Source organism: Spinacia oleracea, chromosome 6 (genome assembly GCF_020520425.1).
Source record: "Spinacia oleracea cultivar Varoflay chromosome 6, BTI_SOV_V1, whole genome shotgun sequence".
NCBI classification, from domain to species: Eukaryota; Viridiplantae; Streptophyta; class Magnoliopsida; order Caryophyllales; family Amaranthaceae; genus Spinacia; species Spinacia oleracea.
The window spans coordinates 91,359,105-91,431,193 of record NC_079492.1 but is presented as its reverse complement, the minus strand read 5'-3'; the positions used below and the strand labels follow the sequence as shown (position 1 = coordinate 91,431,193).

Sequence of the window (72,089 nt, the reverse complement as noted above, 5' to 3'; positions counted from 1 at the left end):
GCAACGAAGGACGAGGCCACAATCCCCTTTATGATTCCGAGTACGCACTCTTTAAGTGCTTCGGACAGCAGAGTACAACCTCAATTATTCAAGATTCCAAAGCCGCAAACCGCGCAATTTCAAGCAGTCTGAGTCAGCACCTCGGGCCGATTTTGGGTCAATCTGTTCAAAATTCAAGCATTCTAGTGTTAGATCGGCGTCCTAAGTCGAGTCTGCATATGCATTAGCAAAATTTGAATATACTTTGACTTGCGCTTTTCCTAACCAAAAAACCTCAGTGAAAGTGGGGGCTTATAGTGGGTATGTACACCAGAAAAAAATGGGCAAATTTTTTCAATTTTGCATGCATACATATAGCTACAAATTTCAAAAAACACACACAACACATACAAAATTCAATTTTCAACCATACAAAAACCAATATTCAGCCATACAAGTTCCAAAAATTCCAAACCTTGCAAAATTCAAAGCAATACAAATTTCAAATTTCAAATCCATACAAATACAATCTATACAAAAATCCAACCAAGGCAAGCTGGAACTTGCTACCATGCAGGGTCAGTGCGAGCCATCACCAGCCGTAATGTCGACCACAGGAACCATGCCCCCCTCCGGCACGTTTATCGCGGCTGCTTCATCATCCGAAGCATCCTCCTCAGCAGCTCGAACCACCGAACGCTCGACAAGCTTTCTCCGAGTGTGACGTGGCATACTAAATCATGCAAAATACGAAATATCAAGATTCTAAACTAGGGGCTATCCTATACTAGCCTGTACAAAAGTCAAAATTCAAAAAATCCACAGTGGCAGTACAGACTCGGCCAGGGACCTTTACACTAACGCCTAGGCTATCCATGCCAAAGCAGGAATACAAGTTCTACACCAACGCCTAGGCTATCCATGCCGAAGCAGGAATACGAGTTCTACACCAACGCCTAGGTTATCTATGCCGAAGTAGGTATACCAGATCAAGAAAATTTCAAAGTTCAAAAATTCAAATCTACAAGTTCCAACAGTTCAAGTTCAAGTGGCTATCAAGCAATTTTCTACAAGATTCAAGAAGTCTAGTATCCTACAAATATCATTCCAAGTACAAGAAAAATCAAAGCTACATGCAATCCTAGATATTATTTCATAAGAAAAACATGAAATACTTACATGGACAAGGCAAGAACAAGACCAAGGGGAAAGATTATTCGACCTTTGAGAGAGAATGAAGCAAGAGAATGCAGGAGAGTGTTCTTCAAATGGCACGGCTAGGGGGCCTTTTGTAGCACAACCCCACGCCGAACGCGGAGCTTAGCGCCCAGCGCTGCCTGCTGCATGCGCAGGAATCTTCAGCGCGCGGTCTCCCGTGCTGATTTCACGTCCTTTGTTGCTACAATTTTCTGCACCAGGCATCAAACGTCAAATCATGCTATCCTCCAAAAATACGGGTATATACCCGTATCTCCAAGCACAAACAGATGAGCATTTCAAGAATACAAAGTCCAAAAAATACAACAACTCAGGCGTTCGACTCCCAACGGACCTAAGCTCCAGGAAATTCAGCCGAAATTTCAAAATCTTAAGAGCCAATAAAAAGCTCTTATCCCCAGTGAAGCACATCCCCAACGGATCAATTCTAGGTATTCAAAATTCAAAATTCAAGATTCAAAAAATTCGAGATTCAAAATTTTCGATGCCAAGCTCCGTCCTAGACCAAAGACGGAAGTGCAGTACAAGTACAAGTACAAGTCAGAGTCGTCATAACCGAACGGAGGTAGACTCTATCTTTTTTCTAACACATGTTTTGTGCAGGTACCGGCTTACAAAGAATGGTCTTGATTGCAGAACATCTTGATCATTCTCCGTCCCTTTCGAAGTACTTTGACTTGCGCTTTCCTAACCGAACGCTCAGTCAAAGTGGGGGCTTCTGTAGAGACCTAATTTGTGTCTCCCCTTTGGGATGATGACGATACCATTCTCCTTATTAGGCGGTTGGAGAAACTCCGTGCGAAAATCCCAAATTCTAAGAACATGTCCAAAGTCCAAGAGCCAAAATCCAATCCCCGAGGTCGTTCCCATTTCGGAACTCGGTACAAAATACAATTTCCAAAAATCAATTTCAAAATCCAAGTACAATCTCACCCAATGGACTATCCCATTGGTTTTACAAGGCCTTTTCCAGTCAAAATGACATTAAGCAATCCAAATTCGGGCGCCGACCCACAAAACCGAGCATGCCAGGCCTCGTCCCGTAAAACCGAAATTCAAAAACCCGAAACGGCTTGTTTTTAGACGCCAACCAAGCCTTAATCCCCAAGAAATCACTACGTGCCAACTTCGTACAAATAGTACAAAGGTACACCAATACAAGACAAAGCAAGGACAGAGCCCGCGTCCTTGTTTTGGCGGCTTCTGCGCCACGTCACCAGCGCTGGGCGCTGCCAGCTGCGTGCTGCGCTGCGTTGGCTGGCGTTTAGCAGCAAATCCTCATATAAAAACCCCTAAATCTGAGCATTATGGGGAGGCAAAATCGAAACACAACGTCGTAATACAAAAATTGCCACTCAAATCAAAATCCAAAAAACCTTCAAAATCTCATACAATATTTCAAGTTCTAAGCAATTGGGAGCTCTAAAAGGAATTTTTGCCTAAACCTAAATAGGTAATTCTGAATCCCACCATAATCAATTATGTTTCTTTGATTTTTTCTCTTTCAAAAATGATTAGTAGGTTGGCATTTTTAATCTTAAAAATGTCACTTACAACAATCATACATTTCTTTCAAAATCCAAACTTATTGTGACACAAAATGCAAACTTTCAAGATTCAATGATGTTCATGATTGTTTGTAATCACCTCCTTGAACTAGAATCATCTTCAAAATATGGAATAATCAAAGATGATACCTTTCTAATGTTTAAAGGTTTAGTCTTTGAGATTCAAGACTCCACTTTTCAAATTTCAAGTTCAAATTTCAAGATCCAATAATGTTTAGGGTTGTTCATAATCATTTCCCTAAACTAGTATTATTTCAAAGTAAGAGCACATCAAAGATTAAGCCTTTTCAACATTAAAAGGTCCGATCTTTGAGATTCAAGACTCTTAAGTTCAAAGTTTCAAGTTCAAGTTCAATATTTCAAGTTCAAGTTCAATATTTCAAGTTCAAGTTCAAGTTCAATATTTCAAAGTTCAACATTTCAAGTTCAATATTTGAAGTTTCAAACCCTTCAAGTTCAAGTTCTATGTGCAAAATCTAGGATACTTTGGGTGAACAATTCATCCTAAAGTTGAGATTTTTTTTAGCTTTGAATCCGTGTCGGACGCACTTATTTTTAAGTAGCCGTTTGGCGTGCGGATCTCATGTGCTTAAGTTCAATTTCAATATTGCAATTTCAATTCCGCAATTTCAATTATGCACCTTTCAATTCCACACCTTTCAATTCCGCACCTTTCAATTACGCAATTTCAATTCCGCATTTCAATTCTGCACTTTCAATTATGCAACTTTACTTGCCTAGTCCTTCTAGGCATTGTGGTTCTACTTCCTAGTCCATTTCTAGGGGGTCTTGTATTTACTAATTCCGCACTTATTTTCAAATGTGATGTTGCTTTACTTTCTTATCGCTTTCATCACCTCACATGCTAAATTCAACAAAATGCAAGGTTACACCACGCTTAACAAAGATAATTTCTTGGACAAACCGATCTTAGGTTCCCTTAAATTAACTTTAAAGCAAAGTGGCCACAATACAAAGTAGAAATTCTATTTGTCCTAAATTCAAACCCACATAGTCTAAACTAGGGTATTTTCGAAAATGTTGTGTCACGCACTTGAATTATTTCTAAGGCTCGCGGAATAAGTATCTCATTCCCTTGCCCAGATCTCACTCATCCGTTTCGAAGATTCAAAGCCTTATCCTAATAGAGTCATCTTTTTGGTCTTTCCAAATGAGACCCTAAACAATGTTTGGTGGCGACTCCTTCAAAGTACAAAAATACAAAGGTTCTAAAACCGCCCCCGTAGGAAGGGAAAGCAACGTACGAAAAATACCCGCCTACAGGTATGGAGTGAAAAAGAGATAAGTTTATCTCACTTAAAGGTATTCGGTTGTGTAGCATATATGCATATTAGTGATCAAGGAAGGAACAAGCTTGATCCTAAATCTAAGAAATGTACTTTCATTGTCTATGGTGGGGATAAGTTTAGATACCGCATATGCGATGATGAAAACAAAAAGGTGATCCGTACCAGAGATGTGATTTTTAATAAAAGAGTTCTGTACAAGGATAGACATGAAACTGACGCCAGCGACTCAGTATAAAGTGAGCCGATATTTGTTGATGAAGTTTATGTCCTATGTAGTATAATTACATAGTCAATTGTAAGGGAACCTCAACAACATGAATCCATTGGACAAATCACTATTCCATAGTCCAAAATGCCACAACCTTCTACTCCAGCACCAATATTGAGGAGGACTACTCATCCACATGTGCCTAACAGAAAATATATGAATTATCTATTATTGACTGATGAGGGAGACCCTGAATGCTATAATGAAGCATGTCAGACCATTGATACTAGAAAGTGGGTGCTTGTAATGAAAGATGAGATGCAATCTTTAATCTCAAACCAGACATGAAAACTAGTTGAGTTACCCATAGGTAAGGAAGCCCTTCACAATAAATGGGTACATCGAGTGAAAAAGGAGCATGATGGTTCTAAGAGATACAAAGCTCGATTAGTAGTCAATGGATTCTAACAATAAGAAGGAATTGACTACAATGACATTTTTGCATCTGTTGTGAAACTCAATACCATCATAACAGTATTGAGTATTGTTGCCATTGAAGATCTTCAGCTTGAGCAATTAGATGGAAGACTGCATTTCTTCATGGGGATCTAGATGAAGAGATATATATGCATCAACCAGAAGGTTTCTTAGAAAGTAAGAAAGAAAATATGTGTGCTAACTTAAGAAAAGTTTGTATGGCCTAAAACAAGCCCCGAGACAGTGGTATAAAAATTTTGATATCTTCATGCACAAGGCAGATTTTCAGAAGTGCAACGCTGCCCACTGTTGCTACATTAAAACATATCAGTCCAGTTTTATCATCTTACTACTTTAAGTCGATGATACGTTAGTAGCACCCCAAATATGGATGATATTAAAAGGTTGAAGCAGCAATTGTCAAATGAGTTTGACATGAATGACTTAGGTCCAGCAAAGAAGATTCTTGGAATGCAAATTAAGAGATAAACATAAAGGTATTTTTCAGTTATCTCAATCAGAGGACATCAAACGTGTTTTACAGTGATTCAATATGAGTGACTCCAAGCCAGTTAGTACACCCTTGGCAAGTCACTTTCGATTATCCAAGGACCAGTCTCCTCGGACGTAGGAAGATAAATATTTTATGGCAAAGGTTCATTATGCCTCAGCCATTGGGAGTTTGATGTACGCAATGGTTTGTACAAAACCAAATATTTTACATGTGGTGGGAGTTGTTAGCAGGTTTATGTCTAATCCAAGAAAAGTTCATTGGGAAGCAGTGAAATGGATTTTAAGGTATCTACGAGGTACCACAAAGAAGTGTTTGTACTTTGGAAAAGGTGAATTAAAAGTACAAGGTTATGTCGATGCAGACTTTGGAGGTGAAGTCGACCACAAAAAGAGCACCACTAGCTATATATTCACAGTTGGAAATACAACGGTTAGTTGGATGTCGCAGTTACAGAAGATTATTGCTTTATCCACTATAGAGGTTAAATATGTAGCAGTAACTGAAGCCAGTAAAGAGATGATATGGCTTCAACCTTTGTTAACTGAGTTGGGATTCAAGAAGGAGAATAATGTTTTATATAGTGATAGTTAGAGTGAGATACACTTGGCAAAGGATTTTAGCATTCTATTCTCGAATAAATCATATTGGGCTTCAATATCATTTATCCAATCTTTACTAGAGGATGAAGTGTTAAAATTGGAAAAAGTTTAAGGAATTAAGAATCCGGAAGATATGTTAACAAAGGTGGTGACTATTGACAAACTAAAGTTGTGTTCCACTTTAGTTGGCATGCATGAGTAACATACGAGAAACTTTTACTCCATGGAGTAAAGTGTTAAGATAGATTAAAATTAGTCTTCAAGTGGGAGATTGTTGGATAATTAACAACCACCTTTGTAATTTCGGAAAAAAAACATGTTAGAGAGAGAGAGAGAGAGAGAGAGAGAGAGAGAGCGAGAGACAGGGAGAGCCCCCACCACAACCACCGGATCCCACCAAGGAAACGCAGGTTCAGCTAGCACGCTCTTCAACCACCACCGTCCACCACCCATCCCCTGACCAAACCCAAACCCAAACCCAAACCCACAAACCAACCTATGCAGAAACCTTACAAAATCAGCACCACCACTCCACCCAACCGAAATTCAATCCCGCCCAGTTAATGAACATTGTCTCCACTACCCCTCCATCCAACTATGACGCTGATATAGAAGCATTCATCAGCCTAAACCAGGAAGATGCGTCAAAAATCTCTGAAAAAATGGGTAAGGTCCCTCATTGTAAAGGCGATAGGGAAGTCCTTCTCAATTGAGTATTTGAAGTCATCACTTCAGAGAATTTGGAAAATCACTCCACCACTGCAATCCATAGCATTAGGGAAAGGTTTTTACAATGTCACGATACCCTCGGAGGAGGCAAGAGAAGGTATCCTCTCGAAGGGACCGTGGTTTGTTGCAGGCCACATGCTCTTTGTCCAACCTTGGACACCAGGTTTCAAACCATCGCAAGCGGTCATCTCAAAAGCACCAGTGTGGGTTTCACTGCCGGAGTTACCAATAGAATTCCACACCAAACCAATTCTGCATAGAATTGCAAATGAAATAGGGGCTTTTATCAGAACAGATATGAACACAATTGAGCAAAACAGAGTAAGATTTGCCAGAATTCAGATTTTGCTAGATTTGGCAAAACAGAGGAAGGAAGCTGTATGGTTAGGAGCCTTCAAACAACCCATACACTATGAAGACACACCACAATTCTGTCACCAATGCAGCACCATTGGCCATGGAGATGAAAGATGCCCCCAGAAAAAAAAGAACAGAGAGATAAGCAAGAACGGAGGGAGTACAGGGGATGCTGATGGTGATCAAAATTTAGGGCAAGACGTGTCACAAGCAAAAAGGGTTGATAGAGAGGAAGAAGGGGAAGGCCCTTGGATTCATGTTTCAAAAAAGGCGACAGCGGGAAGTAAGAAAGGTGAAAGGAAAAAGGCTCCAAGAAACAAGAAAGCTGATTCGAAGTTTGCTGCAGAAGGTAATGTTGGAGAGAAAGGGGAGAAAAGACAAAATCACAACGGACAAAAGAAGAAACCAAATGGTCCAACGGGAAGGTATACGATTTTGGTCCAAAATGTTACTACCAAACTATCAGCCCAGCTGAGGAAAAAGGATCTCAACAAAGCCCAAAACAAGAAGCCCATCAGTGAAGTGGATCCAACCCTCAAAGCTATACGGGAAGTCCCAACGGCTAGCATTGATGCCTCAACTCCAAAATTAAATCACCTCCATCTAAGCCAACCAAAAGCTGCCCTTCAAATCCAATCCAAGCCGTCCATTTATCACCACCCCCCCCTCCCAACAAATCACAGTCGTATGATCCCAACCTTTCACCTTCTCCTCAACAGTAAAACCTAATGAGGTAAATGCTCAAAAACCCACTATCCCCACTATCTCCCCTACCAAAAACACAACTTCTCCCGCTGAAACACAAAACCACCCAGAAAAACCTCAAACCAGGAAGAATGTCGAGCGAAGTGGATACGGAAATTTTCGATCTTGGAAGCGAGTCGGAGGAGGAAACAGACTTCACTAAACCACCACCATACATACACAGTTACTTCAATCGCCGAAACACACCAAACCCCAAATTCCTTCTTCCCTTCCAGCCTCTCCCACTGGATTACCCCTTTCCAATCATCGAACCCACTATAGATCTTTCTCTAACCCACTATGTCTGCAAGGAACCACCGATCCCGACTTTCCCGGAATTTCATATCAACAACATGAGGTTCACCCTCAGACTCTCGTCGCAATGGATAGACGTCAACCCATCGGCGATAAGTCAATTCATGCTGGAACCACACTGGCTAGATTTCCCATACCAGGATACGGAAATGTCGCCAAAAAAAGGAGGTATGATGATACCTGTCCATCTGCCGGATCTCAAAACGATCAAAGCTCTTTCCCCTATTCTGGAGAAATTCTTGCGCTGGTGGATGCTAAGCAAGGAGGCACAGAAGGGGCAGTTCATAGTACCACCAGAATTGGAGTTTCTATGCGACCCAATCCCAGTGCTACCTCAAGTCAGGAGGACTTGGCCATTGTCAGCAAGGAATCCGATCAAGGGAACCTTTGGGGAGGCAACAAATGCACTGATGGTACTTGCGACAACGGAAAAGTTCAACCAAGTGGAAATCAAAGTGATAGTAGTAAAGGAGGTGGAAGAAGGGGACTGCGAGATGGAACTGGAATTAATGGCAAGGAAGGAGATCCTATGGAGCAGGAGGAACAACGAGTTCATACACAAGATAGACCCTCTGACCAACAGGAAGATCAAGGAGTTCTCCAGAACTCGAAAAACACCTGATCCCATGATAATAGTTGCTTGGAATTGCAGAGGAATTGCCCGCTGGGGATTCCAATCAAATATCCTCCACCTCTTCAAGGAACACCTCCCCCAAATCCTAATATTAACTGAAACCAAAACCAGCCCCAAAAACACTAAAAGAATCATGAAGAAAACCCCCTTCGAGAAGTATGTGCTAGCTGAACCTTATGGCCTCTCTGGTGGGATCATAGTTATGTGGAACCCTGACTTCATCAATTTTCAGATGATTGGAAGGGATCTACACACTATTCATGGTATTGTGGAGGTAAACACTTCCCCCCCTTTTAAATTTTGCTTGTCTGCTGTGTATGCTAGTACTAAGTATAAAAGTAGATTAAAAACTTGGCATGACCTAATAGATATGTCTAAACAGATTACAATTCCCTGGGTAGTAATGGGGGATTTTAATGAAGTTACTTGTCAATCAGAGAAATTGGGTGGAAATTTGATCAAACAACATAGGGCAGATAGATTTTCTGATGCCATGAATGAATGTGGGTTAGTTGATGTTGGCTGTGTGGGTAGCAGGTTTACCTGGTTTAATAAACAGAAAGATAAACCCATTTACCAAAGACTTGATAGGGCTTGGATAAATATGCACTGGCTTAATCTGTTTCCTAACTCTACTGTAACTACTTTGCCTAGAGAAGCTTCTGACCATAATCCAATCAAACTGGTAACAGAAAAAATTGGTTTGCAAAATCATTTTCATCAAAATGTTTTCAAAATGGAACCATTATGGTACTCTGAACCATGTTTCTCAACCATGGTGGATGTTAATCTAAATGCTGATAACTCTGACTTGGTCAATAAACTCAATAATATCTCCAAAACCATGTCTTCTTGGGTTAAGGACAATATAAGAAACATTTTCAAAAAAAGGAAAGTCTTATGTGCTAGAATCATGGGTATCCAAAGAGCTCTAGAACACAGGCCAACCAATAAGCACCTCTTGGACCTAAATGAGGATCTCTCTAATGAGCTAGGCCTCATTTATGAGCAAGAAGAAGCCTTCTGGATGGCTAGAGCTAGAACTAGTTGGATTGAGAGTGGGGACAAAAACACTAGCTTTTTCCATAAGTTTGTCATTATAAGAAGAAGAAGGAATAAAATCTCTAGCCTTAGATCAGAAGTGGGCCTGGAAATCCAAGGAGAAGATTTAGTGCCTCACATTGTTAATTACTTTACTACACTCTTCACCTCTAAACAGACCATTTCCCCCTATGAAAGCCACCACTACTCTAATGAGATCAGTATTGACCATGCCACTAATATTGAAAAAATTGGGAGAGCTGTGTTTGAGTTAGGACCCCTTAAGGGTCCAGGTATAGATGGGCTTCATGCTCACTTCTACCAACAACACTGGGGTGCATTGTGGAAAGACCTGTATAACTATGTGGATAAAGTGTTTCAGACAAAGTCTTTCCCTCAGTCCATTAATGATACCACTATCTGCATTATACCTAAGACTGCCCTCCCAAAAACCATCAAACAATTTAGACCCATAAGCCTGTGTAATGCCAGCTATAAAATAGTGTCTAAAATCTTAGTCAACAGGATCAGACCCCATTTGAAAGACCTTATCTCTCCAAATCAGAACATTTTCCTCCCTGGAAGGGGCTGTGAAGTTAACTACATTGCAGCTTCTGAAATCTTACACTCCATGAAAACCAAAAAAGGGAAATTTGGGTGGTTTGCTCTTAAGATAGATCTTGAAAAGGCCTATGATAGACTGGAGTGGAACTTCATTAGGTTTTGCTTAGCAAGGAAAGGTTTTGATAGAAATTCCACAGACCTTATTCTCAACTGTATTGCCTCTCCTGCCACCTCTATCATTGTGAATGGAAAGCCCTCCCCCTCCTTTAAAACCTCTAGAGGAATCAGACAAGGAGACCCAATATCCCCATATGTTTTCATTATCTGTATGGAGTACTTAATTAGCTGATATGATTAGTGAGGCTGCCTCTAAGGACAATTGGAAACCCTTCTATTTGAAGAGAAATGGCATCCCCATCATCCATTTGATGTTTGCAGATGATCTGCTATTGTTTGGAGATACCTCTGCCAAAAGTCTCAATGGTATGAAGGATGTTCTTAGGAACTTCTGGGACTGCTCTGGCCAAAAGATGAATAATTCCAAGAGCAAGATCTACTTTTCTAAACACACTCCCCAAAATCAGAAAGACCTTTTCTGTAATACACTAGAGGTCCAACCAAGCCCTGACTTAGGAACATATCTAGGGTTTCCCTTGACAGACAAAAGGCCAACCAAGAATCAAACTCTAGACATTTGCAGAAAAATCAAAAACAAATTGGCTTCCTGGAAGGCTAAATGTCTTAGCAAAGCTGGTAGGTTAGTCCTTATAAAGTCCACCTTGACTACCATAGCTAATTACTCTATGCAAGTTCTGTACTTACCAAAGAAAACCCTCCAGAACATTGACCAAACTTGTGCAAACTTACTATGGGATTCAGAACCTCAGAAGAAGAAAACCCACCTTGTAGCTTGGCTCAAAGCCCGTGGACCTTTAGAAGCAGGAGGTCTTAGTGTTAGATCAGCTGTGATGATGAATAAAATGTTAATGACTAAACTATGCTAGAAATTCAACACAGGAAAAAACTTAGCCAGTAGCATAGTTAAGGAAAAGTATGTTGACAATAGACCTTATCCTGCCCCCTTCTCAAAAGGGTCCCATATTTGGCAAAATGTTGGAAAGGGGTGGGACATGTACAAGAACCTTACTGCTTGGTGTATAGGGGATGGAACCCAGATAAAACTTTGGTTAGACAACTGGACAGGAAAAGGTCCCCTTAGATCTATAATACAAGGACCTCCAACCAGAGAAGAACTTGCCTATATTGTTAGTGACATTAGGAGGGATGGTCACTGGAACTTCAGCTGTATTTCCTTCACCCTCCCTACTGACCTAATCCAATGGATTCAAGCTATTCCCATCCCTCAATTTGGTAAGGATGCCCCCTTCTGCTCCCTTTCAAAAGGACTCCACTTTGACTCAAAAACAGCATACAACACCATTTGGAACACTCAATTCCCTGACACACACTCAAATGAAAAGTGGAGCTGCATTTGGAAAGCCAGATGCCCCCCTAAACTGAAAGTTTTTCTTTGGCTTATTCTTTGGGGAAGACTCCCAACTGCATCCCATTTATTCAGTAGACAGATTATCCCTAATGGAAATTGCCAGTTTTGTCCTAATACCCAAGAAGATATGGCACATGTGTTCTTGCACTGCCCTAGAGCTACTGAATTTTGGAGTAATATTGAGTTTCAACCCAAGTTTAGTCATCTTCACTCTGATTTTGAAAAATGGTTCTTAGATAATCTGAATGATAATGATTTATCCCTGATTTTGAACACCACATGCCAAACAATTTTCATCTTTTGCCTTTGGAGAATATGGAACAGAAGAAACTTATGGATTTTTCAAAAAGAAAACAAGAGTATTGAACCTTGGTGCCATCAAACAATATGGTTAGCTAAAGAGCATGGAAATATAGAGAGTAAAGGAACACAACAGATTAAACCAGTGCATTTGGACTCCCCTAGTCCTTCAAATTACTTTGTTAAATGTGATGCATCTTTCTGTTCCTCCACTCTCCTTGCCTCCTATGCAGTAATTTGCAGGAATGAAGACCACACATTCATGGCTGGAATAGCTGGCACCTTTACCACTACATCAGCTGCTACTGCAGAAACTCAATCTATCCTTATAGCTAGCTCCTGGGTCATCAACAAGACATGGCAGAATGTTACTATATTCACAGATTGCAAATCAGCAGTAGAACACTTAAACAATGACAACCCTCCAATTTCTTGGCTTTCTAACCTATATGCTAAATGTAGGGAGTTGCAAAGAATCCACGAGAGCCTCTGGGTGAAATTCAGAAGAAGGGAGCACATCATGGAAGCGGATTACGTGGCAAGGAAGGCCAAGGACCGGCTGAGTCTGTTGGATCAAGGCAGTGAATTAGAACCCCCCTGTTTAGCTACTGATATCTCAACAAACAATGATACTAATTTTTTGGGAGCATGCTTGCTTCAAAGTAATTGGGCGATATGTGCCCGTATTTTGACCTCCACAAGGAGTGGAGTTAGCTGAAAACTTGTTATGTATGCGCACTTTTAAGTATTTAAGTAATTAAGTAACTCATTTTCACCAAAAAAAAAAAAAAACAACCACCTATCATTTTAGTTAAAAAAAATTTAAAAAGAAAAGAAAAAAGGAAGCAGTGTAATCCTTAGAATTTTTTTAGAATACATGCATGCATTGTCTTAAATTTGATAGGAAGGAAATGGTTTGCTAATTTAACAAGTTATCTTTAGCAAACTAAAAACTATATAAACGTAGGTTATTATTTGTAATAATCATCCCAAAACAAAAAGAAAACACAAAGTAGAGAGAGAAAAAAGCTTTAAGAGAATTTTTAGAGAAAAAAATTCTTTGGTGTAATTGGGGTGTCTATGTGTTGTGAGTTACAATAGGTGTTGTGAACACTCGTGTATTATTTATCTTTTCAGTAAAAGTTTTGCAGCGTTTTACGATATAAAAACACTTGTCGGATAATCAATTTATTTGTGTGTTATTTTGAATATTATTGTTATTCCTACTAATTTGATTAATAAGGAAAGTTGTATAATTTCCTAAAGTATTACTCCCTCCGTATTTATTTAAGAAATACACTTGGCCGGACACGAGTATTAAGAAAAAGAATTGAATGAAATAAAGTACTAAAACAAGTGGGGTTGGGAAGATATTTTAATAAGTAAAATAAGTGGGGACCATGTCATTTTAGGGGTAGGGGGTAAGGTGGAGTAAACTGTACTGAAGGTCCCTAAACTTTGCCAAAAGGAGCAGTTAGGTCCCTCAAGTTTCAAAATGAGCATTTAGGTCCCTCAAAATGGATGGAAAACGCTGCTTTTTGTTTTCCGTCACTAACGTCCGTTAAAATGCATTTAATAATATTAAAAATTATTAAAATAAAAGGAGAATTAATATACACGTAGATTAATGATTGAAAACAGATGATTTTGATGAAAATAAGCGTTTTCCAATTACTTAGCCTTTTCAACTTACTTTTTCAATGTGTACACGTGGAAACCTTCCAACTTCCCACTTTTTTTCTGGTTCCTTCCTAATAATGTTTTGGCGGTAATTTTTTACTGTTCCCAACCCTATTTCCCCCCTTTTCACTTCCGAGTAAATAGATCTGCAGGTCCCTAAACTTTGCCAAAAGGAGCAGTTAGGTCCCTCAAGTTTCAAAAGGAGCATTTAGGTCCCTGCGTTTGGATGGAATCCGCTGCTTTTTGTTTTCCGTCACTAACGTCCGTTAAAATGCATTTAAATTAAAAGGAAACTAAATAAAAGGCACTAAACGACAAAAAAACAGTTACATTTACCATTTACCAATAATTAAATAAAGGAAAATTCATTGCAGTTAGCTTTTTACAAAAATATAGCCGTTGAGGCTCTCAAAAAACAAAGTATTTAACATTCCATGCACATCAAAACAACAACAAAACACTTAAAAAAATAATTCTTTCTTCTCCATCTTCTGCTCTGTGTTTTTTCTCTGTTGCTCCACCATAGCTGACTCTTCTCAACATAAAAAGGTATTTTTCTGCCATTTTTTTGTAAATCTTAAATTAGCTTATTTTAACAATAATTAAACATATTTAGGAATAAATTATTAAAACGTAATTTATTTGCAGAATGATGAACAGGGCTATCTCTTTGTTCAACAATGGTGATAATGAACACCCTAAGAGGTGCTACTGTGGATTCACAGTATCCATTCAAAAGGCATGGACAAAAGAAAATCCTGGAAGGAGGTTCATTGCTTGTCCAGATTATGATGTTGAAACAAACAGAAGGGGTTGCATTTTTTTTAGATGGATTGATGAACAAGAACCAACAACTTGGCAAACAATTGTCTTACTAGGGTTAATGCAAGATAAACAAAGCCTTGCTGCTGAAGTTGATAGTTTTAGGACAAAACTTAGTGAAGCTAACAATTATGCAAGGAAGAGGGAGGCAGACTATGTGATGAGCAAGATGAGAAGACCTGTTAGTGTGAAATGTGAAGTGTGGGTTGTAATCCTAGTGGTTCTGTTTTTTTTTATCTGGTTTGTTTTAAGTTAAGTGGGTTAAGTGGGTAGGTAAAATGTAATGATCTGCACTAATGAAATGTAATGAAGACTTTAAATTCAATAAAATCTAACCTCATGGTCTTTTTTCTAATCTTCTAGCCATTGCAAGATCCTGCAATGCTTGGCTTCATATTGTGTGTCCTTGACTTGGTTGAGTCTGTGACAATGGGAAGTCATGTGCAGGGAAGGAGTAGATGGTTTGCTCACCCCCATGATCAGAATAGAAAGCTGCAGGAGGTCTTTGCCTCTGTGGTGTGGGGAAGTGTTGTGATATAGGCTGCATTAATTAAAACAAATTAGGAACAAGTTGGCTTCAGTACAGTAAAGTAACATGTAAGAAAGAATTTGAGTATATTGAATGACTTACAGTAGCTATTCTTTGATACCCATTTGGGTAGGTATAAATACCCACACCCCTATTGTGCATTGGTATAGCTGAACTGGTTCTTGGGTGTTGTTGCTATGGTGTGGTCTGCTCTGCAGTAGCATGATTGTTGCTGTGTTGTTGTTGCTTAGGGGCATTCTTGCAACCCCTTTTGTTGTGGCCTATCACACCACATAAGCTGCATTTCATAGAACAACCTGTTCTCTTCAGCTTACCAGATGCAGTTACCTCTCCAACACCATATCTCCTCTTTGTTTTAGGTCTTCCATTGACCTTTTTCACATTTGGAGCCACAACAATGCTATCAGAAGTAGGCCACTCTTGAGGACCATTTAAAGGCTCTAACAAAAATTCATATGCCTTCATGTAGGTCTGTTTGCAGAAATATGCATTGACATATTGTTCTGGGTGGTCTACTTTATTCCATATAGCAACAATTGCATGTTTGCATGGAATCCCACTCACCTGCCATGCATTGCAACTGCAAGTATGTTGGTTCAGATCCACCACATACTTAACCTGTGTTGCACCTTCTCTTACTCCATAGCAAAACCCACCATCCCAGTATGCATTCCAACCCCTAGCCCAAATTTTGTGTTTCTCTAACTGAATTTGGATCCTAGGACACAACATTATCTCCTTTTTCCCAATGAAATCTCTTTTCTTATGCAGTCTTTCCATCAAACCCTCTCTGATATCTTCCAACATGGTAATAATAGGCTTGTGCCTTGCACTCAAGATGTATGCATTAAACACCTCACTCATGTTGTTGTCTACACTGTCACAACAAGATAATGGAGTGTAGAATGCCCTACACCATTTCTTGTAGTTCCTTTTCAGTAGGTCTTCAGCAGCTTCATGTCAAATACCCCTCATTACTTCAATGTTTTCATTGAAGTGATTTACTTTTCGATGCCAAGCTCCGTCCTAGACCAAAGACGGAAGTGCAGTACAAGTACAAGTACAAGTCAGAGTCGTCATAACCGAACGGAGGTAGACTCTATCTTTTTTCTAACACATGTTTTGTGCAGGTACCGGCTTACAAAGAATGGTCTTGATTGCAGAACATCTTGATCATTCTCCGTCCCTTTCGAAGTACTTTGACTTGCGCTTTCCTAACCGAACGCTCAGTCAAAGTGGGGGCTTCTGTAGAGACCTAATTTGTGTCTCCCCTTTGGGATGATGACGATACCATTCTCCTTATTAGGCGGTTGGAGAAACTCCGTGCGAAAATCCCAAATTCTAAGAACATGTCCAAAGTCCAAGAGCCAAAATCCAATCCCCGAGGTCGTTCCCATTTCGGAACTCGGTACAAAATACAATTTCCAAAAATCAATTTCAAAATCCAAGTACAATCTCACCCAATGGACTATCCCATTGGTTTTACAAGGCCTTTTCCAGTCAAAATGACATTAAGCAATCCAAATTCGGGCGCCGACCCACAAAACCGAGCATGCCAGGCCTCGTCCCGTAAAACCGAAATTCAAAAACCCGAAACGGCTTGTTTTTAGACGCCAACCAAGCCTTAATCCCCAAGAAATCACTACGTGCCAACTTCGTACAAATAGTACAAAGGTACACCAATACAAGACAAAGCAAGGACAGAGCCCGCGTCCTTGTTTTGGCGGCTTCTGCGCCACGTCACCAGCGCTGGGCGCTGCCAGCTGCGTGCTGCGCTGCGTTGGCTGGCGTTTAGCAGCAAATCCTCATATAAAAACCCCTAAATCTGAGCATTATGGGGAGGCAAAATCGAAACACAACGTCGTAATACAAAAATTGCCACTCAAATCAAAATCCAAAAAACCTTCAAAATCTCATACAATATTTCAAGTTCTAAGCAATTGGGAGCTCTAAAAGGAATTTTTGCCTAAACCTAAATAGGTAATTCTGAATCCCACCATAATCAATTATGTTTCTTTGATTTTTTCTCTTTCAAAAATGATTAGTAGGTTGGCATTTTTAATCTTAAAAATGTCACTTACAACAATCATACATTTCTTTCAAAATCCAAACTTATTGTGACACAAAATGCAAACTTTCAAGATTCAATGATGTTCATGATTGTTTGTAATCACCTCCTTGAACTAGAATCATCTTCAAAATATGGAATAATCAAAGATGATACCTTTCTAATGTTTAAAGGTTTAGTCTTTGAGATTCAAGACTCCACTTTTCAAATTTCAAGTTCAAATTTCAAGATCCAATAATGTTTAGGGTTGTTCATAATCATTTCCCTAAACTAGTATTATTTCAAAGTAAGAGCACATCAAAGATTAAGCCTTTTCAACATTAAAAGGTCCGATCTTTGAGATTCAAGACTCTTAAGTTCAAAGTTTCAAGTTCAAGTTCAATATTTCAAGTTCAAGTTCAATATTTCAAGTTCAAGTTCAAGTTCAATATTTCAAAGTTCAACATTTCAAGTTCAATATTTGAAGTTTCAAACCCTTCAAGTTCAAGTTCTATGTGCAAAATCTAGGATACTTTGGGTGAACAATTCATCCTAAAGTTGAGATTTTTTTTAGCTTTGAATCCGTGTCGGACGCACTTATTTTTAAGTAGCCGTTTGGCGTGCGGATCTCATGTGCTTAAGTTCAATTTCAATATTGCAATTTCAATTCCGCAATTTCAATTATGCACCTTTCACTTCCACACCTTTCAATTCCGCACCTTTCAATTACGCAATTTCAATTCCGCATTTCAATTCTGCACTTTCAATTATGCAACTTTACTTGCCTAGTCCTTCTAGGCATTGTGGTTCTACTTCCTAGTCCATTTCTAGGGGGTCTTGTATTTACTAATTCCGCACTTATTTTCAAATGTGATGTTGCTTTACTTTCTTATCGCTTTCATCACCTCACATGCTAAATTCAACAAAATGCAAGGTTACACCACGCTTAACAAAGATAATTTCTTGGACAAACCGATCTTAGGTTCCCTTAAATTAACTTTAAAGCAAAGTGGCCACAATACAAAGTAGAAATTCTATTTGTCCTAAATTCAAACCCACATAGTCTAAACTAGGGTATTTTCGAAAATGTTGTGTCACGCACTTGAATTATTTCTAAGGCTCGCGGAATAAGTATCTCATTCCCTTGCCCAGATCTCACTCATCCGTTTCGAAGATTCAAAGCCTTATCCTAATAGAGTCATCTTTTTGGTCTTTCCAAATGAGACCCTAAACAATGTTTGGTGGCGACTCCTTCAAAGTACAAAAATACAAAGGTTCTAAAACCGCCCCCGTAGGAAGGGAAAGCAACGTACGAAAAATACCCGCCTACAGGTATGGAGTGAAAAAGAGATAAGTTTATCTCACTTAAAGGTATTCGGTTGTGTAGCATATATGCATATTAGTGATCAAGGAAGGAACAAGCTTGATCCTAAATCTAAGAAATGTACTTTCATTGTCTATGGTGGGGATAAGTTTAGATACCGCATATGCGATGATGAAAACAAAAAGGTGATCCGTACCAGAGATGTGATTTTTAATAAAAGAGTTCTGTACAAGGATAGACATGAAACTGACGCCAGCGACTCAGTATAAAGTGAGCCGATATTTGTTGATGAAGTTTATGTCCTATGTAGTATAATTACATAGTCAATTGTAAGGGAACCTCAACAACATGAATCCATTGGACAAATCACTATTCCATAGTCCAAAATGCCACAACCTTCTAGTCCAGCACCAATATTGAGGAGGACTACTCATCCACATGTGCCTAACAGAAAATATATGAATTATCTATTATTGACTGATGAGGGAGACCCTGAATGCTATAATGAAGCATGTCAGACCATTGATACTAGAAAGTGGGTGCTTGTAATGAAAGATGAGATGCAATCTTTAATCTCAAACCAGACATGAAAACTAGTTGAGTTACCCATAGGTAAGGAAGCCCTTCACAATAAATGGGTACATCGAGTGAAAAAGGAGCATGATGGTTCTAAGAGATACAAAGCTCGATTAGTAGTCAATGGATTCTAACAATAAGAAGGAATTGACTACAATGACATTTTTGCATCTGTTGTGAAACTCAATACCATCATAACAGTATTGAGTATTGTTGCCATTGAAGATCTTCAGCTTGAGCAATTAGATGGAAGACTGCATTTCTTCATGGGGATCTAGATGAAGAGATATATATGCATCAACCAGAAGGTTTCTTAGAAAGTAAGAAAGAAAATATGTGTGCTAACTTAAGAAAAGTTTGTATGGCCTAAAACAAGCCCCGAGACAGTGGTATAAAAATTTTGATATCTTCATGCACAAGGCAGATTTTCAGAAGTGCAACGCTGCCCACTGTTGCTACATTAAAACATATCAGTCCAGTTTTATCATCTTACTACTTTAAGTCGATGATACGTTAGTAGCACCCCAAATATGGATGATATTAAAAGGTTGAAGCAGCAATTGTCAAATGAGTTTGACATGAATGACTTAGGTCCAGCAAAGAAGATTCTTGGAATGCAAATTAAGAGATAAACATAAAGGTATTTTTCAGTTATCTCAATCAGAGGACATCAAACGTGTTTTACAGTGATTCAATATGAGTGACTCCAAGCCAGTTAGTACACCCTTGGCAAGTCACTTTCGATTATCCAAGGACCAGTCTCCTCGGACGTAGGAAGATAAATATTTTATGGCAAAGGTTCATTATGCCTCAGCCATTGGGAGTTTGATGTACGCAATGGTTTGTACAAAACCAAATATTTTACATGTGGTGGGAGTTGTTAGCAGGTTTATGTCTAATCCAAGAAAAGTTCATTGGGAAGCAGTGAAATGGATTTTAAGGTATCTACGAGGTACCACAAAGAAGTGTTTGTACTTTGGAAAAGGTGAATTAAAAGTACAAGGTTATGTCGATGCAGACTTTGGAGGTGAAGTCGACCACAAAAAGAGCACCACTAGCTATATATTCACAGTTGGAAATACAACGGTTAGTTGGATGTCGCAGTTACAGAAGATTATTGCTTTATCCACTATAGAGGTTAAATATGTAGCAGTAACTGAAGCCAGTAAAGAGATGATATGGCTTCAACCTTTGTTAACTGAGTTGGGATTCAAGAAGGAGAATAATGTTTTATATAGTGATAGTTAGAGTGAGATACACTTGGCAAAGGATTTTAGCATTCTATTCTCGAATAAATCATATTGGGCTTCAATATCATTTATCCAATCTTTACTAGAGGATGAAGTGTTAAAATTGGAAAAAGTTTAAGGAATTAAGAATCCGGAAGATATGTTAACAAAGGTGGTGACTATTGACAAACTAAAGTTGTGTTCCACTTTAGTTGGCATGCATGAGTAACATACGAGAAACTTTTACTCCATGGAGTAAAGTGTTAAGATAGATTAAAATTAGTCTTCAAGTGGGAGATTGTTGGATAATTAACAACCACCTTTGTAATTTCGGAAAAAAAACATGTTAGAGAGAGAGAGAGAGAGAGAGAGAGAGAGCGAGAGACAGGGAGAGCCCCCACCACAACCACCGGATCCCACCAAGGAAACGCAGGTTCAGCTAGCACGCTCTTCAACCACCACCGTCCACCACCCATCCCCTGACCAAACCCAAACCCAAACCCAAACCCACAAACCAACCTATGCAGAAACCTTACAAAATCAGCACCACCACTCCACCCAACCGAAATTCAATCCCGCCCAGTTAATGAACATTGTCTCCACTACCCCTCCATCCAACTATGACGCTGATATAGAAGCATTCATCAGCCTAAACCAGGAAGATGCGTCAAAAATCTCTGAAAAAATGGGTAAGGTCCCTCATTATAAAGGCGATAGGGAAGTCCTTCTCAATTGAGTATTTGAAGTCATCACTTCGGAGAATTTGGAAAATCACTCCACCACTGCAATCCATAGCATTAGGGAAAGGTTTTTACAATGTCACGATACCCTCGGAGGAGGCAAGAGAAGGTATCCTCTCGAAGGGACCGTGGTTTGTTGCAGGCCACATGCTCTTTGTCCAACCTTGGACACCAGGTTTCAAACCATCGCAAGCGGTCATCTCAAAAGCACCAGTGTGGGTTTCACTGCCGGAGTTACCAATAGAATTCCACACCAAACCAATTCTGCATAGAATTGCAAATGAAATAGGGGCTTTTATCAGAACAGATATGAACACAATTGAGCAAAACAGAGTAAGATTTGCCAGAATTCAGATTTTGCTAGATTTGGCAAAACAGAGGAAGGAAGCTGTATGGTTAGGAGCCTTCAAACAACCCATACACTATGAAGACACACCACAATTCTGTCACCAATGCAGCACCATTGGCCATGGAGATGAAAGATGCCCCCAGAAAAAAAAGAACAGAGAGATAAGCAAGAACGGAGGGAGTACAGGGGATGCTGATGGTGATCAAAATTTAGGGCAAGACGTGTCACAAGCAAAAAGGGTTGATAGAGAGGAAGAAGGGGAAGGCCCTTGGATTCATGTTTCAAAAAAGGCGACAGCGGGAAGTAAGAAAGGTGAAAGGAAAAAGGCTCCAAGAAACAAGAAAGCTGATTCGAAGTTTGCTGCAGAAGGTAATGTTGGAGAGAAAGGGGAGAAAAGACAAAATCACAACGGACAAAAGAAGAAACCAAATGGTCCAACGGGAAGGTATACGATTTTGGTCCAAAATGTTACTACCAAACTATCAGCCCAGCTGAGGAAAAAGGATCTCAACAAAGCCCAAAACAAGAAGCCCATCAGTGAAGTGGATCCAACCCTCAAAGCTATACGGGAAGTCCCAACGGCTAGCATTGATGCCTCAACTCCAAAATTAAATCACCTCCATCTAAGCCAACCAAAAGCTGCCCTTCAAATCCAATCCAAGCCGTCCATTTATCACCACCCCCCCCCTCCCAACAAATCACAGTCGTATGATCCCAACCTTTCACCTTCTCCTCAACAGTAAAACCTAATGAGGTAAATGCTCAAAAACCCACTATCCCCACTATCTCCCCTACCAAAAACACAACTTCTCCCGCTGAAACACAAAACCACCCAGAAAAACCTCAAACCAGGAAGAATGTCGAGCGAAGTGGATACGGAAATTTTCGATCTTGGAAGCGAGTCGGAGGAGGAAACAGACTTCACTAAACCACCACCATACATACACAGTTACTTCAATCGCCGAAACACACCAAACCCCAAATTCCTTCTTCCCTTCCAGCCTCTCCCACTGGATTACCCCTTTCCAATCATCGAACCCACTATAGATCTTTCTCTAACCCACTATGTCTGCAAGGAACCACCGATCCCGACTTTCCCGGAATTTCATATCAACAACATGAGGTTCACCCTCAGACTCTCGTCGCAATGGATAGACGTCAACCCATCGGCGATAAGTCAATTCATGCTGGAACCACACTGGCTAGATTTCCCATACCAGGATACGGAAATGTCGCCAAAAAAAGGAGGTATGATGATACCTGTCCATCTGCCGGATCTCAAAACGATCAAAGCTCTTTCCCCTATTCTGGAGAAATTCTTGCGCTGGTGGATGCTAAGCAAGGAGGCACAGAAGGGGCAGTTCATAGTACCACCAGAATTGGAGTTTCTATGCGACCCAATCCCAGTGCTACCTCAAGTCAGGAGGACTTGGCCATTGTCAGCAAGGAATCCGATCAAGGGAACCTTTGGGGAGGCAACAAATGCACTGATGGTACTTGCGACAACGGAAAAGTTCAACCAAGTGGAAATCAAAGTGATAGTAGTAAAGGAGGTGGAAGAAGGGGACTGCGAGATGGAACTGGAATTAATGGCAAGGAAGGAGATCCTATGGAGCAGGAGGAACAACGAGTTCATACACAAGATAGACCCTCTGACCAACAGGAAGATCAAGGAGTTCTCCAGAACTCGAAAAACACCTGATCCCATGATAATAGTTGCTTGGAATTGCAGAGGAATTGCCCGCTGGGGATTCCAATCAAATATCCTCCACCTCTTCAAGGAACACCTCCCCCAAATCCTAATATTAACTGAAACCAAAACCAGCCCCAAAAACACTAAAAGAATCATGAAGAAAACCCCCTTCGAGAAGTATGTGCTAGCTGAACCTTATGGCCTCTCTGGTGGGATCATAGTTATGTGGAACCCTGACTTCATCAATTTTCAGATGATTGGAAGGGATCTACACACTATTCATGGTATTGTGGAGGTAAACACTTCCCCCCCTTTTAAATTTTGCTTGTCTGCTGTGTATGCTAGTACTAAGTATAAAAGTAGATTAAAAACTTGGCATGACCTAATAGATATGTCTAAACAGATTACAATTCCCTGGGTAGTAATGGGGGATTTTAATGAAGTTACTTGTCAATCAGAGAAATTGGGTGGAAATTTGATCAAACAACATAGGGCAGATAGATTTTCTGATGCCATGAATGAATGTGGGTTAGTTGATGTTGGCTGTGTGGGTAGCAGGTTTACCTGGTTTAATAAACAGAAAGATAAACCCATTTACCAAAGACTTGATAGGGCTTGGATAAATATGCACTGGCTTAATCTGTTTCCTAACTCTACTGTAACTACTTTGCCTAGAGAAGCTTCTGACCATAATCCAATCAAACTGGTAACAGAAAAAATTGGTTTGCAAAATCATTTTCATCAAAATGTTTTCAAAATGGAACCATTATGGTACTCTGAACCATGTTTCTCAACCATGGTGGATGTTAATCTAAATGCTGATAACTCTGACTTGGTCAATAAACTCAATAATATCTCCAAAACCATGTCTTCTTGGGTTAAGGACAATATAAGAAACATTTTCATAAAAAGGAAAGTCTTATGTGCTAGAATCATGGGTATCCAAAGAGCTCTAGAACACAGGCCAACCAATAAGCACCTCTTGGACCTAAATGAGGATCTCTCTAATGAGCTAGGCCTCATTTATGAGCAAGAAGAAGCCTTCTGGATGGCTAGAGCTAGAACTAGTTGGATTGAGAGTGGGGACAAAAACACTAGCTTTTTCCATAAGTTTGTCATTATAAGAAGAAGAAGGAATAAAATCTCTAGCCTTAGATCAGAAGTGGGCCTGGAAATCCAAGGAGAAGATTTAGTGCCTCACATTGTTAATTACTTTACTACACTCTTCACCTCTAAACAGACCATTTCCCCCTATGAAAGCCACCACTACTCTAATGAGATCAGTATTGACCATGCCACTAATATTGAAAAAATTGGGAGAGCTGTGTTTGAGTTAGGACCCCTTAAGGGTCCAGGTATAGATGGGCTTCATGCTCACTTCTACCAACAACACTGGGGTGCATTGTGGAAAGACCTGTATAACTATGTGGATAAAGTGTTTCAGACAAAGTCTTTCCCTCAGTCCATTAATGATACCACTATCTGCATTATACCTAAGACTGCCCTCCCAAAAACCATCAAACAATTTAGACCCATAAGCCTGTGTAATGCCAGCTATAAAATAGTGTCTAAAATCTTAGTCAACAGGATCAGACCCCATTTGAAAGACCTTATCTCTCCAAATCAGAACATTTTCCTCCCTTGAAGGGGCTGTGAAGTTAACTACATTGCAGCTTCTGAAATCTTACACTCCATGAAAACCAAAAAAGGGAAATTTGGGTGGTTTGCTCTTAAGATAGATCTTGAAAAGGCCTATGATAGACTGGAGTGGAACTTCATTAGGTTTTGCTTAGCAAGGAAAGGTTTTGATAGAAATTCCACAGACCTTATTCTCAACTGTATTGCCTCTCCTGCCACCTCTATCATTGTGAATGGAAAGCCCTCCCCCTCCTTTAAAACCTCTAGAGGAATCAGACAAGGAGACCCAATATCCCCATATGTTTTCATTATCTGTATGGAGTACTTAATTAGCTGATATGATTAGTGAGGCTGCCTCTAAGGACAATTGGAAACCCTTCTATTTGAAGAGAAATGGCATCCCCATCATCCATTTGATGTTTGCAGATGATCTGCTATTGTTTGGAGATACCTCTGCCAAAAGTCTCAATGGTATGAAGGATGTTCTTAGGAACTTCTGGGACTGCTCTGGCCAAAAGATGAATAATTCCAAGAGCAAGATCTACTTTTCTAAACACACTCCCCAAAATCAGAAAGACCTTTTCTGTAATACACTAGAGGTCCAACCAAGCCCTGACTTAGGAACATATCTAGGGTTTCCCTTGACAGACAAAAGGCCAACCAAGAATCAAACTCTAGACATTTGCAGAAAAATCAAAAACAAATTGGCTTCCTGGAAGGCTAAATGTCTTAGCAAAGCTGGTAGGTTAGTCCTTATAAAGTCCACCTTGACTACCATAGCTAATTACTCTATGCAAGTTCTGTACTTACCAAAGAAAACCCTCCAGAACATTGACCAAACTTGTGCAAACTTACTATGGGATTCAGAACCTCAGAAGAAGAAAACCCACCTTGTAGCTTGGCTCAAAGCCTGTGGACCTTTAGAAGCAGGAGGTCTTAGTGTTAGATCAGCTGTGATGATGAATAAAATGTTAATGACTAAACTATGCTAGAAATTCAACACAGGAAAAAACTTAGCCAGTAGCATAGTTAAGGAAAAGTATGTTGACAATAGACCTTATCCTGCCCCCTTCTCAAAAGGGTCCCATATTTGGCAAAATGTTGGAAAGGGGTGGGACATGTACAAGAACCTTACTGCTTGGTGTATAGGGGATGGAACCCAGATAAAACTTTGGTTAGACAACTGGACAGGAAAAGGTCCCCTTAGATCTATAATACAAGGACCTCCAACCAGAGAAGAACTTGCCTATATTGTTAGTGACATTAGGAGGGATGGTCACTGGAACTTCAGCTGTATTTCCTTCACCCTCCCTACTGACCTAATCCAATGGATTCAAGCTATTCCCATCCCTCAATTTGGTAAGGATGCCCCCTTCTGCTCCCTTTCAAAAGGACTCCACTTTGACTCAAAAACAGCATACAACACCATTTGGAACACTCAATTCCCTGACACACACTCAAATGAAAAGTGGAGCTGCATTTGGAAAGCCAGATGCCCCCCTAAACTGAAAGTTTTTCTTTGGCTTATTCTTTGGGGAAGACTCCCAACTGCATCCCATTTATTCAGTTGACAGATTATCCCTAATGGAAATTGCCAGTTTTGTCCTAATACCCAAGAAGATATGGCACATGTGTTCTTGCACTGCCCTAGAGCTACTGAATTTTGGAGTAATATTGAGTTTCAACCCAAGTTTAGTCATCTTCACTCTGATTTTGAAAAATGGTTCTTAGATAATCTGAATGATAATGATTTATCCCTGATTTTGAACACCACATGCCAAACAATTTTCATCTTTTGCCTTTGGAGAATATGGAACAGAAGAAACTTATGGATTTTTCAAAAAGAAAACAAGAGTATTGAACCTTGGTGCCATCAAACAATATGGTTAGCTAAAGAGCATGGAAATATAGAGAGTAAAGGAACACAACAGATTAAACCAGTGCATTTGGACTCCCCTAGTCCTTCAAATTACTTTGTTAAATGTGATGCATCTTTCTGTTCCTCCACTCTCCTTGCCTCCTATGCAGTAATTTGCAGGAATGAAGACCACACATTCATGGCTGGAATAGCTGGCACCTTTACCACTACATCAGCTGCTACTGCAGAAACTCAATCTATCCTTATAGCTAGCTCCTGGGTCATCAACAAGACATGGCAGAATGTTACTATATTCACAGATTGCAAATCAGCAGTAGAACACTTAAACAATGACAACCCTCCAATTTCTTGGCTTTCTAACCTATATGCTAAATGTAGGGAGTTGCAAAGAATCCACGAGAGCCTCTGGGTGAAATTCAGAAGAAGGGAGCACATCATGGAAGCGGATTACGTGGCAAGGAAGGCCAAGGACCGGCTGAGTCTGTTGGATCAAGGCAGTGAATTAGAACCCCCCTGTTTAGCTACTGATATCTCAACAAACAATGATACTAATTTTTTGGGAGCATGCTTGCTTCAAAGTAATTGGGCGATATGTGCCCGTATTTTGACCTCCACAAGGAGTGGAGTTAGCTGAAAACTTGTTATGTATGCGCACTTTTAAGTATTTAAGTAATTAAGTAACTCATTTTCACCAAAAAAAAAAAAAACAACCACCTATCATTTTAGTTAAAAAAAATTTAAAAAGAAAAGAAAAAAGGAAGCAGTGTAATCCTTAGAATTTTTTTAGAATACATGCATGCATTGTCTTAAATTTGATAGGAAGGAAATGGTTTGCTAATTTAACAAGTTATCTTTAGCAAACTAAAAACTATATAAACGTAGGTTATTATTTGTAATAATCATCCCAAAACAAAAAGAAAACACAAAGTAGAGAGAGAAAAAAGCTTTAAGAGAATTTTTAGAGAAAAAAATTCTTTGGTGTAATTGGGGTGTCTATGTGTTGTGAGTTACAATAGGTGTTGTGAACACTCGTGTATTATTTATCTTTTCAGTAAAAGTTTTGCAGCGTTTTACGATATAAAAACACTTGTCGGATAATCAATTTATTTGTGTGTTATTTTGAATATTATTGTTATTCCTACTAATTTGATTAATAAGGAAAGTTGTATAATTTCCTAAAGTATTACTCCCTCCGTATTTATTTAAGAAATACACTTGGCCGGACACGAGTATTAAGAAAAAGAATTGAATGAAATAAAGTACTAAAACAAGTGGGGTTGGGAAGATATTTTAATAAGTAAAATAAGTGGGGACCATGTCATTTTAGGGGTAGGGGGTAAGGTGGAGTAAACTGTACTGAAGGTCCCTAAACTTTGCCAAAAGGAGCAGTTAGGTCCCTCAAGTTTCAAAATGAGCATTTAGGTCCCTCAAAATGGATGGAAAACGCTGCTTTTTGTTTTCCGTCACTAACGTCCGTTAAAATGCATTTAATAATATTAAAAATTATTAAAATAAAAGGAGAATTAATATACACGTAGATTAATGATTGAAAACAGATGATTTTGATGAAAATAAGCGTTTTCCAATTACTTAGCCTTTTCAACTTACTTTTTCAATGTGTACACGTGGAAACCTTCCAACTTCCCACTTTTTTTCTGGTTCCTTCCTAATAATGTTTTGGCGGTAATTTTTTACTGTTCCCAACCCTATTTCCCCCCTTTTCACTTCCGAGTAAATAGATCTGCAGGTCCCTAAACTTTGCCAAAAGGAGCAGTTAGGTCCCTCAAGTTTCAAAAGGAGCATTTAGGTCCCTGCGTTTGGATGGAATCCGCTGCTTTTTGTTTTCCGTCACTAACGTCCGTTAAAATGCATTTAAATTAAAAGGAAACTAAATAAAAGGCACTAAACGACAAAAAAACAGTTACATTTACCATTTACCAATAATTAAATAAAGGAAAATTCATTGCAGTTAGCTTTTTACAAAAATATAGCCGTTGAGGCTCTCAAAAAACAAAGTATTTAACATTCCATGCACATCAAAACAACAACAAAACACTTAAAAAAATAATTCTTTCTTCTCCATCTTCTGCTCTGTGTTTTTTCTCTGTTGCTCCACCATAGCTGACTCTTCTCAACATAAAAAGGTATTTTTCTGCCATTTTTTTGTAAATCTTAAATTAGCTTATTTTAACAATAATTAAACATATTTAGGAATAAATTATTAAAACGTAATTTATTTGCAGAATGATGAACAGGGCTATCTCTTTGTTCAACAATGGTGATAATGAACACCCTAAGAGGTGCTACTGTGGATTCACAGTATCCATTCAAAAGGCATGGACAAAAGAAAATCCTGGAAGGAGGTTCATTGCTTGTCCAGATTATGATGTTGAAACAAACAGAAGGGGTTGCATTTTTTTTAGATGGATTGATGAACAAGAACCAACAACTTGGCAAACAATTGTCATACTAGGGTTAATGCAAGATAAACAAAGCCTTGCTGCTGAAGTTGATAGTTTTAGGACAAAACTTAGTGAAGCTAACAATTATGCAAGGAAGAGGGAGGCAGACTATGTGATGAGCAAGATGAGAAGACCTGTTAGTGTGAAATGTGAAGTGTGGGTTGTAATCCTAGTGGTTCTGTTTTTTTTTATCTGGTTTGTTTTAAGTTAAGTGGGTTAAGTGGGTAGGTAAAATGTAATGATCTGCACTAATGAAATGTAATGAAGACTTTAAATTCAATAAAATCTAACCTCATGGTCTTTTTTCTAATCTTCTAGCCATTGCAAGATCCTGCAATGCTTGGCTTCATATTGTGTGTCCTTGACTTGGTTGAGTCTGTGACAATGGGAAGTCATGTGCAGGGAAGGAGTAGATGGTTTGCTCACCCCCATGATCAGAATAGAAAGCTGCAGGAGGTCTTTGCCTCTGTGGTGTGGGGAAGTGTTGTGATATAGGCTGCATTAATTAAAACAAATTAGGAACAAGTTGGCTTCAGTACAGTAAAGTAACATGTAAGAAAGAATTTGAGTATATTGAATGACTTACAGTAGCTATTCTTTGATACCCATTTGGGTAGGTATAAATACCCACACCCCTATTGTGCATTGGTATAGCTGAACTGGTTCTTGGGTGTTGTTGCTATGGTGTGGTCTGCTCTGCAGTAGCATGATTGTTGCTGTGTTGTTGTTGCTTAGGGGCATTCTTGCAACCCCTTTTGTTGTGGCCTATCACACCACATAAGCTGCATTTCATAGAACAACCTGTTCTCTTCAGCTTACCAGATGCAGTTACCTCTCCAACACCATATCTCCTCTTTGTTTTAGGTCTTCCATTGACCTTTTTCACATTTGGAGCCACAACAATGCTATCAGAAGTAGGCCACTCTTGAGGACCATTTAAAGGCTCTAACAAAAATTCATATGCCTTCATGTAGGTCTGTTTGCAGAAATATGCATTGACATATTGTTCTGGGTGGTCTACTTTATTCCATATAGCAACAATTGCATGTTTGCATGGAATCCCACTCACCTGCCATGCATTGCAACTGCAAGTATGTTGGTTCAGATCCACCACATACTTAACCTGTGTTGCACCTTCTCTTACTCCATAGCAAAACCCACCATCCCAGTATGCATTCCAACCCCTAGCCCAAATTTTGTGTTTCTCTAACTGAATTTGGATCCTAGGACACAACATTATCTCCTTTTTCCCAATGAAATCTCTTTTCTTATGCAGTCTTTCCATCAAACCCTCTCTGATATCTTCCAACATGGTAATAATAGGCTTGTGCCTTGCACTCAAGATGTATGCATTAAACACCTCACTCATGTTGTTGTCTACACTGTCACAACAAGATAATGGAGTGTAGAATGCCCTACACCATTTCTTGTAGTTCCTTTTCAGTAGGTCTTCAGCAGCTTCATGTCAAATACCCCTCATTACTTCAATGTTTTCATTGAAGTGATTTACTGTGTTGCTTTTTGCAATAGTCCAAAATTGTTTTCTGTACTCTAAACCACCTCCAAACACTCCCCTAAAGTTACAGTACACATGCCTTGCACACACCCTACTTTCAGCTTGTGGAAACACATTTGACACAGCAGCAAGTAAACCCTTTTGTTGGTCAGACATGAAAGTGTACCCTGCTCCTTCACTAGTGCCTAAATCAGTAGCTAGAAGTTCTAGAAACCAACTCCATGTGTCAGTGCTCTCAACCTCACAAACAGCCCAAGCCAAAGGGAACATTTGATTGTTTCCATCCCTCCCTACTGCTACTAACAATTGACCCCCAAATGGTCCCTTTAAGAAACATCCATCAAGTGATATGAAAGGTCTGCATCCTGCCAAGAACCCTTTCCTAAGTGCCTCAAAACACAAATACAGTCTGTCAAACACATTTGCATCCAACTTCAACTTCACTGTGTTCCCTGGATTGCTTCTTAGTATCTCAGCTGCATCCCTTGGGAGTAATGCATACTGCTCTTTGTATTCACCAACAATGAGTGCTTGACCCCTTCTCCTAGCCCTGGCAGCCTTGTCTTTGCTCACCCTTATACCCTTTTCTAACCAAATGGTTTCCTGAATATCTTGCACTCTCATGTAAGGGTTAACCTTAAACAGATTCTGGTAGTGTTCTGCAATCCAATGTGAAGTCATCTTCTTAATGATAGGTGTCCTACCATAAGTGTGCTCACTGACAAATGTTTTCACTGTAAATGACCTTCTTCCTCTCTCCCATGAAGCCCAAATTCTCCATTTACAACCTTTATCTTTGTGCTCACACTCTGCACAAACCCTAGTGGAATCATTTTTAGAAAATGGAATGTTTCTTCCTTTATCAATTGAATAATCTATGATTGCTTTCCTAAATGTCTTTGGATTCTCAAACTGTTGCCCAACATAAAAAGTGGCTTCCCTCTCTTCAGTTTCAGTGTTGTTTTGCTTCTGTTTCCCTCTCCCCCTCTTATGGTGTTGTGGTGCAACTAAGTAACCAACATCATCCTCATCTTCTGACTCACTAGGGCTGTCTAATTCACTGTATCCATCAAAGTCATCCCCCAAATTCAGACCACCTTCTACTTTACTTTCTGCTAGTTTTTTCAGCATTACTAACTCCTCAAAATAAGCCTTTTCCCTTCTCATATCATCAGATATCTTAGACCTAGCAGTGGCTAACTCATCATCATCTTCATCTGTACCCTCTAAATCATAATCAATTTCAGGTTGAGGCACATTTTGAGGTTGAATTTGAGGTTCAGGTTGAGTTTCAGGTTGAGTTTCAGTTTGTTTGGGTGGGAGTACTGTAAAAGGTGGTTCCACATAATCAGAATTTAAGTCAACCACATCAGTATTCAAAAACTCAAGGAAGCTACCTCTCCCTCCTCCCCCTCCTGCACTCCTGTTTAGGTTAAAGTTGTAGGTGGGTTTGATTTTATGTTCAATGTATATATGAATGCTTTTGTATTCAAAGAGTAAAACTAAGAAAGGGTCACAAGTACTACTATCAAAACCTAAAAACCTAACCCCATTCTTGAATTCTTTCCTAGGGTCCCAGAAATGTACTTTCTCTATATCATTATAACCTAAACTATCGACTAATTCCTTAACATATTTGTCATCTGCATTCTCATGGATGTAATCAAAGACATCCACCCTCCCCCCACTATAAACCATATCACCTTGCACAACCCATTCACCACCATGATGCACATATATGCAAGGGTTCAAAGTCAAATCATCAACATCATCTGATCAAAGTTAAACAATATCAATTAAAAAAAACAAAACTTTAAGAAATCAAACCAAACCAAAGCTTGAATAACAACACAAGAGATAACAAAAGGAAACATTTCATTCATTCATCATCATGATCATTCCAGTTTCATTTACAAAAGGGTAGGCTTCAACCCTAACATTTCAAACCTCAATCCACTATTGAGGGAGAAGCCTACGGTTAGATATAAACTACTGTCATAGCAGTGACAAATACCAAAAACCAACATTTGTCACATTCACAAAAACCTAATTGCAATGACAGTAGTAATGTAATTGTCCTTGAAAATTAAAAATAAAAAAAGCTATAAACAAGCTGGATCAACAAAAGCTTGACAAAAGAGGGGCCACCACCAGCGCCACCACCACCCACCCTGCATGGCCTCCACCACCAGCTACTCCTCCTCTTCCTTGAAAAGGAGGGGGAAGCCATCAAAGTAGACGGTCATGTCCTTGTCCAACCAGGCGTGGAAGTCACGACCATTATTGTCAATGATGTCCATGATGACCCACTCACGCAGCCATGCACGGTAGCATCCTTGAGGGTAGTGGTATGGGAGGTGGTACCGCAGCTTGGCCCACCGACGCCACTGCTTGCACACACTCTGCACAGCAGACTGCCCCTCCCAGTCCAGCCTGGTGAAGATCTGGGTGATTAGAATGTCTTGATGATGGCAAAGGGGGTGTGCCTCCCTTAAAGCATGGGCTCCTAAAGTCAAAGTAACGGCCAAAGTCAATAAAACAGTAAGTAAACCCTAATTATTATACGGAATCTAGATTAAAATACTTCTAAATTAAGAAACAATAGTTTAATCTAGATTAAAATAAACACCATTTTCAAGAAAATGCAAGCATCAATTCGAATTAATCAAACTCTGTTTTTTATTTAAGTGAATCAAAAACAGTAAGTGAAACCCTAATTACTACAAAATCTAGTTTAAATTACTACAAAATCAAGAACATGCAAGCATCAATTCGAATTAAATATTGGAAAGTAAAAACGGACGAAACCCTAATTCCAACTTCAATTGATAAATTATGCGAAATCAGCCCACGATTGTTTAAATTAACATATAAAACACCACAATCAAGATAATGCATGCACCAATTTTGGGAAAAAGTTACTTAACAAAAAAGCCTTAATTTATCATGGCTCAACTGCAAACATTTATTGAAAAAACCGACAAATTGAATGAAAATACCTTCGTCCCATCTTGATATTCTTGTTCTCTTCCTGGTGAGACCTTCCCACTTGGAATCAGCAGTCCTCTTTCCTGATACGCAAGAACCCATTTTTGCAGAAAACTCAGAGTAATAACTTCAAATTCTCTTAAGTGTTTGAGTGAGTAAATGGCAAAAAGACAACTGAGAGTGAAAATGGGGGGGGACCATATAAATGGATCCTATTTATAATGATATAGAGAAAGTACATTTCTGGGACCCTAGGAAAGAATTCAAGAATGGGGTTAGGTTTTTAGGTTTTGATAGTAGTACTTGTGACCCTTTCTTAGCTTTACTCTTTGAATACAAAAGCATTCATATATACATTGAACATAAAATCAAACCCACCTACAACTTTAACCTAAACAGAAGTGCAGGAGGGGGAGGAGGGAGAGGTAGCTTCCTTGAGTTTTTGAATACTGATGTGGTTGACTTAAATTCTGATTATGTGGAACCACCTTTTACAGTACTCCCACCCAAACAAACTGAAACTCAACCTGAAACTCAACCTGAACCTCAAATTCAACCTCAAAATGTGCCTCAACCTGAAATTGATTATGATTCAGAGGGTACAGATGAAGATGATGATGAGTTAGCCACTGCTAGGTCTAAGATATCTGATGATATGAGAAGGGAAAAGGCTTATTTTGAGGAGTTAGTAATGCTGAAAAAACTAGCAGAAAGTAAAGTAGAAGGTGGTCTGAATTTGGGGGATGACTTTGATGGATACAGTGACTTAGACAGCCCTAGTGAGTCAGAAGATGAGGATGATGTTGGTTACTTAGTTGCACCACAACACCATAAGAGGGGGAGAGGGAAACAGAAGCAAAACAACACTGAAACTGAAGAGAGGGAAGCCACTTTTTATGTTGGGCCACAGTTTGAGAATCCAAAGACATTTAGGAAAGCAATCATAGATTATTCAATTGATAAAGGAAGAAACATTCCATTTTCTAAAAATGATTCCGTTTAAGGTTAACCCTTACATGAGAGTGCAAGATATTCAGGAAACCATTTGGTTAGAAAAGGGTATAAGGGTGAGCAAAGACAAGGCTGCCAGGGCTAGGAGAAGGGGTCAAGCACTCATTGTTGGTGAATACAAAGAGCAGTATGCATTACTCCCAAGGTATGCAGCTGAGATACTAAGAAGCAATCCAGGGAACACAGTGAAGTTGAAGTTGGATGCAAATGTGTTTGACAGACTGTATTTGTGTTTTGAGGCACTTAGGAAAGGGTTCTTGGCAGGATGCAGACCTTTCATATCACTTGATGGATGTTTCTTAAAGGGACCATTTGGGGGTCAATTGTTAGTAGCAGTAGGGAGGGATGGAAACAATCAAATGTTCCCTTTGGCTTGGGCTGTTTGTGAGGTTGAGAGCACTGACACATGGAGTTGGTTTCTAGAACTTCTAGCTACTGATTTAGGCACTAGTGAAGGAGCAGGGTACACTTTCATGTCTGACCAACAAAAGGGTTTACTTGCTGCTGTGTCAAATGTGTTTCCACAAGCTGAAAGTAGGGTGTGTGCAAGGCATGTGTACTGTAACTTTAGGGGAGTGTTTGGAGGTGGTTTAGAGTACAGAAAACAATTTTGGACTATTGCAAAAAGCAACACAGTAAATCACTTCAATGAAAACATTGAAGTAATGAGGGGTATTTGACATGAAGCTGCTGAAGACCTACTGAAAAGGAACTACAAGAAATGGTGTAGGGCATTCTACACTCCATTATCTTGTTGTGACAGTGTAGACAACAACATGAGTGAGGTGTTTAATGCATACATCTTGAGTGCAAGGCACAAGCCTATTATTACCATGTTGGAAGATATCAGAGAGGGTTTGATGGAAAGACTGCATAAGAAAAGAGATTTCATTGGGAAAAAGGAGATAATGTTGTGTCCTAGGATCCAAATTCAGTTAGAGAAACACAAAATTTGGGCTAGGGGTTGGAATGCATACTGGGATGGTGGGTTTTGCTATGGAGTAAGAGAAGGTGCAACACAGGTTAAGTATGTGGTGGATCTGAACCAACATACTTGCAGTTGCAATGCATGGCAGGTGAGTGGGATTCCATGCAAACATGCAATTGTTGCTATATGGAATAAAGTAGACCACCCAGAACAATATGTCAATGCATATTTCTGCAAACAGACCTACATGAAGGCATATGAATTTTTGTTAGAGCCTTTAAATGGTCCTCAAGAGTGGCCTACTTCTGATAGCATTGTTGTGGCTCCAAATGTGAAAAAGGTCAATGGAAGACCTAAAACAAAGAGGAGATATGGTGTTGGAGAGGTAACTGCATCTGGTAAGCTGAAGAGAACAGGTTGTTCTATGAAATGCAGCTTATGTGGTGTGATAGGCCACAACAAAAGGGGTTGCAAGAATGCCCCTAAGCAACAACAACACAACAACAATCATGCTACTGCAGAGCAGACCACACCACAGCAACAACACCCAAGAACCAGTTCAGCTATACCAATGCACAATAGGGGTGTGGGTATTTATACCTACCCAAATGGGTATCAAAGAATAGCTACTGTAAGTCATTCAATATACTCAAATTCTTTCTTACATGTTACTTTACTGTACTGAAGCCAACTTGTTCCTAATTTGTTTTAATTAATGCAGCCTATATCACAACACTTCCCCACACCACAGAGGCAAAGACCTCCTGCAGCTTTCTATTCTGATCATGGGGGTGAGCAAACCATCTACTCCTTCCCTGCACATGACTTCCCATTGTCACAGACTCAACCAAGTCAAGGACACACAATATCAAGCCAAGCATTGCAGGATCTTGCAATGGCTAGAAGATTAGAAAAAAGACCATGAGGTTAGATTTTATTGAATTTAAAGTCTTCATTACATTTCATTAGTGCAGATCATTACATTTTACCTACCCACTTAACCCACTTAACTTAAAACAAACCAGATAAAAAAAAACAGAACCACTAGGATTACAACCCACACTTCACATTTCACACTAACAGGTCTTCTCATCTTGCTCATCACATAGTCTGCCTCCCTCTTCCTTGCATAATTGTTAGCTTCACTAAGTTTTGTCCTAAAATTATCAACTTCAGCAGCAAGGCTTTGTTTATCTTGCATTAACCCTAGTATGACAATTGTTTGCCAAGTTGTTGGTTCTTGTTCATCAATCCATCTAAAAAAATGCAACCCCTTCTGCTTGTTTCAACATCATAATCTGGACAAGCAATGAACCTCCTTCCAGGATTTTCTTTTGTCCATGCCTTTTGAATGGATACTGTGAATCCACAGTAGCACCTCTTAGGGTGTTCATTATCACCATTGTTGAACAAAGAGATAGCCCTGTTCATCATTCTGCAAATAAATTACGTTTTAATAATTTATTCCTAAATATGTTTAATTATTGTTAAAATAAGCTAACTTAAGATTTACAAAAAAATGGCAGAAAAATACCTTTTTATGTTGAGAAGAGTCAGCTATGGTGGAGCAACAGAGAAAAAACACAGAGCAGAAGATGGAGAAGAAAGAATTTTTTTTTAAGTGTTTTGTTGTTGTTTTGATGTGCATGGAATGTTAAATACTTTGTTTTTTGAGAGCCTCAACGGCTATATTTTTGTAAAAAGCTAACTGCAATGAATTTCCCTTTATTTAATTATTGGTAAATGGTAAATGTAACTGTTTTTTTGTCGTTTAGTGCCTTTTATTTAGTTTCCTTTTAATTTAAATGCATTTTAACGGACGTTAGTGACGGAAAACAAAAAGCAGCGGATTCCATCCAAACGCAGGGACCTAAATGCTCCTTTTGAAACTTGAGGGACCTAACTGCTCCTTTTGGCAAAGTTTAGGGACCTGCAGATCTATTTACTCGGGTAAGGTGTAGTTATGAAATTATTTATTTAATAGGGTGGCGGGACATAGGATATATTAGATAAATTATTTAATTAAATGGTATGGTTGATAAGTTACTAAAAATGGCCAGTGTATCTCTTAAATAAATACGGTCAGAAAAGACAAGTTTATTTCTTAAATAAATACAGAGGGAGTATTATTATAATAGGACCCATAAGAAGTAAGTTGATAGCGTTGAGTTTAAAGGTTTGTATGCGCCTTTGTTAGAAGTATATGCATATGCTGTTAGTACCTTATTACTACGTCAACAATGATAGTCCTTTCTTTCTCTTTCTTTCATTACTTGTAATTTGACCCACAAATCACATCAATTTGACAAGTTTTGATAGACTTCCACCATCTACTTCATATGATGAGACCTCATTTGGGTCCCTTCATTTTCCCTTCTTCTGATTCACTATTCATCCGGTCTCCAACACTAGGGTTTTCTTGGTCCCACTTCCCACATGCTTCGATAGGTCTTTAACTTGGGAGTAGGTGTTTGTTCAAATTAATCGATGGCGGATCTTCAACACGGTTGATTATAAAGATCGCATGTTATCATAATTAAAATGTGTTATAAGTAGAGTTGTTAAAATAGATTATGGGTCGGGTTTGGGTCGGGTCATCTCTGATTTCAGGATATAAACAGGTCGGGTTAGGTCGGGTCACTTTATAACTCATTTCACGGGTCAAATCATAACAGGTTATATGGTAAAAGTTGGGTTAAGGTCATTGTCGGGTATCGAATCGGGTTCGGATTATTATTCAGTCGGATCAATTCGGTTATCGGTTATCTTTTACTCGGGTGTCGTGTTCGTGTTCGGGTCATATAACGTCGGGTTAAAATCGATTTATCGGTTTTTTCGGGTCGGATACAGGTCGAGTTTCGGGTTACCTATTTTACCAATTTTTCGTGTCATGGTGGGTTACGGGTTCGGTCGGTTCAAGTCAGGTTTTCGAGTCGGGTCAGGTTTTGACATCTCTAGTTATAAGTCTATGCGTTACTCTTTTAATTGTGTCACATACATTTTGAGTCAAAAAATTATTTTTACTCTTAATGGCTCGAACGTCATATTTTTACTATGAAAATATTTAAATAAAGTAAATGATAAAAGAAACAAATTTTTATTATGTTTATAGTAAATATATATTTCCTGTTATCTTGTATATCAAAATTGTAAAACAGAATTAAAATATAATCTAATACTCTCTCCGTCCATTTTTATACTACTGCCTTCATATTTTAAAAAGAGATACACTTTTCTTAAACTGTCGTATTTCAAAAAGAGATACACTTTCCTTTTCAAACATGTTTTGGTCCCCATTTCCAATTATATTATCTCTCTTTCTTGTGGTCCCCACACTTACTCACACCAACTTTTTACTGTAATAAATAATTCAACTATTACCCCCACTTTCATCTTATTTTAATAAATTCAACTCACTCTCATAAAACTATGTGCCGGTCAAAGTGTCTCTCTTTTTAAAACACAGAGGGAGTAGTCATATATTATATTTCGGACGTCCCAAAATTATAGTCATGTTTTTTTTTTTTTTTGCCATTAAATTTCCCACTTTCCCATTTACTATATTAATTAAAAATCCATTGAAAACAAAACAAAACCGTCCGTTCTTCTCGAAGCCGGAAATAGTTCGGAGACCTTCTTCTGTCTACCCTTTGCCGAGCGGCTAAGCTCGGAGACCCAAAGTCTTTTAAGCGCTTTGAGACGATCTAAGAGAATGACTGGCTTAACGCTCTAACAGCCGGGACCTACAAGGCTAGTGAAGGAGTGATCTATCCCGGATTTTAGGCATTCCTGGACTGTCATTTCAACATGTATTCTCTTTCATCTGTTCCTTAGATATTGCACCATGGTTGACTTTACAATTTTTGATGCATTATATTACATTTTTCAATGTACTATATTCCCTTTTCCAATACAAATCAATTATACCAATATACTACTCCCTCCGTTTCTTTTTGTTTGTTACGTATTCCTTTTAGGGTGTTTCACAATGTTTGTTACGTGGGAGAATCTTTCCTTGTAAAAACTTATTATACTATCATTTTTTGTGCTAACTTATAATTTTAATTGGTGCAATTTTTTCAACTCATTAAATTTCTTTACAATTTCCCAAGTATGTTAAGTTAGCGGTCTTTGTGCTTTTCCATTATTGGTTCATTTTGATAAATAAAACAATCTTATTGGTTGTTGTAATGATTAGTTGATTGAGGTTTTACTTGGGTTTAGTTTAATAAAAAAAGAAAAATAATCTTTATTATACGTTAATAAACGTAGAAAAATCCAAACGTAACAAACAAAATGAGACGAATGGAGTATATTCTATTATTCCTTAAACCCATAAAAATGATCAAACAGGATTATAAAAACGGAACGGAAGAAGTAATATATTTTTGTGTAATTAAGAACATACGTAGTACATTAATATATAATATTATTTCTAATAATATATACTCCCTCCGTCCCGGAATACTTGACCTGTTTTCCTTATCGGGCCGTCCCTTAATACTTGATATGTTTCTAAAAATGGAAATAATCTAACAATATTATATTATTTCTCACTCCACCCCTATTAACCAACCTACCCCTACTTCATACAAAAAATAATTAAAAATTCAACCCCTACTCTCCCCCAACTCCACCTCTTAACCCACCTCCCACTAACTACATTAAAATAATACCCCACTATCAACAACTACCTATTAAATTAAATAAGTCAATTCAAGTTCCTTAAACTTTGTGCCGGTCAAACCGGGTCGAGTATTCCGGAAAGGAGGGAGTATGTGTGTACTCTATATTTTGATTTTTGCTAGTACCACGCATGGAGCATATACTTGTTGCTCAATATTCGTACACCAAACTAACTATTATATACAGTAATACAGACATACAATTGATTTTAACATACCCACTGGCCAATGGTGGGATTATTTGGTTATAAGCTTCTTTAATTTAAAAAAAAAAGGAAAATCCTGAGAAAGAAGAAGAAAAGTTTAAGGAGGAGTAAATGGAAGAAGTTTAATTTGCTAATTTGCAACAATGTATTACTTTGTTTTTTTTTTTTTGATAATTAGTTTTCATTGCATTTAAAAGCTTTAAGGTTTAGAGCCATACAGACGTAAGAATTACAACGAAAAACAACTTTTTAGGCAATTAACATGAACAAAAATTCCAGAATTCGTTTACTAAAACCATACAATGAAATCGTCAGCTATGCTAAGACCTTGTTTAGCCAAACAGTCCGCTATAACATTTGAAGCACGACTTTTGTGGATGATCTCAACATTGCTGCTAGTAGTTGAGGAGTTGCGTATGAAATTCAGAATATAGTGAATGTTCCATGGACCTTCATCTTTTGAGGTACACCATTTAACAGCTTTTGTCGAGTCGATTTCAACTATCAGATTGTGAGAATGGATATTGTTGCAGCTTAGTGATATTTTAATGGCTCGATGAATTGCGTACACCTCTGCAAGGTTTATCTCCATGGAGGGTATAGGAGAGGAAAAGAGACATAAGAACTTTCCTATAGTGTCTCTTAGGACCCCTCCAATAGTAGATTTCTGAAGAGATGGATGATAGGAGGCGTCCACATTCCACTTTAACACATCCCCCGAAGGAGGAGACCAAACAACCATGGAGATGAGGGCAGCAGACCCATTCGCCACCTTCTGCAGACCCCAGCAAAGGTAATATGGGTTCCTTAAAACATCATCCAAGTTGTATGGGATGGGGTCACCCCACCCATTAATCCACCAACTAAGACGGAGAAGTACGAGGACTTGAAGTTGCAGTAAAGATGAGTAGGACTGTTTGAATATTCTCTCATTCCTTTCTTTCCAAATTTGTCCATAGAATGATGGAAAATCTAGCGAGCCATACCTTTTTGAAAAAAGTCTCCTTAAATGGGGAAGACCATTTAATGAAAGCACTTCTCAAGTTTGAGGAAAAGGCCCATTGGATCCCCCATAATTTAAGCCACCGGGACCATAACTGGCACACGAAAGAGCAGTGGATGAGAAGATGATTAGAGGACTCTGTGAACGTGCCACATAACACACATTGTGATTCAGAGAGATGACTAATTCCTTGATGAGACAAATTTTCTCTTGTATTGATTTTTCCATGGATAGAAAACCATACGAATAGTTCAATACGATGAGGAACGAGACCCTTCCATAGACCTTTGACAGGTGCTACGTGAGAACTAGATGATGATTTTGCTACTTCGAATGAGAACGATTTAACGGTGAATAAATCGGATTTGTGAGGAGTCCAAATAAAGGAGTCAGGAACTTCCGGGTTGAAATTAACTCGATCGAGAATTAAGGGAAGCACTATCCATTCATTCGTGTCACATGGCCTAAAATCCTTGCACCAAGAGAAGGACCAGTCCCATTTTCTTCCCTCCTAAAAGCCGAATGTGGATATAGTGTTGTAGACACCTAATTTGTGTCTCCCCTCTGGGATGATGACGATACCATTATCCTTACTAGGTGATTTGAATAACTCCAGGCAGAAATCCCAATTGCTAAGAACATTTCCAAATTCAAAATCCAAAATCCAATTCGCGAGGCCGTTCCCCTCCCGGAACTCGGTACAAAATACAAATTGGTTTTACTAGGCTTTTTCCACTCAAAATCATATAAGGCAAGTCAAATTCGGGCGCCGACCCACAAAACCGAGCATGCCGGGCCCCGTCCCGTAAAACCGGAATTCAAAACCCGAGAAAGGCTTGTTTTTGGACGCAAAATAATGCCTTAACCTCCAAGAAAACACAAAACGCCAAGCCTAGTACTATTCATACAAAGGTACAACACTACAAGACGAAACAAGGACGGAGCCCGCGTCCTTGCTTTGGCGGCATTCACGCCACGTCACCAGCACCCAGCGCTGCCTCGGCGTGCTGCGCTGGCGTGTGCTGGCGTCTTGCACCCATTCCTCCTATAAATACCCCTCATTTTCAGCATCAAAAAGAAGGGGAAAAATAGAATACAACGTCGTAATACCGACATTACACCTCAAAATACAAATCAAAAACCCTTCAAAACACATACAAAATCTCTAATTCTAAAGCAATTGGGAGCTCTTGCCTAAACCTAAATAGGTAAATCCGAATCCCACTCTAATCAATCATGTTGTTTTAATTTCAAAATGATTAGCAAGTTGGCATTTTTAATACCACTTGCAACAATCATTCATGTTTTTCAAAAATCCAAACTTTTTCAAAATACAAAAATGCAAACTTTCAAGATTCAAGGATGTTCAAAGTTGTTTAAAATCACCTCTTTGAACTAGAATCACCTTCAAGTATGGAGTAATCAAAGATGACACCTTTTTAACTTTTAAAAGTTTAGTCTTTTGAGATTCAAAACTCCATTTTTCAATATACAAGTTCAAGTTTTCAAATTTCAAGATCCTACCATGTTTAGGGTTGTTCATGACTACTTCCCTAAACTAGGATCCTTTCAAGTGAGAGCATATCAAAGGTCTAGTCTTTTCAACATTAAAAGGCCCGACCTTTGAGATTCAAGCCTCTTAATTTCAATTATTTCAAGTTCAAAGTTCAAGTTTTTCAAGTTCAATACTTCAATATTCAAGCTTTCAAGTTCAATACTTCAATATTAAAGTTTTCAAGTTCAAGTTCAATATATTTGGATTGAGCAACCTCTCCCAAGTTGAGATTTTTGGCTTTGAATTCGTGTCGGGCGCACTTATTTTTAAGGAGCCGCTTGGTGTTCGAATCTCATGTGCCCAAGTACAAGTTTCAATTATGCACCTTTCAATTCCGTAATTTCAATATCGCACTTTCAATTCCGCAATTTCAATATCGCACCTTTCAATTCCGCAATTTCAATATCGCACTTTCAATACCGCAATTTCAATACCGCAATTTCAATACCGCAATTTCAATTCCGCACTTTCAATTCCGCATCTTTACTTGCCTAGTCCATTTCTAGGCAATGTGGACCTACTCCCTAGTCCATTTCTAGGGGGTCTTGTATTTACTAATTCCGCACTTTATTAAGTATTGTGATGTTGCTCTGTTTGCTTTATTTCTTTCATCACCGCACAAGCTAAATACAACAAAATACAAGGTTACATCACGCTTAACAAAGATAATTTCTTGGACAAACCGGCCTTAGGTTCCTTTAAATCAATCTTTAAAGCAAAGTGACTACCATACAATTAGAGATTCTATTTGCTCTAAATTCAAACCCACATAGTCTAATCTAGGGTATATTTTCGAAAATGTTGTGCCAACGTACTTGAATATTTCTAAAGCTCGCGGAATAAGCATTTCGTTCCCGTGCCCGGATCTCACCCATCCGTTTCGAGGATTCAAAGCCTTATCCAAAAAAAGAGTCACTTGCGGTCTTCCCAAACGAGACTTTAAACAATGTTTGGTGGCGACTCCTTCGTGGTACAAAAATACAATGGTTTTCTAAAGAACCGCCCCTCTTGTAGAACGGGAAACAATTGCACACAAAAAAAAACCCCTACAAGTGCCATTGGGGTTTGAATTTAGTCTAAAATCCTTGGGCATTTGGCTTTTAATGTGCATTCACCCAGCCAAAGATCGTGCCAGAATAACGTGTTAGTTCCCATTCCCACTTGCTTCCTGGTCATGTTTTGCACAAGGTTTTTTGAAGCTTCATTCTTGAGCAACGCGGAGCATACTCCTTTCCACGGCCCACCTTGTTTAGGGGTCACTAAATCACATAACGAGAAGAAAGGCCCTTGTTTATATTTTATTGAATAACATGCCTCCATAATTCCTTTGGTTCGTTGAGATAGCGCCACAACCATTTGAAGAGTAGCGCAAGGTTGTGGTGATATAAGTTGCCTACGTTTAGGCCACCAAATACCTTCGAAGGTTGGATGGTACTCCATGGAACTAGAGGGATTGCTTTGCGTCCCGGCGAGCCACAACCATTTGAAGAGTAGCGCAAGGTTGTGGTGATCGAACGTTTAGGTTTTGAAATCATATGATTTAGATTGAATCATTAACTAAGAAATAATCATACCTATAAAAATCATGTTGACTTTGAAAACAGACAATAAAAAATTGAAAAATACTTTTGTGGTTTTCATATTTTGGTTTTTAGTTTTGTAAAAATAGAAAACAAAAAACGATACAAAACAGGCCCTTAGATAAAATAAATTTTGAACACAAAAGAAATTATAGTATGTATAATTTTAATAAATATAAGTTTAGATTAGGCTATGTTTGGTTCATCTGAATTTGACTGAAATTAACTTATCTGAACTTATTTTTGCTGAAAATAACCTAATTTTGTGTTACATTGTCTTAAAATCTTACATTTACTTAACTTAAAATTATATTAATTTATATAAAATTGTGTTTATTAAATAGGTCAAAGTAAGTTAATAACTTGAAACAAATAGACCATTAATAAGATAAGTTGGAGATAACACAACCTAATATTTCAAACCTTTCTCAAATATTTCATTTAAAGAATACTGATATACTCCAACAGTTAGATAATGATGTTCCAATTTAAGTTTTTAACACTATTCATAATTGAAGATAATATTCTAAATCAATTCCAATATCTTAGGAAAAAAAAATTAATGTGGGGTCTTGTTTGATATGCCTCAATGATATTTTTAACGATATCAGAATTTTATAATTTATAATATTAACATAGGTATTTTCGGTCGTTGACGAAAAATAAAATTTATAGATTCACCTACCTAACCGACTATATGAGCTATAGTGGTAAGATTGGGATCGTCCCAAGGAAACGGAGTGAAGTGAGTTTGCTAGTTAAGCTAGTTTAGGACGGAGTTTGAATTTGATTATCAACTGCAAAGCTATGCTATCAAATGATTTATGCAATAAGGGAAAGCGTCAGGGAATTGGGGATAGACATAGGGCAAATTAGGGGAAGGGCGAAGTTTAACACATACTCATGATGCAATGACTTGACACATAGGGGAAAAACAACGAATGACGCGCTCGCCACCTCTAGGATAGAACGCGCTTAGCTCTCTAATCTAGGAAGAGCTCTCGCATAATCCTAAGACTAACCAACTAGCAATTGAAACCAACTCTTCACATGCAACATAGAGATTCACAATCTCTTTCCAAATGAAAATGAAGCACTCCAATCCATCCTAATTGAACTAGCATTTGCAACTACTAATTCATTAGTCATGGAATTCCTAGCATCAAATCAGAATTTAATCACATCAATAATCATGAATCATCCTTCAATTTCCCCCAATTCAATCCCTAGTTTTCCCCCTATCCCTAACTAGAAACTACTCGCTACTCATAGTTTTAACTAAGGAAATCAAAGATTGAAGGCAAGTAGACATTGAATTGAAAGATTGAATTAAGAGAATCAAAGCTAGAATTCAATTGAGGATCAAGTGAAAATAAGAATCAACAAAAACTATCATCAAAGCAATTGAACAATTAAGAACTTAAGAAGAATAGTAAAGCATTAAAGATTGAATTGAAATTGCAATAAAGAATTCAAGAGTTGAAAAAGAATTACAAGTTGAAGCTTCCTCCAATTTGAAGTTTCTCTCTCCTTATCCAAAGCTTGAAATGAAGGAAATAGTGCCCTTGGTCCAAGTATGCATATAATATTAAGTCTAATAAATGCGGTTCAGTATTAATTAACAAGTTAATAATTCAGTGAGATCAAGTGAGCTGAATGCCTAGCTAGAGGCCGCTTCAGTTCAAGTGGAATTAATGATATTAATCCACAGCTTACTCTTGACTGAACCCGTAGGGTCACACAAATAATACGTAAACGGATCAAGTATTTAAAGGCATTAAATACTCCATCTATGGATATTCGGAATTGACGGATCTTGGTTTCAGTGGGAGCTGAGATCGTCACAAGCAAGAAATGAATACTCCGGAAACGATGATATTGCCGGAAACGGAAATATGGATCGTATCGGAAATATAAATATTATCCAAGTCGTAGATATTACCGGAAACGGAAACATGGTACGTATCAGAAAATATTATCGGAAATGGGAATATTGCCGGAAACGGAAATATTGTCAGAATCGGAAATATGATCGGAATCGGAAAATAATTCCGGAAACGGAAATATTAAATATTTGTTCGAAACGGAAATTAATTCCGGAATCGGAAATATTAAATATTGTTCGTATCGGAAATGAATTCCGGAACCGGGAATTTAATCGGAAGCGCATCGGACGAGGCCTGCCGGACGAAGGCCCAACACGAAGCCGGGCCATCGCCCAGCAAGCCAGCGCGCCACAAACGCCCCAAGCCAAGGCAGCGCCCAGGCCCACCGCAAGGCAGGCCCAGCGCGCGCCAAGGCCACGGCAGCGTGTGGGCCTCGTGGCGTGGGCTGCGAGCTCACAGGCCGCGCGCGCATAGGCGCCCCTCGTGGGCTGCCGTGCGTTTGTGTGTGTTTGTGTTCGTACACGAATCCTAAAGCTATTAGGATTTGATATATGATTAAATTCCTAATCCTAAAAGGATAAATTAATTAATTAGAGTTCTAATAGGATTCTAGTTTAATTAATTCGTATCCTAGTAGGATTCCAGTTCCCTTTCCATAGCTCTATAAATAAGTGCCTAGGGTCATTATTTAGAGTGACAATTGAAGTATTCAAAAGGTAAGTTTTTGATAGAAAAATTCAGCCATACACTTGCACTAACGTAGCCGAAAATCCTAGTACCTTAAGGGCGATTCTAGTTGGTCAATCTTGAGGCGGATCCGGACGTACTGTGGACTATCTACGGAGGGACGACACTTGGAGTCCTAAAGACTTGTTCTTGTTCGGTTCGGGCGCAGCTAGGGAGGGCACGCAACAAAGTGTATGCACCTAAACTATGCTAAATGATTATGTGTAAATAATATGCTTTCCTGGCTTTATGGTTTTTCCGCATGATTTATGTTTTGTCATATGAATCATAACCTAACAGTGGTATCACGAGCCTCTTATTATTTTCATAATCTAAATTGTATAAACATGGTTAAATATTACAAATTTGCAAGGAATTAAAAGGGGTGATTAATTTTCGTAATTGTTAATTAATTGCAAATTGCGTTTATTTAATTATATGTACGCAGTTTTACGGCAGTTTCTTCGTTACTCATCCAAATCGAGTGATTTTTGTGTCAATTCCGCATGTAAAAGGCATTCTAAAATTTTGACAAAAATTATTTTTTTCGGCCGAACCCAGAATTCCCAAATTCCCAGAATTCCCAAATTCAAGATGTTAAATTAAATATTTGCGATTCTTGTTGATAAATCTTGAATTTTTGATTGACCTACAGTATATGTTTAACAAGTTTGAATGCCTAGCCTTGTTAATTATACAACCTAATTTGTAATTATGATTAATTTGTTGAAATTCGAATAATTTAGAATTGATTTAATTTTCATAATTAATTAATAGTTTAATTAGGTATCTATGATTAAAATCCACCATAAAAATTGTTAATTTATGTTAAATTTTTAATTTTATGACCTAGATTTGAATCCATGTTAATCGGAAATTAATTGATTAATAAATTTTCGATTTTTCGCCATAAAATTATGAAATTAATATGTTTTATTAATTTGTCATTAATTTTGAATTAAAAATTTTAAATTTTTATGAAAATGCTCATTAATGTTGCACGCACAAAGCAATGGAAGCTATGTGTTATCCTTAAGGGGTGTTGTATAGTGCGGGCACGCGACGACGAGCAAGGGAGCTCGTCGCCCGTGCGGTACGAATGCAGCGAGCAACATAGCGCATGGCGCGCGCACGAGGCAAGGGAGCCTATGCGTGTGTGCCGTATGTGCTATACAATGGGCGAGGGCGACGATGCAAGGCATGAGCGACGAGCAAGACGCGTGTGGGCATCGATGCTGCCGCGCCACAGCGCCCCTGGCTCGCCCAGGCAGCAAGCAGAACGCACGAGCAGGGAGCGATCCCTCGCTCGGCACGCGCTGGCCTGCGCAGCAACACACGACACAGCACAAGGCTGCGCGCAGCGTGGCTAGCTGTGGCGTGTGGCTGTGTGTGCTTTGTGCTACGATCAATCGAGCGGGGCGCGCTGCCTCGTAGCTTGATGGGGTTTGGGCGCAAGCCCAAAGTGCCTCGTCTTGCGACGATTGGTACGTTTTGATTTTAATTTTAATTTTCAGTTCGGAAACGATTTTAATTAATTTTAAAATTCGAAATTTAAATTGTTTTCTTGGATTTTAATTTTGAATATTATAATTATTATAAATTTTATTTATACTAATTATTTTACTAAAGTTAAATCTTGAATTAATTTAAATTCGTTTAATTCAACTGAAATAAATTAAATTAATGGATTCGATTATAAATTTATATGAGCTTTAAATTTTAATTAAATTTGTATGTTTCCTGTTAGACTAGAAATATATTTTTATGTTTAAAATTAGTAAAGCATATGAATTTATTGGTTTAAGTGGGAGCATTTTAGTCATAAACTCTTGATTAGGTCTACAAATCCCTTAAGGTTAAACAACTTGATTAGAATTAATAAGGACTGAATAATTGGTAGATTATTGGTGCCCTTGATTAATTGCTGCAAATATTTATGTGATGCATAACGTGTTTAACTAACCAGCTATATGGGCCATTCATGATAATGAATGGGTGAATGGTATATATTATATATGTACTGTTTTCCAGGTTATGAAGTGACTAGTATGGCCCAAATAGGATAGAAAATATGGTCTGCGTACCATTAATTTGAATGTAATTGGTCTAAAGTACCAAAATTGTTTTTCAATTCAAATATGGTCTGCGTACCATCAAATAGTTGTAATTAGTTTAATTATAGCTTATCCTATTTGAAGAAAATGGCGCCTCCCACGGAGATTTTCAAGACGGACTTTGAAGTTGAAGCTTCAAGATGAAGTCGGGCCATACTAGATCACATTTATCTTATGCATGTTTTAAGTTATTTATTGCTTTTAAATATGTCTTAAATATGCATGAGATCAAAGCTTGATTATGTTGCATGATTAAGGATTTTAGTTCACTTAAAATCTAACCAACATAGTAAGAGCTTTAAGTTCCAAACTTAAAAATTGAGTTAAAAGGTGCCATGCCAAAATAACACTTACTTGGATATCCTTTCTTCATCGATCTTAGTAATAGTTTTCCGCCATAGCGAGGTGTTACTTATCGATACTAAAGGGGTAAGGTACATAAATAAATTGTGAGTACATGTTAGTTTTGGTGAAACTCAACGATATAAGTAAGGAGTCCTTTTATGTCGTGGCAAAATCGATAGGTTTACCTAAAAAGTTCTTAAACGTGTCTATCAACCAAGAATAGTTTCTAGACTATTAGCAAAAGGCTTTTGCTTACCTAAAAGATTTTAGAATTAAGTCTAAATACATAATGTGCTTAATTCTTCAATGGGTTTTAGGATCTTGGAATCATTTTATTCACACCTGCCGGAACAATAAATTCGAATAAAATGCTAATAACTTGTTTAAATTGCATGATTGCTTTAATTTTCAAGTTATTACTCATGATAAATGTTTAGACTTTGCATGCTTCAATGTATGTTTTAATTATTGTTTATAATTAAATATCTTGCACTGCAGTAAATCCTTTTAGAAAGGTAACAGTAAATTTCCTCGATTGGTAATGAATCCAAGAACGATTCACGGAAATGAGAGAAAATGAGCAGTTTAAAATGTACGTTTCTTTTAGCGACTTTTATGGTTGTTTTCGAATATCAAAGTCGAATGGCGAACTTATTGGTGCTTGTGAATTCAAAATACAATGTAGTTTTGAGATCATAAAGCATTGAGTTTAAACGCTCAGCTTTACCAATAGATCGATGCTTAGAGAACTTTAGTAGCTTCTGGTAAGATCATCTAGTTGAAACAGAATATTCAACATAAATGGTAAGAACTTTGTTGGAGTGACATTGGTCATGTCTAAACAAAGTATAAAAGTCAACACTAGAGAATTCAATTCTTAAGGATATAAGAAAGGGTACAAGAAATAGGAAAACAAAGGAACATATGAAAGGAATTTACAATTCCGTTTCTACCTGCAAGTTTATGTTTAAAGAAAAGTGACCTAGCAATCAAACTTCCTTGGTATCATATACCGCTTGAAGTTCTTACTTCGGTAATAACTCAAACAATGGAAGCTAGGCTACACTAATGGCCTACAAGTGGGAAATGAAGCATGGCAATGCTACATTAGTTGTAGGGTCATCTAGTTTGTTTTAAGTCCTTTCAAAGGCTGGAACTTAATGGCTATTTTGTTCATAATCAGCATACCTGAATTTCTGCTTCAAACACAAAAGACTCACATTCAGAAGAACGAAAACAATGCTTATTTGTTTGTTTATTTGAATTAAATGGTCACTTACAGTTTGAGTCAATATGCTTGATTAAAAACAAACAACTCTTTAACAATAAAAACTTTGCTAGGTTCAAATCAAACCCTTGATTTGAGTTCCACTAATCTTTGGCATTGTTACTTAGACCATATCAACAAGTTAACATTCAAAGGATCTATTTTGATGGACTTTTGAAAGTTGATTGATTTCTAGATCATTCAAGACGAGGTAGTCTTACTTGTTGAAAGTAACAAAAGACATGAACTATTGTTAGAACACCTAGACAATAGAGTTCAAAGCTAAAGAAATATTTTATGACTTTATATGGATTTGAGTATAGGTTTATTTACTCAAAGTGATATAAGGTTGAATATTTTTGGGTAGTTCAAAGATTCAGAAGTATAAAATCCACATGGCAAGAAATCATAAAGATCTAGGATAGATCATGTTGATGATTACTTGAGACAAAAAATGATCATCAATGATTGTGTGTTGTAATTTCACGATCTATCTCCATAAGATATGGCATATCTAAGTTGGAACGATTGAAGTCAATTAGTACTTGATTTGATCAATGATGAATCATAAAGACTTTTCCTATAATTTCTAAAACAAAATGCTCAACTACCACCAAACTAAACCAAATTCGTCAAAGCTATTGAAAAGTAATTTCAGAATATCTTTTCATAATATATCTAAAGAGTTCCTAAACTCAGTGGGAGCTTAGTGTTTGTTATTCAACAAACTAAGGCCCAAGTATTGATATATGTTCATTGTGATTTATTCAAATGAGACACAAGGGTATTGTTTCTACCACGAATTTTTGAGAACATAATGTTTGTTTGTCCAAATAATGTCCTTTTGGGATTCGTTTCCAAAATGACAAGTGGGAGAAAATAGACCTCGAAAGTCTTCGAGGCGAACAACAAACATAAACGGACTTTCCAGGAGGCTTTTCGAAGTTCTTCAGAAAATCCGAACTTATTCCTTAAGGACTTTAGAAGTGGCTTTAAGAATAGACATCTCTTAGAAGACTTTACAAGTGCTTCAAGGAGAACGGAATACTCAAAGGACTTTCAAGTGGCTATTGATATTCTATTGTTTGATGTTCTATACCCAAGTAGGCATAGAGTTCAAGTCATTGAAACTATAAGATTCTTCTATTAGATAGTGAAGAAACATAGAGTTCAGGTCAATGAAACTATGAGATTCTTCTATTAGATAGTGAAGAAACCTACAACTTGCAGTCAAACTATTATCATGTAGATTAATGAGTTTATGACTTGTAAGAAAGCTATGACGAAATATAGATTTCCTAAAATGGTTAGAGGCCATATATAGACTCAAATGTTTTAAATGGTTAGAGGCCATAAAACATACTCAATGTTTAGATGACAAAATTGAAATTTTGTTGATTTGCAAGAATAGTTTCACACCTATTGGTTGCAAGTTTGTTTTAAGGATAAAAACCATAAAACATGGAATTATGTTCACACACAAAGCTAGATTAGTTGCTAAAGGTTACAAGCAAATTCATGGCATGGATTGTGTTGAAACCTTATGCATAATCTTAATGCTCAAGTCTATAAATCAAGCAATAATTACATATTGGTACATATGACAATTGGATGACAAAACGTATTCCTCAATCAAATGTTGGAAGAAAACTATGTACATGGCATGTCATAGGATTTGTGGATCCAAATAATGCTTGAAATGAATGCTAGCTTATGAAATCTAAGTACAGATTTAAGCAAGCAATTGGGAATTGGAATTGTATTTTAGTGAAGCTAATAAGTATTTTAGTTTCATAAAATGTACATGATTCTTATAGATATATAAGAAGTTTAGTGGGAGTACATAAAACTTAATTGGTCCTATGTGTATCACACACATATCTCTCTATTGTGAAATAACATTCAAATGCTAATGACTTAGGTTTGAAATTATTCATCAATGATGGACCAAGGCGAAACTTAGTACATACTGGGTATTAAGATCTATTTACAAAAATCTTATGATACTGTTTTGGATTAAGTAATGGCATTTACTAAATCAAACACGAAAGACTCCATTGGAGATATTCGACCCATATGGATAAATCTAAGTAAAGAATGGTTGAACTATGTATAAGCATTTACTAAGTTAAACATCAAAGGATCTAGATTAGATTCTTCACCTATATTATATGTCAAAGAATTTAGCTGGATTCAGTATCTACTGAAATTGAATGAGCTAAAGTTACATGAATAGAATTCAATTGAGAATTATTCTGCAAAAGAATTTATCATGTATGATATAATATGAGGGTCGCCAAAAACGTATCGTATGACTTTAGGCATGACGAACATATACCAATCTCTATTGATCTAAGTGAAGATCAACTAGATTGAGATCAAGAATACTTATGGTACTTGAAAAGGTACATAGGAATAGTTCTTGATTCAAAGAAATAAAGATATGCTAAATATTGATGCTACACGCATAAACACTGGCAAAGTATCAAGCAAGACCCTTTGGAGTTAACCATTGATAAGGACGAGCTATAGAGCATCGTGTTTTGAAATGGCAACATGGATTGGAGACCATGAGTTGTTGCGTGGGAAATTAAAATATTAATTTCTATGTTCTAAGATACAGCTGGAAAGTATTCCACATATCTGTGAACTGCTTGGATAAGTAAATCCAAACAAAGCATCACTAGCAACCTAAACAGTTGAAGTAAAAGTACTTATTGCCTAAGAAGCAATAAAACAGAGTTGTTTATATTAATGAGTTCTTCATTGAACTTGGGAAGATCACATGTTTGTTGACTTAATGGTTCTTCATTGCAAAATGCGTAGAACCACTATTGTAGCAAGAAAGACTAGATCACAAAATAAACAAACTCGAAAGATCTTATCATCCTATCTCGAAGAACATTCGACGAAAGGGATATTAAGATTGGAAAAGCATGATAACTAAACCTATGCAACAAGTGAGAAACAACACTCACATTGTAGCACTGGAAATCAAGCATAGCTTTGAATTCCATGAACTGTTTTAGAAGATGGGTTTGAGGCCCATGGTTGTAAAACATTGGGGTTGAACATTTATCATATATGAAATGTATTTTCATATTCCATTTAATCTTGGTTTAGTATTAAATGATGAGTCCCTTCAATTTGACGATATATTCAAGATAGACTGTCAGGACCAGTCCTGTGACTAATAAATGTCTATCAAGTGAACTTGAATGTCAAAGGTTGAAAATGGTCCCTGGTCGGAGTTTTCTATAAATTTGGACGCGTAGAAAACGTTAGACGACTAGAATGCAAGATCACTAGTAGTTCTGTTTCTTGAACTATGTGGACATGGCAATGTCATAATCATTTGCATAGATACTTACTTCGGGAAGACTAGTATCGGACAGACCTATGAAACTTTACTGTAAGAGATGAAAATCTGTCATAAGTAAATTTCATTAAAATTATTAGACACTAAATCCTCAATACCTGAGTGATTTGAGATTACTTGTTTGAGAACTGGTTGCTTTGACGTTGACCAACCGTCGCACCGTAAAAGGAGGCTATAAAGGCAACGCTCAGGTAATCACCTATCAAACGAAGTCTAATCTCAAGATCACAAGATTGGGATTGTCCTCCCATAAATCGGGATGAGATGCTTAAAAGTTGTACAAGGCCACTCGGAGAGCTAGAAACTGTAAAATGCATGGCCGTGCTCGGATGAATCATAGGTTATGATTATCTGTTTATTTGATCAGTTGAACTCTGAAACCGAGAAACACCTCTAGACATAATAAGGATGACAACTCTTACCTTATGTTCAAGAGCAAGCATCGAGCGACAAAGGAATTAGGTAATGCACACTTGTCCCTAAGGACAAGTGGGAGACTGAAGGAAATAGTGCTCTTGGTCCAAGTATGCATATAATATTAAGTCTAATAAATGCGGTTCAGTATTAATTAACAAGTTAATAATTCAGTGAGATCAAGTGAGCTGAATGCCTAGCTAGAGGCCACTTCAGTTCAAGTGGAATTAATGATATTAATCCACAGCTTACTCTTGACTGAACCCGTAGGGTCACACAAATAGTAAGTAAACGAATCAAGTATTTAAAGGCATTAAATACTCCATCTATGGATATTCGGAATCGACGGATCTTGGTTTCAGTGGGAGCTGAGATCGTCACAAGCAAGAAATGAATACTCCGGAAACGATGATATTGCCGGAAACGGAAATATGGATCGTATCGGAAATATAAATATTATCCAAGTCGTAGATATTACCGGAAATGGAAACATGGTACGTATCGGAAAATATTATCGGAAATGGAAATATTGCCGGAAACGGAAATATTGTCAGAATCGGAAATATTATCGGAATCGGAAAATAATTCCGGAAACGGAAATATTAAATATTTGTTCGAAACGGAAATTAATTCCGGAATCGGAAATATTAAATATTGTTCGTATCGGAAATGAATTCCGGAACCGGGAATTTAATCGGAAGCGCATCGTACGAATAAGCATCGGACGAGGCCTGCCGGACGAAGGCCCAGCACAAAGCCGGGCCATCGCCCAGCAAGCCAGCGCGCCACAAACGCCCCAAGCCCAGGCAGCGCCCAGGCCCACCGCAAGGCAGGCCCAGCGCGCGCCAAGGCCACGGCAGCGTGTGGGCCTCGTGGCTTGGGCTTCGAGCTCACAGGCCGCGCGCGCATAGGCGCCCCTCGTGGGCTGCCGTGCGTGTGTGTGTGTTTGTGTTCGTACACGAATCCTAAAGCTATTAGGATTTGATATATGATTAAATTCCTAATCCTAAAAGGATAAATTAATTAATTAGAGTTCTAATAGGATTCTAGTTTAATTAATTCGTATCCTAGTAGGATTCCAGTTCTCTTTCCATAGCTCTATAAATAAGTGCCTAGGGTCATTATTTACAGTGACAATTGAAGTATTCAAAAGGTAAGTTTTTGAAAGAAAAATTCAGCCATACACTTGCACTAACCTAGCCAAAAATCCTAGTACCTTAAGGGCGATTCTAGTTGGTCAATCGTGAGGCGGATCCGGACGTACTGTGGACTATCTACGGAGGGACGACACTTGGAGTCCTAAAGACTTGTTCTTGTTCGGTTCGGGCGCAGCTAGGGAGGGCACGCAACAAAGTATATGCACCTAAACTATGCTAAATGATTATGTGTAAATAATATGCTTTCCTGGCTTTATGGTTTTTCCGCATGATTTATGTTTTGTCATATGAATCATAACCTAACATGAAAAACTAAGAACTCTCTCTCTAATATTCTGGAAATCTAATTAGGAAACTCTAAAATTGAATGGTTAATGAAATAAAATCGAAAAAGCTATTTATAAGTTTCTCCAAATAGAATCTCAAAATTCAAATAAACCAAGCCCGCGTCGACGTTCGGTCGCACAGACCCTCTGTGCGATCGAACAGAGAAAACTCGTGTGGGCACACATAATTTTTTTACGAGAAAATAGAGCGAAGATCAATCTCCTTCGTCATGTTCGACCGCACGAAATTTCTGTGCGATCGAACAGACCTGACTTAGCCAAATTTCTTAAAATCTTCAGTGTGGTCGCAAAACAACCTTTTGTGGGCGCACAAATCCATTTTGTGCGGTTTTTGAACAGAACACGACCAGACAAGAGCTCCTTTGTGCGATCGAACAAGAAAGTCGTTCGACCGTACAACTCTGCTTCTTCCTTGAGTCCACCTTTTCTTCACTATTCGGGAGCACAAGACCATGTTCGGTCACACAGCTCTGTTTTTGCTCCAATCTACTTGGTTTTCCACCATTTTCCACAAGATTCACCCATAATGCACAAGATGGAAAGAAAACATAAAAATGCTATAAAAAACTATAAAAACTACGAAAATCATAATAAAACTAATACGAAAACCTAAGCTAGGAGCGACATAAATGCCGCTCATCAAACTCCCCCAAGCTAGGCGTTTGCTAGTCTCTAGCAAACTAAGCACGAAATAGGGAAGAATGAGTACATTATTCAGATTCTAAAAACTACAAAAACTAGAACTACAAGAATATACAACCAAACTCACTTTCGTAGGAATCACGATTGCATTTAAGCGTATGCAACAAGCTCTTTAAACCCCACAATCGCTCATGATGGCGAGTGGGATCTCGCAAGGGTTTCCAAAGAGAACCACCCATAACTCTTCCAAAAACACAATCAAGGCAAGACCTAAAAGGAAAACAAATCAAGAAAAAGGGAAGAAAAGAAAAGAAAGGAAAAGAATAGAAAAGAAAGAAAAATAAAACTACAAAATTCAAGAAAAGGGCCTTTATTATGGAACGAGCACAAAAGAATGCTAATATTACTAACCACTAAACGAATGCACGCTAACCAATGTCCTAAGTCGAGTGAAGGATTCAAGTGTGAAGCAAAGAGAACTAAGGATTTTCACTTATCTATCCCCCTTCAACCGATCTTACCGCGTCAACTCTCTAGATCCCATTCACCCTCAAAGATAGCTTCTCGTGACGCCGCGAAGGCGCCGGAAAAGACAAGAATTGTAAGAGAGGAGAGAAGGTTACTCGAAAACTTAGCATAACAATCCCATTCCATGAATTTGACCAAATCCTCCCTCCACCGACAATGACTCAACTCAAAACGGCAAGAGGGCTTTTATGGTGTAACGTATAGGCTAGGGGTAAGGGTGTTGAACAAATTTGGAAATTGGTGCTCAATCTTAAAGTGAAGCGCATAATGAACTTTACTCAAGCAAATAGAACCAAAAAAAACTCATACCACTTATTTGGGTCACCCCCAAGCTTATTCAACAACAAAACTAAACCAAAACTCTTTTTGAACTTTTCTTGATTTGATTTTCTCTTTTTTTGTGTTTCAATTGAAACTTTTCTCATTGCCTTGTTTTTCTCTATTTTTGGCTTTTTCGAAACTTTCCTTTCTCTTTTTGCTTTTGCTTATTTATTCACTATATATACAACATATTTCCCAAAACTTGCCATTCCAACCAACATCAATCATTCCTCATCATTGCATAAACATTCAAAACCATCAAGCACAAAAATGCAAAGCTTCACTATCACTTCTAAGGGTGAAAATAAAACAAGAACTAATTGGCTTATAATGAGCTTATAAGAAATGAAGGGGCAAGGCTCAAATGGCTAGCAAGTGCAAACAAAAATATATGAGAAAAATAGAAAAATAATGTCCTAATCTAAAAAGAAAAATAGTCACCGAAAGAAATGCCTCTATCGTCCCCTAAAGTAGTTCGGTCGCGGTCTCGGGAAGGAAAAAGTGAAATTCGAGAAAGTCAAGCCCGGGATCTATGCCACTCAATATATGTATACATGTGTTTGGGATAAAATGAACATGATCCTCACAAATGGGAGCAAATACTACCCTCTCCGGGTTCAAGTCACTAGAGAGATCGACACCGTCTTACCACAAACCAAGGGTTCAAGACTCATGCTACCCAAAGTTCTAACCGACTTTCTTAACACCTAAATCCTAGACTCGAACCAAGATATTGAAAACCGTGCTCACATCTACCAATTAGGAATAAAAGCATTCTAACCTACAAATTCCATTTTTATTATGCCCGTATCAAGAATAATGCCTAAAAGCTAGAAAAACTTGCCTTGACAAAAGGAAAGGAAAACAAAGAAAAAGGAAGAAAAAGGAAAGAAAACAAAAGAAATAAAAATAAGGAAAACAAAAAAGGAAACTAAAATCAAAGAAACTAAGGAAAGAAAGCATTAAAGTATATACAAAGCACACAAAATGCATGATTTCAATGGCATAAACAACACAAAGTAACCACACAATAAAACTCCCCCCAAGCTTGAATTAGGCCATGTCCTCAAGGCCGAAAATAAAACAAGGAGGGGCACAGCTACCCATCCAACCTATGGCCCACAAAAATATGCCCGTCCCAAAGAATGCATGTGAGATAGAAAGATATTACCGGAGATGCCGTGGGAGCAAGTCCCGCAAAGAACCGGAAAACCAAACAAACTCACCAAAAGATCAACGAGCAAGGCAATGGTGGATGAAATGAATCCACACCAAAGAAATCATGCTAAGAAATAAAACTCAAAAATAACCAAGAAAGAATGTTAGTAGACAAGGGCCAAATGGCCAAAACAAACCAAAAACCATCAATAGCTGATCAAGTATGTACAACCACCCAAAGTGGCAATAGGGTAGACAAACTCCAACAACCAACATCAACTCCCCAAAGAAAACCCCCACTTCACACTTCTCCCCCCAAGCTAAATACATGCATACCATCACAAAAGAAGATGGGGGAAAAGTGGAGTGAACCCTTAGAGGTACTTGGGCCTTTCCCCTTACCCTTTTGATCATAAAGCCTCCAATATTCATCCCATTCACGACGATGAGCACGAGCTTGTTCGTCGGTGAAAAGGGTGAAATTGTAGGTGGGGTCCACATCGGGACCCGAAGCATCGGTATAGGGAGGCCAAGAAAATTCGGGCTTAAGGGGGTAATTTCCATGAGGAGGCTCTCCTCGAGGACCATACCAACCTCCGACATATCCCGCGGGCCATCCGGTAAACCCCTCGGGCCAACTACTAGGCCGATCAACCTGCATAGGTGTGGGATACATCGGATCACCACGATAGTCACTCCCACCCATTTTGGAGTAATCATAGGGCGGGTAAGAGGGGGAGTGACACCGGGTTGAGAAGGTCCCGTCCAATATGGGTAAGTGGGAGTACGATCATCATTCCAACAAGGGACGGGCCCTTGTTGGGGAGGATGATAAGGATAGTTGACATAGGGTTCAAAGTCCCCTTTGTCAACGTGATAATCGTACACCCGCCTACCGTAGTAGGACGAGTCAAAATCGAGATGAGAATCCACCACGTGGCTCTCTTGAGGAGCAAGAGAAGCCAAGGTACGAGCTTGGTCCTCTTGCCCTTGCAAGATGGCCGCAAGGGTGGATTGCAAACTAGTCAAATCAAAAAGAGGAGAAGAAGAGGACGTACCACCCTCATAAGGGGAAGGTTCCATGGCCGGTGTAGGAGGCCAGGAGGAGGAGGCAAAGGACCACGAGCGGAAGGGTCGATGGTGGTGGTGGTGAAACCGGGATTCCGGGGAATCAAGTATTGGACGTGAGGAGTCCAAGAGGTGAGGGAGTGATCGGGAAGACTACACCAATCAACCGTCTTCACAATCGAAATATAATGACCCTCCACGTCCTTGTATGAGAGCCATTTGGCATTGTACATCGCCCGGATGTTCAAAAATTCGCCACCGGGAACGGGTTGCAAGGCATTGAGATTACTCGCATAGGGGTTGCCCGGAAGAGCTCGAACAAGTAGAGTAAGCATGCCCCCAAGGATGATGTCTCCGCGATTTGAGTGGCAATTCCGCACCTCGATGATCCGGGAAATGAGTAATTGGCCAAAATCTAAGATTCCCTTGTCCTCCTTTGACGCCAACCACATTCTCCCAAGCTCCGTGCCCGACAAGGCACCGGTAGCACCCTTAGAGAAAAGGGCGTAGATGAGGAGGCGGCTCACATAACGGATGGTTGGATGATGGAAAGAAGAAGACTTGGCCGATGCGGAGAGGAACTTCCCTCTCTCTCCGGTTAGTGAGCGCCACCAACTATGCTCATCAAAATCTTCCACACATTCGGTCATAGGGTTGGTGATGAGCCCTTTGTCCGAATCGATGGAGAAGATATCATTTATATCTTGGTGGGTCAAAGAGTGGTGATTGCCAAAGATTTGAAAGCTCAACTCAATCACTTCATCCCCATCCTCATCTTGAATAACATTTTCCTAGCCGAGGCAAGGAACTCCAAGGTTACCCGTTTGTATGTTGGGGCGTTGAAATGCACAAATTCTTCCCAACCAATCCCCGAGATCAACTTGTTTACCTCCGCTTCAACCCCCAAAGCTTGAACACTCTCCTTATGGTAGAATTTGGTGGTCTTGATGGCCCTCTTAGACAAAGCCTCGAAGTATTCCCAAGATCATTGATCTTGGAATTCAATCCCACAGGTTTCTAGGTCCGGAGGAGCCGGAGCCTTCCTCTTAGATGAAGAGGTGTTAGGACCCTTCTTGGAACGCTTAGAGGCCATGATGAGCTTAGGCAAAGGAAAATCTACACAAAACAAACGAAAAGCCAACCGAGATACAAAAAGAAGGAAAAACTAAGTTAGTCCATAAACTATCACAATCAAACACCAAAACACTATACTAGCTCCTCAAGAAGTTCAAGCCAACAATATTACTCCATACATTGCTCCACAATCAACAACATTACTTCCACAACCAAGAACTATCACCCTAGCTAAAATTCCACTCAATCATCACCAAAAGTCTAGAGTTCAAGTAAAATAAGAAATGAAACATGCATAACTCTTCTAGACAATTAAAGAACATACACATAATCAAACATGCATCATTAAACACCCAAAACCACAAATTTCAGAAATTTCTAAAATGACATGAACATGGTAAAAATTGGAACAAATGAAGAACTAAGGGAAAGAAATCGTCACCACAATCAAAGGAAGTAGAAAGGATCAATCCCAAGTAGCCTCAAAAGCTCCAAATGCACCAAATTCACAAATTGAAAATTCTTCAAAAACCCTAACTTTTGGGGGGTTTTTGCAAAATCTGAAAAATTGGGGATTTAGGGATTTGAATTATGAAGATTTTGTGAATGTGGGAGGTTAGAATGAAATTTGTGAGAAGAAATGAGTAAGATTGAATGTAGAATGGAGTATGAAGGTAGAAGAGGGGAGATTTTTGAGTTTGAGAGAGATAGAGTGCCGAAAAGAAGAATGAAAAAGAAAAGAGGAGGCCGCGATTTGTTGAAATAAGCTGATGCAGAAATTGCCATCGCAGGCCTATGCGATCGAACAGAAATTATGTGCAATCGCACAGAATGCTGTGCGACCACACAAAAATTCACTCGACCGCACAAAATTCTGGCTAGCTACTGGTCTCAAAACCACCCTTTGTGCGACCATGTAACAGAACACGATCGCACAAAGGCACCCCTGTGCGATCGAACAAAAAGCTGTGCGATCGCACAGGACCTGATTCTGCAGAATTTTGCAAGCCTTCCACCTAAAACAAAAATAAAGCTATCAAAGCTAACAAACAATGGTTAGTACACAAAAACAAATTAAATCTAAGAGTTAGACAACCGGGTTGCCTCTCGGGTAGCGCTCGTTTAACGTCATTAGCTTGACGAATCCCCCCAAAACTCATGGGGGGACAAGAAAAAGTACCAATACACGGGTTGCCTCCTGGTAGCGCTCGTTTAACGTCATTAGCTTGTCGAATCCCCCCATATTCATGGGGGGTCAAATGTAACCAACTTAGGATCATCACAAGTCAAAAAGCTCATTTTTGCCCCTTTGGGCGCAAACAACTTACCTAAGCCACCACTCATAGAAGTGGGATCAAACCAAATCCCCTTGAGCTTGTGTTTGCCCCTCTTGGGCCTCTTGACCGAAGAATTCTTACCAATGGGAGCCGAAGTTTCTGCTCCAACATCATCTAGACCCATCCCGAAGATCTCGGGAATGGTTATCACATCATCAAATGAATCACCTAACACCAAGGAGTTCACAAATACCTTATTCTCCGTGATGTTGTTCCTAGCAAGCTTATCATCAAACTTAGAAACACAAGAGTCGTTAGAAATGTTAGCATAACGATGCTCAATGCATGAAATTGCAACTCTTCTTCTTGGAACAACATTCATCATCAATAGGAAGCTTGAAACTAGCCTTGGCATCTCCCGCCTTCAAGGTGATAAGACCCCCTTGAACATCAATTAGAGCCCCCGCCGTGGCCAAGAATGGCCTCCCTAAGATAATAGGGGTGTGGGCGTCCTCATCAATGTCCAAGACAATTAAGTCAACAAGAAAAGTTAACTTCCCTATCACAAGGGGAACATCATCAACCCTACCCAAAGGGAACATAACCGAGCGATCGGCTAGTTGCAAAGACATAGGGGTAGGGGTGAGATCACCAAGACTAAGCTTCTCATAGATTTTGTATGGCAAAATGCTCACGCTTGCCCCCAAATCACAAAGAGCGTTATCAAATTTCAGCTTTTGGATGCTACAAGGAATCGAGAAACTCCCGGGATCCTTGAGCTTTGGGGGAAGCGGGCTCAAGATCAAGGCACTATAATTCTCTGTGAGATGCACGGTTTCCTTGGGGCCACAAGTTATTTTGCCACACAAAATGTCTCTCATGAACCGAGAATAATGTGGCATTTGCTTAAGCGCCTCGGTGAAAGACAATGACACATAGAGCTTACTAATAGTGTCTAGAAACTTGGAGAGTTGGTCATCCAATTTCTTTCCGACAATATTTTGAAGATAGGGGAGAGGAGGAGTAGGGAGTGGTAGAAGAGTAGCATCCGTTGGCTTTACACCATCACTCACGTCATCAACGTGAGACTTCTCTTCCACCACATCACAGTTCGTAGACTCATTTCCCTTAGATCCTTCTCCCCTAGAGCAAGGAGCATCAACAAAATTAGCACCATCATCTAAAATCTTCCCACTCCTAGTCATGACCGCATACATTTGCTTAGGAGCTTGACCTTGGGGTGGGAGACTAGTGTGCACTTGTTGTTCCTTGATGGTGCTAGCAAGTTGTGCTAATTGAGTTTCAATCATTTTCAAATGAGTGTTGGATTGCTTGAATCCATCCTCAAACTCAACATTTTTCTTGGCTTGCGCCCCCACGAACGACTCCATAAGAGCCTCAAGGTTAGAGTTGAGAGGCGGGAGTGGTGGAGGTGCATTGCCATAATCCATAGGATTTTGTGGGTATTGATTGCCATAGGTCCTTGGCCCATTGAATCCGGGAGGAGGAAATTGAGAACTACCATATTGTCCTCCCGGGTTCGACGGATAGCCCCCACTAGAAGCACCCCTATATTTCCCATAAGGATAGTTATAACCCCCTCCACCTTGAGGGTTAGGGTTATAACTACCTTGATTGTATTGAGTTTGATTTCCAAGACCGTGAGATTGACAATAGGGTGCTTGGCCTTGATAGCCTTGCGCCCTATAGTTACCTCGGCCTTGACTATCATACCTACCTCCTTGACCGAAGCCTTGGTAGGATCCATGCATTGGGGGGCCTCTAGGTGCTTGCCTATTAAAGTTTTGGTTCGGGAGGCCATCATATCTAGGCCTCTCATTCATAGCATTGGCATATTCCACATCAAAATCTCATTCATAAGAAGGGCCATAATCCACATATGAAACATTATGCGCTAAAGGACACATGTTAGGGAAATGCCCATAGTCATGACAATTTTCACAAAAGGATGTATCTAATGGCATAGTGTTGTAGGAACTCACCTTGCTCTTCCCCTTAGTGAGAAGAGTAGCCGATGGTGGAGGAATTGTTGACGGTGATGGGGGTTGACTTGGAGTGCTCTCAAGCTTTTCTAACCTTGAGACAAGCTTCTCGATGATGCGCGCTTGCTCCATTGCATATATAGATCGACCCTTTACCATCCTCACCTTTACTCTTGCAATCATAGCTCCTTGTTCCTACGTGCCAAGCTTGGTAGTTTTGGACCACATCCTCTATGATCTCCTCTATTTGGTCCTCCATCTTGTTCATTATAGGACTACCCGCTCCCGCATCAAGACTTGTTTTGGAGGTTGGGCCCAATCCCAAGTAGAAAGTTTGTAGGAGGAGCCATTTAGAAATCCCTTGGTGAGGGCACTCCCTTTGATATTCCTTGAACCGATCCCAAGCCTCAAATAGAGACTCATCCCGCTTTTGCTCAAATGATTGGATCTTATGACGATACTCTGTCGTCTTCCCGTGCGAATAGAACTTGCTCAAGAACGCACTTGTCACTTCATTCCAAGTCCGAAGTGAGTTTGGCTTGACCTCCTTGTCAAGCCAATCACTAGCACGCCCCAAGAGAGAGAAACGGAATAGCGTCAACCTTATGTAATCCGAAGTCACTCCATTGTGCTTAATGGTATCACAATAGTGCTCAAATTGTTTCAAGTGTTCATGCGGTGATTCGCTACTCTTTCCGCAAAATGGATGACTTTGCACCAAATTAATCAATGCGGGCTTTATTTCAAAATTATTTGCATTGGTAGTCGGTGCTTGAATGCCACAAGTCGCCTCAAAGGCTCCCGGAATTCCAAGGTTCTTAACCGGAAGAGCCATTCTCTCAATGGTTGGACCTGTTGACTCTCGATCCGTAGCTTCACTCAAAGGTTCGAATCTATTGTAGCTCGAGAACGGGTCTGGATACGTCTCAAGCTTCGCAAAGTCCTCTCTAACTCTAGGTCGAGAGGGTAGAGAGGCCTATGACGAGTTCGACCCCAATCTTGCATACAAAACTAAAACAAACCGTGAGCAATGCAAAGGAAAAACTAAAGCAAGAATGAAATATTATTGTATTTTCTATGGTTAAACTAAACTCAACTTAACTCAAAAAACAACAACCGTTCCCTGGCAACGGCGCCATTTTGACAGAGGTATTTTTGGTCGTTGACGAATACACCTTTATCAAACAAAATTTATAGATTCACCTACCTAACCGACTATATGAGCTATAGTGGTAAGATTGGGATCGTCCCAAGGAAACAGAGTGAAGTGAGTTTGCTAGTTAAGCTAGTTTAGGACGGAGTTTGAATTTGATTATCAACTACAAAGCTATGCTATCAAATTATTTATGCAATAAAGGAAAGCGTTAGGGAATTGGAGATAGACATAGGGCACATTAGGGGAAGGACGAAGTTTAACACATACTCATGATGCAATGACTTGACACATAGGGGAAAAGCAACGAATGACGCGCTCGCCACCTCTCGGATAGAACGCGCTTAGCTCTCTAATCTAGGAAGAGCTCTCGCATAATCCTAAGACTAAACAACTAGCAATTGAAACCAACTCTTCACATGAAACATAGAGATTCACAATCTCTTGTCAAAGCAAAATGAAGCACTCCAATATATCCTAATTGAACTAGCATTTGCAACTACTAATTCATTAGTCATGGAATTCCTAGCATCAAATCAGAATTTAATCACGTCAATAATCATGAATCATCCTTCAATTCCCCCCCTATCCCTAACTAGAAACTACTCACTACTCATAGTTTTAACTAAGGAAATCAAAGATTGAAGGCAAGTAGACATCGAATTGAAAGATTGAATTAAGAGAATCAAAAGCTAGAATTCAATTGAGGATCAAGTGAAAATAAGAATCAACGAAAACTATCATCAAAGCAATTGAACAATCAAGAACTCAAGAATAATAGTAAAGCATTAAAGATTGAATTGAAATTGCAATAAAGAATTCAAGAGTTGAAAGAGAATTACAAGTTGAAGCTTCCTCCAATTTGAAGTTTCTCTCTCCTAATCCAAAGCTTGGAAAAACTAAGAACTCTCTCTCTAATATTCTGGAAATCTAATTAGGAAATTCTAAAATTGAATTGTTAATGAAATAAAATCGAAAAAGCTATTTATAAGTATCCCCAAATAGAAGCTCAAAATTCAAATAAACCCAGCCCGCGTCGACGTTCGGTCGCACAGACCCTCTGTGCGATCGAACGGAGAAAAATCGTGTGGGCACACATAATTTTTGTGCGAGCAAACAGAGCGAAGATCAATCTCCTTCGTCATGCATGTTCGACCGCATGAAAATTTCTGTGCGATCGAACAGACCTGACTTAGCCAAATTTCTTAAAATGTTCAGTGTGGTCGCACAACAACTTTGTGTGGGCGCACAAATCCTTGTGCGGGAGAGTGATATTCTTGTGCGATTGAATGCCAAAACTGGGGACATTCTGTCTAGAAATTCCATTTTGTGCAGTCGTTGAACAGAACACGACCGCACAAGAGCTCCTTTGTGCGATTGAACAAGAAAGCCGTTCGACCGCACAACTCTACTTCTTCCTTGAGTCCACCTTTTCTTCACTGTTCGGGGGCACAAGACCATGTTCGGTCGCACAACTCTGTTTTTGCTCCAATCTACTTGGTTTTCCACCATTTTCCACAAGATTCACCTATAATGCACAAGATGGAAAGAAAACATAAAAATGCTATAAAAAACTATAAAAACTACAAAAATCATAATAAAACTAATATGAAAACCTAAGCTAGGAGCGACATAAATGCCGCTCATCAAATATTATGTATTATAGATAAAAAAACGATATAAAACGTGTGTTGGCAAACGTGAAAAGGAAACTAGAACATCGTTATGGAATGAGGGAGTACATAACATTAGTGTGTGTTATTTCTCACCTTTAAATAATAAGTTTAAGTTTAAATAAGTTTAGATGATTAAGTTTCCAATCAAGTCTAATCATGTCTAATGAGTCAAGATATGTTTCAATCAGTTACCATTATGTTTAACAATTTCAAATAAGCTTCAGAGGTTCAATAAGAATATTACTCACTCAAGTTTACCTACTACAAAAATTTGTATCTTTAACGACAACCTAATTACGACGGGTCAAAAATTCCGTCGCAAAAGCCTTTTGCGACGGGGCTAACAACCTAACAAAGACGGAAACAACCGTCACAAATGTCTTTTATGACGGGTTAACGACGGGATTTTCCATTAACGACGGCCCCTTTTTATGACGGGTTCACGACAGGAAATCCCGTCATTAATCAACCATTATTGGACTTTCGCGACGGGATTTCGCGTCGTTATTGGTACAATTATTTGTAGTGACCCTCTTTACATTTAGGTATGACTGTCTGATTAGTTTCAAAAAAATTTGTTAAATTCTAATTAAATCTAATTAAATCTAATAAAATTAAATAAATTAAATAAACTTAAATAAATTAAATTAATAAGTATGATCAAATCTAATAAATTTTGAATTTTCCGTCCAATTACTTTGATGTCTTAAATTTACACTCTTATAAAGTTATACTTCCTCCGAACCTAAATGTTATTCCCTTTTGTCATTTTACGCGGTTATTAAGGAAAAAGAAACATTATAAGATTAACTATTATTAATGTAGTTTATGGGGAATTGTTGCTTTTTGATTCCATTTTCACAAGAAAACAAAATAGTTAAACCAATAGAATTCAAGGAATAAAAATGCCAACTCATTAATCCATCTAAACTTAAACCAACCAATGAGACTACAAGATTTTTTATTGATAAACCAATAGAATTACAAAGTTCAAATTACAAGGAAGATATTTAAAAGGAAATAAAAGAAATGGGAAGATTATTTTGGGACACTAAAAAAGAAAACGGGAATAACATTTAGATTTGGAGGGAGTACTCCGTAAGTATGATAAACTGATAAAGTCTAATAAATTTCCATCCAAACACGCCCCAGGAGTGGAAAGATTCACACATTATGAAACAACAATAATTAAGAAAAATTTAAGTTAAAATGCAAAACAATAATAAATGAATGGTTTAGTTTCCCATCCTAAAATTCTTCTCCTTTCTAATCTATAATCATTCTTTATGTAAATAATTACGTAGACATGTCAACATCAAAAGAGTTACCATTTGACATGATAGGAAGTGGGTCCCTAAATACATATCCTTTTCTTTCCAAAAAGGAATTTTTGATTTTTCAGGATGTGAATTTCTGACACACCAAGTTTATATAATTATATATTGTTTTTTTGATTACGAGTACTATTTAAGTATTTAAGTAAATGTTAAATTAAATTTAAGGGAAACATAGGGGGCAGATGGTAGGACACTGCATTTACAGAAGAGGTGCATTGGGAAACAGCTCCCGCGCTGTTTTCGCGCGGTATTTCTGAAATCTGATAGATGTCTCAGTGCTCAAAAGTAACTAGGACAAAACCCTTATTGCTTGATGCTCAGTTTAAGAGGGCCCTTTCATATTCAGACCGTAGTAAGTTGTGTCACATACTGTTGTAGTATATGAATACTTTTCTGTTTTACTTTTTCTAATTGAAGGCGATGATTATATATTTATATTCTCTCCGTTCCTTAATATTCGTACTGCTTTTTTTTTGTCGTCCCTTAATATTTACACCGCTTCATAAATGCAAATTTTATTAATATTATACTTTCTCCGTTCCGGAATTATTGCACCATGTTGACTTTTACACTATTCACGTTGTGTCTTTGACCATCTTTTGTAAAATATACGTAAAACAAATGTAATCGTGTAAGATCTTATTAGATTAGTATCGATATATACTTTCTAAATATAATTTTTTTATAATTTTTACTTATACATAATTCGAGAGATAACGAGTCAAAGTCATGCATTGGGAAGTGTGAAGTCTATATGGTGCAATAATTCCGGAACGGAGGAAGTATTATTTCTCACACTTACCTACTATCCCACCTACACCCCTACTCCCTACAAAAAAATCATTTAAAAATCTACACCCCCACTCACCACTTCCCACCCTTTACACATTTTTCACTAACTATATTAAAAAAAATACCCCACTATCAACTAACACCCATTAAATTAATAAGTCAATTCAAATATCTTAAACTCTACACCGATTAAACCGGTGCAAGTATTAAGGGACGGAGGAAGTAACCTACTGCTGTATAAAAAAAAAAAATACTTCTTAGTAGGTTCTACTACGTACAAGTACTAGATTATGGATGATTCGGGTCAAGCGCTAATCAAGGAACATCTTGATTAATTCCAATTGCACCCGATAGACATTGTTTCATTTTATAGTTTCGAATGGCGATTTATTGCTTAAAAAGAAAAAAAAATTACGGGCTCATCCAACACTTGTAACTACTGCACGAACTACGATTTAGGTCATACTCCCTTCGATTTTATTTAAGTGTCCATTTTGAAGGAATTCACGATAATTAAAGAAAATGAAAAATGTGTAAGAAAAACAATGATTATGATTGTTTTTATGGGAAAAGGATAAAATAGATAATTGTTTATTTTTTTTGGTTAAGATAAGAAAGAGTACCCCTAAAGAAATAGCATTGAAAATCTGGTGCCCATCTAAGTAGATGAGCAGTAGATAATTGTTTATTGATAGAATACAAATAAAAGTGGACGTGAGGACGGAAAAGTGAGAAAAGTGTAGAATGTGTTAGAAAAGACGATCATTATTTATGGAAAAGTGAGAGCAATGTATGGAAAGATAAGAAAACTGTATGAAAAAGTGGAAAAAGTATAGTAAAAAAATGGAAAGTATACACTTATAAGGGAACGCTATTTTGGCAAGTGGAAACTTAAATAGGAACGGAGGGAGTATTTTTTAGATGGGATGAAGTTCAACCGAATTTATTGGATGTGAATTGGTTCGAACATAAATTATTAGATTTGTATTGTATTGAACATATTTATAATGTTAAATTGAACTCAACTAAACTAAACTAAAACAAATTATGTAAAAGTACAAAAGAACATTGCCTAAAATAAGACACATTTCACCTTTTAATCATTTTTTAATAATACACACATTGTTATTTAAAAATGGTCGGTTAGCTGCCTATTACTCCATCCGTCCCGGAATACTCACACCGCTTTCCTTATAAGCCGTCCCGGAATACTTGCACCGTTGCTACAAATGACTTATTTTTCTAATTTTATATTGTTTTTCTCACTTACCTAAGGTCCCACTTGTATTCCTAACATCTAAAAAAACATTAAAAAATCACCCCCACCCCCCACCACACTCAAAAAGTTGGAGGAAGTAAATTTGCAATGCTGTGATGTACTCCCAAATATATAACAATGTCCAAAAATAAAAGTAAAGTAAAATAAATACAGTTTTGGGGGGAAAAATAAAACGGGTTCCAAATTTTATGTAACGGAGTGCACACATGGCAAAAATTCACATGCTGACTGGATTGTAAATTTCTGAAATGAAAATTGGGGATCTTTCTTCATCCTTCGTTTTCTCTCTCTTCTGTACTTCTTCTTCTCTTCTGTTCTTCTTGTTCTCTTCTGTTCTTCTTCTTCTCTTCTCGTGTCTTCAAATGAACTGTAAAGGGATTTGTTTCTACTAAACAAACACAATACTCTTGGTTGAAGGGTTTCCACAAAATGAATTGAAAAATCCGAATTCTTGAAACACCCAAACATGGATTCGACTGGAATGGGTTCTACTGAAATTGGTGAAGCTAGTGAGGCACCTGATGGCGATGAAGAGGAATTTTTGTTTAGGTATTCCCCAGCATCGTCCTATGAAGAGGTTAGTGTTAATACAGATTTTGAATTTTTCAATTTTGCAAATTGATTTTTTATACGAATTAGGGTTTGTCATTGAATGTATTGTTTCATTGATTTAATAACTTGCTTTGAGGGATTTTGTGTTTTTCATTGAATTTAGTGTTTCATTGATTATATTACTTGATTTTATGGATTTAATGAATCCTGTAAGGAAATTGTCATGCTAATTGGATTAATGTTAGAATAATTGGGTGATTTACTTTGGGTAAATAAACTAACTCAATGTTGAAAATATCTGATTGAATGTTTGGTAAAAAATGTGATTGAATCATGGTATTTGATTGAATGTGTTAACTTGATTTTAGGGATTTTGTGTTTGTCATTGAAGATAAAAAACAACAGAGGAAGTATTTGATATAATGATAGTTTGATAAAATTGTCAACAAAGAAAGAATTGATTGTTATTTCATTATAATTTAGGTTTTGTACATTGTGTAAGAATGGGGTTATCCTATGAATGAAATTTAAATTCTGCGTTGTGAATGTTATTATTGAAGGAGGAGGTAGGTGATGATTTTAGTACCCCCAAAAGGACAATGGTAAGAACCGCATTTGGGGAAGAGAAAGAAGTTCCCCAACTAAAGATTGGCATGGTTTTTCATGATTGGGAGGAGATTGAAGAACAATTTAAGGCGTACGGGAGGCAAGGCTTTGCTGTAGTAAGACGAAGCGGTGCTTATAGGTCTTATAGTAGCCAGTCGAAGGATGGTAGTAAAGAGTTAGTGAAACAAAAGCGTAATGCATTGTGGACTTGTGAGTGCTTTGGTCAGCCAGATAGGAAGCGCAAGGAGAAGGCGATTGTTCCCTTCGATTCCCCGCTCCATGAAATAGTTGGGAGTGGCATACGGAAGTCTAAGAAATGTCAATGTCCCGTCCATGTGTATGCTAGTGTAAATAATTTAGGTCAGTGGGTGATACGTAGAGCTGTAATGGTACATGAGAATCATCACCCAACCCCTTCCAAGTCCAGAACTATTGCTTGTTTTCGTAAAGGATTTATAAAAGA

The 72,089-nt window shown here is 38.4% G+C and overlaps 6 protein-coding genes and 1 non-coding gene across 7 annotated transcripts in view; 6 read left to right on the top strand and 1 right to left on the bottom strand.

Annotated features, from left to right (window-relative positions):
• The first annotated feature begins 6,512 nt into the window (after positions 1–6,512).
• On the top strand, positions 6,513–7,688 carry LOC130463362 (uncharacterized). Its single transcript, XM_056832469.1, has one exon. It carries the CDS (start codon positions 6,513–6,515, stop codon positions 7,686–7,688), a length of 1,176 nt encoding a protein of 391 aa, XP_056688447.1.
• Positions 7,689–14,971: 7,283 nt separating this feature from the next.
• On the bottom strand, positions 14,972–16,070 carry LOC110799163 (uncharacterized). The gene is made up of 2 exons (XM_056831590.1): positions 15,198–16,070; positions 14,972–15,107 (listed from the first exon to the last, which is right to left on the bottom strand). Exon 1 carries the CDS (start codon positions 15,978–15,980, stop codon positions 15,291–15,293), a length of 690 nt encoding a protein of 229 aa, XP_056687568.1. The 5' UTR covers positions 15,981–16,070; the 3' UTR covers positions 14,972–15,107; positions 15,198–15,290.
• A 4,884-nt stretch (positions 16,071–20,954) lies between these two features.
• Positions 20,955–22,124, top strand: LOC130463361 (uncharacterized). Its single transcript, XM_056832468.1, has one exon. The coding sequence runs from the start codon at positions 20,955–20,957 to the stop codon at positions 22,122–22,124; it is 1,170 nt and encodes a 389-aa protein (XP_056688446.1).
• Positions 22,125–34,573: 12,449 nt separating this feature from the next.
• On the top strand, positions 34,574–35,248 carry LOC130463360 (uncharacterized). Its single transcript, XM_056832467.1, has one exon. It carries the CDS (start codon positions 34,574–34,576, stop codon positions 35,246–35,248), a length of 675 nt encoding a protein of 224 aa, XP_056688445.1.
• LOC130464273 (uncharacterized) lies at positions 34,574–36,422 on the top strand. Its single transcript, XM_056833747.1, has 2 exons — positions 34,574–36,127; positions 36,218–36,422. Exons 1-2 carry the CDS (start codon positions 35,345–35,347, stop codon positions 36,419–36,421), a joined length of 987 nt encoding a protein of 328 aa, XP_056689725.1. The 5' UTR covers positions 34,574–35,344; the 3' UTR covers position 36,422.
• A 28,164-nt stretch (positions 36,423–64,586) lies between these two features.
• Positions 64,587–64,693, top strand: LOC130464643 (small nucleolar RNA R71). The gene has a single exon (XR_008925013.1). It is a non-coding gene; the product is annotated as a small nucleolar RNA R71 (small nucleolar RNA).
• Positions 64,694–70,934: 6,241 nt separating this feature from the next.
• Positions 70,935–72,089, top strand: part of LOC130463359 (protein FAR1-RELATED SEQUENCE 8-like) — a 1,618-nt gene continuing 463 nt past the window's right edge. The window contains exons 1-2 of the mRNA XM_056832466.1: positions 70,935–71,045; positions 71,581–72,089. The exon at positions 71,581–72,089 is cut by the window's right edge and continues 463 nt beyond it. Of these exons, the coding sequence (XP_056688444.1) occupies positions 70,935–71,045; positions 71,581–72,089 (620 nt within the window). The remainder of the gene's footprint in view (positions 71,046–71,580) is intronic.

Coding starts and splice junctions, on each gene's coding strand:
- LOC130463360 (XM_056832467.1), top strand. CDS start 34,574: ATGAGAGTGCAAGATATTCAGGAAACCATTTGGTTAGAAAAGGGTATA.
- LOC130464273 (XM_056833747.1), top strand. CDS start 35,345: ATGAGTGAGGTGTTTAATGCATACATCTTGAGTGCAAGGCACAAGCCT. Junction 36,128..36,217: donor GGTATCAAAGAATAGCTACT/GTAAGTCATTCA, acceptor TAATTAATGCAG/CCTATATCACAACACTTCCC.
- LOC130463361 (XM_056832468.1), top strand. CDS start 20,955: ATGCGTCAAAAATCTCTGAAAAAATGGGTAAGGTCCCTCATTATAAAG.
- LOC110799163 (XM_056831590.1), bottom strand. CDS start 15,980: ATGAGTGAGGTGTTTAATGCATACATCTTGAGTGCAAGGCACAAGCCT.
- LOC130463362 (XM_056832469.1), top strand. CDS start 6,513: ATGCGTCAAAAATCTCTGAAAAAATGGGTAAGGTCCCTCATTGTAAAG.